General features: G+C 36.0%; 2 protein-coding genes and 1 non-coding gene across 3 annotated transcripts; 1 reads left to right on the top strand and 2 right to left on the bottom strand.

The window, feature by feature from the left end:
* The first annotated feature begins 24,664 nt into the window (after nt 1-24,664).
* On the top strand, nt 24,665-38,142 carry LOC127086593 (nucleobase-ascorbate transporter 12). Its single transcript, XM_051027375.1, has 10 exons — nt 24,665-25,440; nt 25,724-25,821; nt 25,898-26,068; nt 26,390-26,490; nt 32,752-32,887; nt 32,976-33,026; nt 33,143-33,430; nt 35,020-35,254; nt 36,090-36,376; nt 37,567-38,142. Exons 1-10 carry the CDS (start codon nt 24,975-24,977, stop codon nt 37,786-37,788), a joined length of 2,055 nt encoding a protein of 684 aa, XP_050883332.1. The 5' UTR covers nt 24,665-24,974; the 3' UTR covers nt 37,789-38,142.
* A 1,241-nt stretch (nt 38,143-39,383) lies between these two features.
* On the bottom strand, nt 39,384-39,466 carry TRNAL-UAA (transfer RNA leucine (anticodon UAA)). Its single transcript has one exon. It is a non-coding gene; the product is annotated as a tRNA-Leu (tRNA).
* Nucleotides 39,467-63,100: 23,634 nt separating this feature from the next.
* On the bottom strand, nt 63,101-63,979 carry LOC127082166 (uncharacterized). The gene has a single exon (XM_051022391.1). It carries the CDS (start codon nt 63,977-63,979, stop codon nt 63,101-63,103), a length of 879 nt encoding a protein of 292 aa, XP_050878348.1.
* Between the last annotated feature and the right edge of the window lie 8,110 nt (nt 63,980-72,089).

The raw sequence follows: 72,089 nt of genomic DNA, 5'->3' as shown, positions 1-72,089 counted from the left end.
CGTTCGTGATCTCCACAAGAGGTAACGATTCTATCACTGATCATGCCCATTTGTAAGGATCACTAAATGGAGAAATTTTTAAATTCCGCTGCGTCTTGGATGGCAATTCTCCTTCAAGTTCGCAGTAATTGGAAGTCACATAAGGCTTCAGGTTGTGAGGTTGGAGGGGGCTTCGAAGGTGCGATTGGATGAACATGGATAAATCCAACCATTTGAGGAGCATGAACCATATCTAAATATAACGTAACTTCTTATTCTAGATTTGTCACACCTTGTGGAGGAGACGAATGTGGTTCATTGATCGTTGCCTGAATTGCAACATCGGCATTAACGGGGACTCCCCCACGTAGCGGCGAATCTAGCCATTACTTTGAAATGTAGAGATCAAAGATCCGGAGCTTCAAAAAATTAGAGTTTAAACAATGTTTGATTGGATCGAACACAGTGGATCTTCGTGTTTAAATTTGAGAGCTCTTCATTCGAAGATTTGGAAAGGTTTTGAACTAATGAATCAGAGAGTGAACATGAGATCGCGAAAAATGTTGGAATCAAAAGTCGATTCTCAGACAGAGCCACTACTTCGGACTAAAACAAAAATGGCTCCGGACTAAAACAAAAAATAAAGTGAGGATCATGAGTAATGGCAGATATGAACTTCTGACGAGGCAGAGAGTGGGCTAAGCTACAAGGTCAGCACTCAAATACTTAAGTCAACATGTGAATGAGAAGAGAGAATTGAAATTGAATTTAAAACTTAGTACCTAAATTGACACATTATGATTTTTTTACGAAAATAACACTGTTTTTCAAGAAAATTCCCAAAATAACCTTGGTTTCAAAAAAAATCCCAAAGTACCCCACTTTTAGGAGAAGACGACAATCCAATTGGCAACTCCTCTTAAAAATAGAATGGAGGCGCCAATTGGATTGGCTAGGGCACATGGTGCAGCCAATCCAATTGGCGCCTATGTGTATCAGTTGAGAGGAGGCGCCAATTGGATTGACACCTCAGCGTAAAATGCATTTTTTTGTTAAACGGTCTATGTGATACAAAATTTCGAAATAGGATCAATTGATATTAATAAAAATTCCCGTTTACACAAAAAAGCCTAATGGTGATGACCGGGATCACCTAACCGACCTCCGGTCCCACATCCCCTAGCTACCCTAACCCGCGTTGATGATTCACCACTGGTGTTTGAGCATCTAAGGGGCCAGGAGCATCACTACCAACTGCAGGAGATGGCATGTTGAGATAGTCAGACAAATCGGCATAGTCTTTAGTATGCATCGAAGGTGTACCGCCATAGCTGAGTTCATGATCCATGTCAGAGTAGTTGGGTTGTGTTTGACTCATTGGTGGGCGACCGAGACGGTTAAAAGGATACATGGGTGTGAATGATGCGTCGAGGAAAGGTTGGAAAGATTGTTGGGGTGTTTGGCAGAGATATGGTTGTTGGAGGTTTTGGTTTTGCGAGGTTTGGGCTTCTTGGTTATGGTAAGAGGATGGGAGGTTGGTGTTGAATGATCGTTAGGTGTTCTGGCTAAGGCGGCTTTGGTAGGGGGATGTGTTGGGTGCGAAGAAATTTTGGGTCTCTGGTTGATGATCAATTTGTTGGTGGTGGTATGGGATATGCTCTTGGTATTGGGGTTGGGTGTATGGAATGTTTGGGTTGTATTGTAACACCCCTTTTTATACCCCAAAATACTTAACATATAATCAGAGTGAATAAACGCGCATATAAACAAAAGGGCGTCACATCGACGTTTTCAAAAACTAAAAGCTTTCAAAAACCAACAATCATTGATCATCAATATACAATACACCTGGTCATTTAAAATAACACACTTCAAATATCATGAGTCATCAAGAATATGCGTTCGCAGCGGAAAATAATGAATACTAATGTATTTCATAAAATGATCCATGTCTCATACCATGATCATCTCTCAATAATCTCCTTAAGATAAAATAAAACCATATCCAGAATATTTGGCACTATGGCCTCTCCAACAGCAACTTGCAGATAAACATGTTCACAAGTAATAACATAATACATATCCAAATAAGACATGAGTTCAATACTACTAATCTACCTCGTATTACATGACCAGAGCATTGACTCACTACCTAGTCTCTAAACCAAAACACGGAAACTCTCCGGCTAAATCTCGAGTGAGCTACCGTCCACTTACTTCAGCAATATTACTCTTGAGTATCTGCACGATGCCCATGTAAAGACAACATTCAAACAGAAGGGTGAGAATTCAAATCATTATGAAGAAGTATAATAAAGCAGAATGATTAAATCAACAATTAACGGAATTCATCACACCTTGTATAACCATGTAAATAATACTAACCAACATTTATTTCACATGTTTCAAACATCCATCAAAACTCAAGGAGTATAATATTAAAATCCAATACTATATTCCTAAATATACACATAACTACAATTATCACATAATCACATATTTTGCCAAGTTATGTATCCAAACATCACCAATTCAATTACCATATCTCATACACACATCATAATCACATAAATGCATACATTCAATTATCACATAACTCTAATGTGACTTAATGCTAGACATGTGACTCTATGCATGTGGTACCACAATGTGAACCCAATGTTTCACCGCTTTCCGATTCAATATCTAGAATCCAAGCCACGCTTCCGATCCGGACAAAATCAAAGTCACTAAGTCTATTTCCAATTAAGGATCAACGTCTGCTACGTCTATTTCCATTTAAGGATCAACGTCTGCTACGTCTAATTCCATTTAAGGATCAACGTCTGCTACGCCTATTTCCATTTAAGGACCAACGTCTGCTACGTCTATTTCCATTTAAGGATCAACGTCTGCTACGTCTATTTCCACTCAAGGATCAACGTCTATCACCATGTGAACCCACAATTTCACCGCTTCCACCATAAAGCCGACCATGCCATGAATGAATGTACAAATACCAATAACATATGCAATTAAGATCATCTATACCATCTTAACATTCCACATATAACCATAATTCAACTCTATGAATTATCCACTAATGGTACGTATACACATTCATAACAATATACCATTCACAAATATAGGCTAGTTATCAAATACGCACACTTAGATTTCATTTCAAAATGATTACAGCATTTAAAATCCTCAATTTTCCCTTTTTCAACAGCAAGTAACCGGTTAACGTATTTTGGGTAACCCGTTAACATGAAAACAGAATTCAATTCCTGGGCAGATTTTTAACTAAGTAACCGGTTAACGCATTTTGGGTAACCCGTTAACACAAAAATAGAATTCAATTCCTGGGCAGATTTTTAACTAAGTAACCGGTTAACGCATTTTGGGTAACCCGTTAACACGAAAACAGAATTCAATTCCTGGGCAGATTTTCAGCAAGTAACCCGTTAACGCATTTTGGGTAACCCGTTACTCAGTTTAAAACTGGAAATTTTCTTAATGTTACCATTACTGTAATGAAAGTTAATAAACTAAGTGGATTCTCAATCTATCCCTCAATTTCACCCATATATCCATTCTAAACGCAATTAATCGTCACAAATCAAAGATTACTCATCAAAACCTAACAATTTCAAAACCATGAAAATTAGGGATTTTAACCTAAACATATTTCTACCCATTGACCCAATTATACTAACCCATAATAATAAGGATTCTCCCCCTTACCTCTTCAATTTTCTGGAAATCCTAGCTTCTCCCATGTTCTTCCCTCTTCTCCTTACTTTTTCCTCTCTTCTTTCTCTGTTGCCTTGAAAATGATCAAATGAGTGTTACTTCTCACTTTCCTCACCTCTTACTATCTTAGTATATATTTGGGCTTAAGAAATGATATCTCTAGTTTAATTATTAGGCCCAATAAGACATAGTATTATAATATCTCTATTTAGTTCAAATAAATTAAACCAACACAATATACACACCAAGTCAATTAATATAATCAATTATTATACTACCTAACAACCAATTAATTAATTAACACTCCAAATAAATAAAATAAAATATAATAATAATATAAGAAATAAATAAAATAAAATATAATAATAATATATGGAATGTTTGGGTTGTATGTTTGCGTGTTTGTGGAACGGAAAGTTTGACGGACAGGGGGTTGTGTGTATCCGGTCTGACAATGTCGTTGGGGGTTAGATGTTGAGGTGTCTGGTGTGTAAGTTTGTTGGCGTGGGTCGTACAGGTACATATCCTTGGCGATAAACTAAAAACCAACCGATTTGTACCAAGCCATATAAGTACGACTTGGTTTTTCTTCATTTGGCATCACTGCGTCAGTTAAGACATGGTCATGGCGGTGCTTCCATTTGCGACACTCAGATCTTGCGAAGCTTTGCAATGGATTGAAGTTCCATTGATCATTAACTTTGCGCAAATGTTATTCTCCTAGGCTTGCTGGGGGATCTATGATGTTTTGGTGCATACCGAACTGCAACTTCACACGATCATTGTTGTACATCTCCACAGTTGTGAATCTTATTATCGGTGTGCATGCAATCCATACGGATGCGTCTTCAGCGTTGACCTCATGGTCATGATCCAAATTTAGGTATGGATGCCAAATGAACTAAAGTGTGAAAGTAACTTGGATTATAAACTTGGTAGAAGAAGTTAACAAATTATAACGAAATAATTAGGTTATTATCCTTATGTCTGTCGGTCGAAGGTGATCCAACAGATTGCGATACTAGGTAATACAGTGTCTAGGATATTTGCTATAACTCATATCACGTATCGACCATCTGCACCAAAAAGGTAAAAATATTAGTTAGAGATAATAATCGTTAAAGAAGTAAGTAAATATATAGCAATTTAAACAACTTACTTTTGTACATACGGGAATGTGAAAGGGTTGTTGTTGACGGGTGTTAGGGACGGTAGTCTTGACCAACCCCATGCTTGGAGCAAAACAACACATCGAGAAAAGGTATATGTGTCTTTGTATGAGTTTTTGCACAAAGAGTTATAAAGATAGGACACACAAGCGGATCCCCAACTATAACTTCCTATTCTATCTACATGTCTTAGTAAAGGTAAATACATAATATGCATACTAGAACCACTATCTTCGAAAAATAAAAAAGAACCAATTAAAAGCATAATGTAACACCTAATTTTTATTATTCGAGCATCTTCGGTAGAATGCTCATCTAAGTGTAAACTGTTATAATATGACTTAAGGCGTGAAAGGAGTATACCTTAACCTCTTGAGTTATCATCTAACAAATGAGTCTCCCAGAGGTCCATGCAAATTGAACTTGCATAGTTGGTTTTATCATTTATAGCCTTACCTTCAATGGACAGTCCCAAAAGCATGTATACATCTTCTAACGTCATGGTACACTCACCGGTTGGGAACCAGAATGTGTGGGTCTCGGGATGCCATCTTTCGCATAAATCAAGAATGGATTTATTATCCATGGACCAAGACATAATTTTGCTTATATGTCCCAAACCGGCAAGTTCAACATAAGGTTGAATCATCGGGTCCATGTGGACATATTCGTGGACCCGAGTACGGAACCTTGAAACATCCTATAAAAGAAAGAACAAAAAACTTTACTAAGTTGATATGTTATTAAAAGGTACTTTATTAAAACAAATAACAAAACAATAAAACGCTTACATAAGTTGTTATGTTTGCAACTGTTCCTCTGTGTGATTCGCCCATTGTGAGGATATACATCTTGTCGGGGATGAAAACGGTTGGTGTAGATGAAACTACAAGAAGTTGTTGCAGATGAAAGATTTGATATTGTAGAAGAATTAGTGAGTGATGGTGTGGAAGAAATGTTGATGGTGTCGATGAATTTATAGGCAGATGAATTGGAGCATGGAATATTGTGTTTGCATGTGGTAGCCAAATGAATTGGCGCCCAATTGCATTTTGTACATGGTGTCGCCATTCAAATTGGCGCCTCCATAGGTACATGCATGACACACCTAGGTTTGAATGTTTGGTTTCGAGGTTTGCATGCATGCAAGACATGGTGTCACCAAATGGATTGGCGCCTATGTGCAAGGATTGTAAGGAGATGCCAATTCATTTGGAGTGTGTGCTTGCATGTGTGACACATTGCTTTCCTCTCTCTCTCTCTTGCATGTTGGACATGTCACTTCTGACTAGCTTGCATGTTTGACACATCATTTCAGACTAGCTTGCATGTTTGACACATCATTTCGGACTAGCTTGCATGTGTGACACATTCCTCGAACTAGCTTGCATGTGAGACAAATCACTCACCTATTTAAGTGTCTTACTATCAACATCCAACACTCAACCTACATTCATCTGCAGCAAGAAAATAATTTTCATATGCACAATGTCATCTTCACCGAAATATAGTGTTAATGTTCACTGCAATGGTGAAACATACGAGTCTAAGTTATACGGATTTTGTTTTCGAAACACCGATACCATTCGACTTACGATCAAGAGAAATTCAACCTTCCTGCATTTGAAAAAAAGAATACAATCCTACATAGGATTGGGTATTGTGTCAAAGATCACGTATCAAAAACCAATATTTTTTTAGAACAGTCAATGCAAGTTTTTCCCGCTTAAGGTATGGGATGATGAAGATGTTGAATACATGTTTGTTAGTCATGAACATTCAAGCTGCAATTGTATTGAGTTGTATATTACTCTTCATCCATGTATACCATCTCAGCTGTCTCAAATAACCAGTCGGGATGAATTTGATGAATTGATCCACAATGCTCAGATGACGTCAACCCAGAAGCAGAAGCAGAAGTGAACGTCGTTGATGAAGAAGAAGAGGAGACCGAGATACAGATCGATCATATGTTGAACAACGACATTGAAGATGATGATCAACCACCGCCAATACCTCATAGTCATGTCTACAATCCGCCTCAACATATGACAAACATGCATCTGCATGATGATTAAACATCCAATAGTGTTTTTATAACCCGTATCCACGATCAGAAGGCGAGTTAAAGGTGGGAGACATGTTCCGCACCAAAGAATAATGTGTGCGAGCTATCAAAAAATTCCACATGAACAATTCTGCTGATTTTACAGTGAAACACACTGATTCGAGAAGGTATGTCATCGAATGTCGTAACATCCTTTGTAAGTTTTGGTTGGCTGCGTCTTACAAAAAGAAAAACGACTCTTGGGGGATAACTTCAATAGACTCGCCTCACAGTTGCATTGCAACTAACGTTGAACAAGATCACCGTAAATTGAGCACTGCATTGATATGTCAAGACATTACGTCGCTGGTTAATAAAGACCTATCAGTGAAGGTGAGTATAATTATATCCCATATCAGAACAAGATATAATTATACTCCATCTTACAAGAAATCCTGTATTGCGAGGACAAAGGTTGTTGAACATGTATTCGGCAACTGGGAGGATTCATACAAAGAATTACCACGGTTTTTATGGGCACTAAAAACATATGTCCCAGGAACTGTGGCAATTATGGAGACATTGCCAGCAATGATGCCAGACGGAACCTGTGTTACAGGTAATAGAATCTTTCACCGTCTCTTTTGGGCGTTTGACCCATGCATCAAAGGTTTCTCATTCTGCAAACCTATTATTCAAATTAATGGCACTTGGTTATATGGAAAATACAATGGTACTTTGCTTATGGCAGTTGCACAAGACGACGACAACAATGTCTTTCCCATTTCCTTTGCTCTGGTTGAAGGTGAAACGACTGATGGATAGAGTTTCTTTCTTCGACATCTCAGAACGAATGTGGCTCCACAAGCCAATCTCTGTTTGATTTCTGATAGACATGTTGCCATTGAGAGTACCTAATGTTGGTGTAAGCCCTAGAGGCCAATACGTTTTGGTACTTGTATCGAATTATTTATTAATAATAAAAGGCATTTTCTTTATTATGGTTGATTAATAAAGTCCCTAGAATAGATAGTCCGTTTAATGTATTAAGTGTGACTTAATCATGAGAACACATTAAACATAAGGACACTATTCTTAAAGTATCTGTAGTCGAGCTTTAGTGTGAAGTAGGATAATATTAAAGCATTAAGACTATTATGTTTGTAGACTGATGATCACATCTCATGGATCATGGATAAAGAGTTATCAAGTCTTAAACATAGGTATGAATATTAGGAGTAATATTTATACCGGATTGACCCGCTATGAGAATACTATATAAAAAGTTATGCAAAGTGTCATAAGTTATTCTCATGGTGATAATAGTGTATTCCACTCTTCGACCTGAAACCACTATGGACCCTAGATGTAGAGTCGAGTGCTTTATTGCTGATCCAACGTTGTCTGTAACTGGATAACCATAAAGACAGTTGATGGGTACTCCACGAAGCATGCTGAGGGACATGAGTGACCTAGATGGAATTTGCCCATCCTGCATAACAGGATAAATGTCTATGGGCCCAATATTGAACTGGACAAGGATGACACGGTCTATGCCTTGTGTTCAATATAGACATAAGGGCAAAAGGGTAATTATACACATAATTATTATCATAGGAGGTTTTGTCAGATCACATGACATTTTCGTGTCTTGGGTAGCAGTGATGTGTTGCTAGATACCGCTCACTGTTTATTATGTTAAATGCGTGATTTAATATAATTGCCAACGTCACGAAAACCTACAGGGTCACACACAAAGGACGGATTGATGAGAGATAGAGTAACTAAGGAATATCGTAAGGTACGGTGTCCTTAAGTGAATTATAGAACATCGTAAGTGTAAGACCCCAATTTTGGCCCTAAGATCCCTCATGGCATCATATCATATCATATCATATCATTGCCTCAAGGATCATTATGCACCTTGCCTCCTTCCCTGTGGGTGGGTTCTCTTTTGAGCGTGGTCCTTGATCACCAAGCATGTTTTAGCATTTGTATATCATTGCTTTTCATTTGTTTACTAACCAAAAGTATAAAAATATTGTCATCTAACCTTGTTACTTGCAGATGAAGCAACACTAGGTCAAGCAAGTCAAAGGCAGCCATTGACCAATAGATGGTGGCCATTCTGAAGAATTTGGGAACCATGATCATTCACAAGAGCTCATATGAGTTATGATATCATTTTTAATCAAGATCTCAAGTGGAAGAGGCTTGAATTTCATCTGAGCATAGCTAGGTCAGCTGAAACCCTAGAAAAGTCAACACAAGTCAAATATGCATTTAATCATGGATTTGATGGTGGGAGATGGTTAGAGAGACCTCATTCATGTCCATACAAGTCTCATTTGACATGTCAAACATCAACAATGAAGAATTTGAGGTCAGATGAAAAGTTGCCAAAAATAGTAAGTGACCTGTAATTTCAAACTGCCAAAAATGGAAAGGTCTTCTCCTCAAATTTACATTATCATGCAAGCTTCAAATGAAATTTTGTCCAACATGAAAGTTGAAAATCTTGCTCTCACCTTTCCAAAAAGTCCAAGAACATGAATTTATCATGTGTGGTTGAAGAATTATGATCAAATCATTGTCAATGAATTTTGAACTTCAAGCTAGCATAACTTTTGCACCAAATGGCCAATTGGAATGGTTCTTTTTGTGACATTTCCATCTTGATATGCTCTATCATAATCATGCATCACATTTCATTAATTCTCATCACAAAAATATTGCATTTTTTCACTTGAATTAATTTGAATTTTGGAGGGAAAGTATCAATTTGAAAAATGTGCATTAATTTTAATTCCAACCAATCTCACTTGCCTCCAAACAGATTTTTGAGCTTGCTCCAAGTGAAATTCGCACTGTTCCATTGCCTTGCATGAGCATAAGGGTGTTTTGGCCAAATTGCATAAACATGCTCATTCCACTAATCCTTGGGTTTTTGGTTAAACATGATTAACAAGTTTGATTAGCAGGTGGTATTTAAGCATAATCCTAACAGAATTCACCAACAACAACTTCAGAATTTCAGATCTAAACTTTTGCTCTCAAAATTCTCTCAACTTTTTCTTCGTTTTTCTTCATAGCTTTTGCATTGTTATTGTTCTGTTGATCATCCATAAGCATTATTGAAGTAGATTGAAGCTAGATCCTGCGAGAATTCTTGAAGAATCGAAGTTGTTGAAGCTTTATGCATATCCATGGCAGTTGAGATTTCCATCGAGATCAAGCATTGTTGAGCTGTTCTTTATCATCCAATCATCTCTATAATCATTATTGAGCATCTGTTTCCACTTGCCAAAGCCTGAGAATCACAATTTCACTTCTGCATCATCAACAAGGTTAAAATTCGAATGCTCTAATTCTTGCAATAATTATGTGCATCTTGTAGATCTCTCATTACTGATCATGCTGAACTTTAGATCTATTGATTTCATGCAATATTGAAGTAGTTATGTGGATTTGAATTTTGGTTGATGAAACTTTCTTTGATCGATTCTTTTGACATAGTTAGAATTAGATGAAATCAATGCTGGATATGTGATGTGTGTTAGGAGATGAATCGAATGACATGCATTTCATGAATTTCTGTGCAAGTTGGATCATGATGATGAAGAACATGATGAATACGTGATGAACAGCTAGGGTTTCTATTTCCAGTTTCACTTTGATCTTGCCTGGCCGAGTTTGCATGTGTTTCGGTGTTTTTCGCCATGTAGTGCTCCAAATGCCAGCTTCTGATTGGCCAGCGTTTCAATTAAATGAAACGCGGCGTTTAAGCCTGGCGCCATATTCAAATTCACACGCGGTTCGATTCCGGACCAATGCATTTCACATATTTGCTTTGTACATTTTCTCCACTTATGCTTATCATGTTCATATGCCTTATTTCATGTTTTTTTAATTTTTCTTTTCATTCAAAAATTCATAACTCAAAAAATACTAATCCAAATCATATGAAATTTTTTGCACAATGATCTTCATGATGTCTCCCATTTTATGGATATTTTTACAGAATTTGTGCACGGTTGAAATTGTTTTTGGCCTAGGGTTTATGTTTGCATGTCATACTTTGCACCTTGCTTGCTATTTTCTTTGTGAAATGATGATGGTTAATCCAATGAATGTGAAAATTGACATGCTTAAACTAGACATCCTTAGGGACCTTTTGGTGTTGATTTTGGATTTTTAGCATTTCTGGATGTTGAGTTATAATGTGATTAATGGAGGTGTGACAATGTGTGTCACACCATTTCTTGTCCAATTTGTTGATTTTCTTTGCCATGCCAATTAAATGCTAAATGATCTGAATTTTTGCATGTTGCTACTTCTAGATGTTAAGTTTGATCATGAATTTTTGTAGAATTTTTGGATCCATTTCCAATTTGTTTGAGATTTTCTTTGCTGGTTGGTCATAATTGGACTTTTGATGAGTGTTGAACTTTCATGATTTGTGAAATTCTTGTGCCTTATCATATGAGCTTGAAATTTTACACATGTTTTCTAGACACATTGAAGTTTGTCTTGACTTTGGTTTGAGTCATTTATCACATGTCATCTCTGTTTTAGGATTGCCTTAAGTTGATGTATCAATTTGTGCTTCCTTTGAGCTTGTTAATGCTTACCTTGACTTAGTGAATTTCTTTGACATGCTTATACTTATCCAAATGCCATGATTTTTGGTGTGTAGATCATCTGATGTGTCCTGTTTAGCCATGATTTTTATTGAGAATTATTGAGTTATTCTGGAATTAATATGCCTTTGATCATTCTGTTGCTTCTATGTGGTTTCAACTTGCCTATCTTGACACATTTTGATTATGAAATTCTTTTGATGAATGATATTGACATGAGACCACTTGGATGATGTTCTAATTTGATTAATCTTGATTCTTGTCAATTTTCATGTTCTGTTTTGAATTATTTCCCCCCTTTGACCCTAGGCTTTGTCCTAGTGGTTTGCTTCTCATGTTTGGAGCTTTGTTTCAGGTCGCACATGCAAGTTACACGATTGATGATGCCTCATATTGAGAGCATTTGATATTTGCTTTTAAGTACTAATCTGTGTTTTGTAGGTTGATGTTGATTCAATTGGGATTGACTTGTGGCTTATGCCTTTACTTATATTGGTTGTCTGTTGCATTAACTGTTGGTTGTTTATCTGAGTTGTATACTGATTTGTTTGATGTTTCCACAGGTACATTAGTTGCTTAAGTTCATTTTGAACTTGCTTGGTTGCTTAACCAATTAGGTATAACCTCTCTTCTTCATGTAGTTTGGAAGACCTGGCTTGTTACTTGGCCAGGCACCTGTCTGAAGTCCTCCTTAAGAGGCAATGTTTGTGATTGTTTATCTTTGTCCCCAAGCAGGAAAAGTCCTTTGATAAGGCAATTGGTAGATAAAAGAGATGTGTAGTCCATCTCCTACTATTCTGTGTGTCTTCCATTTGCTCACATTACATGTTGTAGCATTGTGGATCTTAACCCAAGATCTATAGAGTCATTAACTTGTGGAGAGAGTTCCAACTTTCTGAACTCCCACACCTTCTATCATTCAATGCTCTCCCTGACCAGGGATAAGAGCAATGAGGCACACCCCTCATACCCTTTCATCTGCTTCACCTTAACTCTCAATGTTAAGGTTAAGAGCACCATTTACCCCATTCCAGTTGACTTTTAAGTCTAACCCTTGCTTGAGCCTAATTGCTTGTATATAGTGGGTGCTAACTGACTTTGTTTGATTGATTGCTTGATTCATCTGTACATGTTTACTTGTTTGCCTTTGTGCATTTGTCATCAGTAATTGCTCGTTATTGCATGATCATCATTTCATATCTTTGTGACATCTTTGTTTGTCCATTGAGGAATCAACTGTAAGTCCATTCATTGGCCATTGTTCCTATGATTTGGAAGGGATTGAGTGTAAGACCATTTCATTGGCCACTTATGTCCTCCTTGCTTATTGCTTGTGTTTATTTGTTGTATGTGAGGATGCAATTGTAAGTCCATGTTGTTGGCATTTGTACTCCTATGATCATCCTGTGGAGATTGGTATAAGTCCAGATAGATTGACATCTGATATCCATGTTTGGTTTTGCCTTGTGAGATTGGTATAAGTCCATTTATTGGCATCCGGTATCATTGTTTTGTTTTAGGAGATTGGTGTAAATCCATTGATTGGTATCCGGTATCCACCTTTGTTTGTGAGATTGGTATAAGTCCATTGATTGGCATCCGGTATCACCTTGCTTTTATTTGCTTATTTGTTTTGTTGCTTATTCCCAAGGACACACTTGAATCATCTTCTATATGATTTCAAGAGATAAACTTCTAGGAAGTTTTACACTCCTTCATCCACACCCTTTTTGTTTCTAAACCCCCTTTTCACTTGTTGACTTTTGAAACTTGTAAATACATATTGTGCAAACATTTTCATGTCTTTTCAAATTAGAAACCTGGACCCTAAGTCCTTGCTTGTCAAACTTCATTTTCATAACACTTCTTTCTGAATTGAATCTTAATCATACTTTGACCATCCTTTTGTGAATACTCATAATCAATTAACTTCACTCATTCAATTGTTTTGTGGCTTTGTCCATTGTTGATATGTTTTCATACATTAGCCATAGGTTTCAATTCTCATAGTGGTTGATGTAAATCTCACCATATCCTTAGTGAGTTGATTGTAAGTCTTCCATACTTATTATAGGGTTAACCCCTCACTAGTATGTTGAAGCTATCCTTGCATGGTGGATTGTTGTTCTTGGTTGAGTTTTCTCCCGTTGATAATGAAAAGCCTTAGTGCTCTTGTTTTAAAATGAACCCACTCATATTTTGGAAATCTTTTAGCTGAACTACGGCGTTTTGATCCTTACCTTTCATGGAAGGTACGTAGGCAACGGGTTCATCCGTTCAAACACAAAAATAATAACTTGTATATTCTTTTCTCGTCTTCCCAATCGTGTTTGCACAATATGTCATAAACAAATAAACATTTTTGTACAACAAGTGTGAAAAGGGCTCCCTAGGAGTACCTAGGACGTTTTGGGTGCCTAACACCTTCCCATTGCGTAATTAACCCATTACCCAGACTCTCTGATCTTTTTATTAGTTTTCTATGTGTAAAACTTCTTAGGCTTTTGTTCGCTTTTTAGCCAATCCTTTGGATAAATAAAAGTGCGGTGGCGACTCGATTCTTTGTATGCTTTGCTTTTGGTTTAATCAATAAATCATAAAGTGACGAATACACCGCTACAGAAAAGTGGCGACTCTGCTGGGGATAACATTAGACCTTCCCTGGTGGTTTTGCCTACTTTTCACCTTTGTTATATGATATTTGTTTATTTGTTATTTGACATATTTTTGTATAATTTGGGATAACTGTATTGATTGTAATGTTTGAGTTGCTTGATATACAATTGTTGTTTGCTTTGGTGATCTTTGTGAGATGAGTTATATACCCGAACTCGAGTGCACTCTAGGATAGGAGAATGGCATAGTCTTGTCGACTGGTGTGGAGTATTCCTTAGCCAATTGACTTGCGAGTCCATTCACTTGGTGGAGGTCATGTTGGATTAATAATGTCACACAAGTTATTTGTGGTTAGGCATTATTCTTTCAATCATGTGCCTTAGAAGCCAAGGACCGTAGTTTACCAAACCCATCTTGGCCTATTTTTAGGACGTAGTGCGGAGGTCGCTCAGATGTCAGTTCTGATGCGATTGTTACGCGATACTAAACTCATAAGAGTCTCTATTGAGAATATTTTTGGAATACGAGTATTCGTTCCTCCGATAATATCCGAAAGATGGGACGATGATTATGGGAACCTCTGGTAGAACATGTTCGGCATGTTTAAACCCTAGTACACTCCCTTTGGGTGGTTCTTAACCGAGACACCATGCTCGTGACTCTCAGCAAACCCGTGATTCATGGTTGAGTCGTTCAGACAACCTTAATATCAATGGAACTTGGGCGTTGATAAGGTGCAAACCATAATCCGCCAAAATGGATGATTGATATTAAGGATGTTAGAGCCGGTTCATGTACCGTTAATATCAACGGAACTTGGGTGTTGATAAGGTGAAAACCATAATCCACCAAAATGGATGATTGATATTAGGGATACAATGAGCTTTCCCATGACCTTTGTCTGGTGTGACTTGCTTGATCCTTGAGTGTGATTGTTGCATTCATGCATTCATGCATTCATCTGCATTAATGTCATCAGAAAAATCAGAAAATTTTCAAGGAACTTAAAAGGGTTTATTTGCAAAATTTTTAGACATGGAAAGACCGAAAAGGCATACAAAGAAGTACAGCTTTAGACAGCCTGATGTGAAAGAGTTAAGGAATCTGACATCTTATGTATTAGATCCCTTGGGTTTCAAAGCTCGCTATGGGAAGCTTCTGCCTCTGTTGACTACTCAGGTTGATGAGGGTTTGATGAGTACTCTGGCACAGTTTTATGATCCTCTGTATCATTGCTTCTCATTTCCGGACTTCCAGTTGTTGCCGACGCTTAAGGAGTATTCTCATCTTATTGGGATCCCGATTCTGGATCAGGTGCCGTTCAGTGGCCTAGAGAGTATTCCGACTGCTCGAGAGATTGCAGACTTGTTGCACATAGATGAAGCTTTGATTAAAGCTAATCTGACTACCAAAGGTGGAATTCAGGGTCTTCCTTCCGAGTTCCTCATTGCTCAAGCTACCGTTTATGGGAAGACCATGAGTGAGGATGCCTTTGAGGCTTTATTTGTGTTGCTTATCTATGGTTTGGTATTGTTCCCCAACATCGACAAATTTGTGGATGTGAACGCCATTAGGATCTTCTCAATTCTTAATCCCGTTCCGACTCTGTTGGGTGATACCTATGTCTCTTTGCATCTGAGGAATGCAAAGGGTGGAGGAGTTATCGTGTGCTGTCTGCCTTTGCTGTACAAGTGGTTTATTTCGCACTTGCCGCAGACGCTTGCTTTCAAGGAGAATAAGGGATGTCTACGGTGGTCTCAGAGACTCATGTCTCTCACTAATGACGATATCTCTTGGTATGATCGCATGTATGATACTGTGCAGATCATTGACTACTGTGGTGAATTCCCTAATGTGCCTCTTCTTGGTACATGTGGTGGGATCAGCTACAATCCTATTCTAGCACGTCGTCAGCTTGGGTTCCCCCTAAAGGATAAACCTCATAACATTCTGTTAGAAGGTGTGTTCTTTCAGGAGGGTAAAGATCCCCAAGGCCTGAAAGCTAGATTTGTCCGCGCCTGGCGCCAGATCTGCAAGAAGAGTAGGAATGAGTTGGGTCCGAAGAACTGCATTGCTTTGGAGCCATACACCTCTTGGGTCAGACAGAGAGTTGTTGTATACCTTATGACATACGATCATCCGAGACCTACACCGTTGGATGTGTCTGGGCCTTCAACCCTCCCCACCAAAGATGTAAAGGAGTTGAGAGAAGAAGACCTTTCACGTGCTTGGATCCGTGAAAGAGAAGAGTTGCTTCATCAGTTGAAGGAGAAAGACGCTCTGATTGAGTTTCTCGAGCATCAGGTGATCGACGATCCGAATGATACTTTGACCTCTCTGCTTCCTCAGTCTTCCAAGTTATGGAAGAGGAAGTATGATCAGCTTGCAAAGGAGAAAGCGGATATGGAAGCTGCCTATGAGAGAGAGATCAAGAAGCTGTGTGTTTCTCGTCTTCCAGCATCCCGAGCTTCTAGGGATCCATAGGATGTTTATTTTCCTTTTCCCTTTGTAATATGATCAAAAATGTTGTACTTCTTTGTTCTGATTATATTTGATGAGATATTTTCCATATGTTATTAAATGTTTTAAATACTCAAAATTGCAAATAAATGCCCTAAGGGTTCCTTGAAAATAAAACTAAGCATATGCACAAACATCGCATGCATCATTTTGCATAAGCAGGTGTCGTTCTTGGTCTTCTTGTCTGTGGCCTAACTCTGTGCTCTTCATTTATTTTGAAGACAAGCTGACTCACCGGTACTATACAAGAGCCAATTCTGCCAGAGTAATGGATCAATTGGAACAAGAGAACCGTGAGTTAAAGGAAGAGGTCGCTCGTCTGAGTGCTTTGATTGAGCAATTTCTGTCTGCTCAGAACCAACCCTCTCCACCTCCTGCAACTCCTCCCCAGAGGACTGTTATATTAGAAGTCGTCGCTCCGACTGTGCCAGCTGCTAGTGCTCATTTTGTGCCTAATGCCATGCCAGTCGGGTTTCCTTGGGGTATGCCTTCAGGTTTCATGCCTGATATTCCTGCCCTAACTTTTGCTCACATGCCGACATCTAGCCCGGTCCCTGTTGCTGCTCCTCCCGTCGTGCATACCATGCCTAGGGTAGACGACACCATCTATCATTCTGAGCCGTTTGAGGGCCCAGATGTTAATGAGAAGATGGAGGCTATGAACGACCAATTCCTTGAGCTGAGAAAGGAATTGAAGACCCTCCGAGGGAAAGATCTGTTTGGCAAGTCCGCTGCTGAGCTTTGCCTTGTTCCCGGTGTTAAATTTCCAATCAAGTTCAAAGTGCCTGACTTTGAAAAATATAAGGGGAACACCTGCCCTCTTGCTCATCTGGTCATGTACGCCAGAAAGATGTCTACTCAAACAGATAACGATCAACTGTTGATCCATTATTTCCAGGATAGTTTGTCGGGTACGGCTCTTCGTTGGTATATGAGCCTTGATAGCGCAAACATCCGATCCTTCAATGATCTTGGCGAAGCCTTCGTCAAGCAATATAAATACAATGTTGATATGGCGCCTGACCGTGATCAACTCAGGGCCATGTCTCAGAAGGATAAAGAGACATTCAAGGAGTACGCCCAGAGGTGGCGAGAGTTGGCTGCTCAGATTACTCCTCCGCTGGAACAGAAAGAGATGACTAAGATCTTTTTGAAGACTCTTAGCTCATTCTATTATGAGTGGATGGTTGCAAGTGCTCCCTCTGATTTCACCGAGATGGTGAACATGGGGATGCGACTGGAGGAAGGCGTCCGTGAGGGATGGTTGTCTAAAGATGAAGGCTCTTCTAAACGGTATGGGGCGTTTAAGAAGAAAGATGGGGAGGCACATGCTGTGCAATCTCATGTTAAATCCAAGAGACCCTCTGATAAGAGGAAGCCAGTACGTCATCAGCACCAGGTGGCTAGTATAGCACCTGTTTTCCGGGACAATTATCAGCATCAGCAACACAATCAGCAACAATCTTCTCAACAGTATCGTCAGCAGCAACAGCGTCCACAGCAACAGGCTTACCAGCCTCGTGGTAGCACCAGTAATCAGGCCAATGTGAATTATGATAGGAAGAAGATCAGTTTTGATCCGATTCCCATGTCTTATGCAGAGTTGTATCCCTCTTTAATAGAGCGGAAACTGATTACTCCAAGAGATCCTCCGGCTATACCGGTCAACCCTCAGTGGTGGTATAAGCCTGACCTGCACTGTGTCTATCATTCTGGCGCTCCGGGCCATGATGTAGAGAACTGTTTTCAGCTGAAGACTAAGGTTCAGGACCTTATGCGGTGCGGCATACTGAGCTTCGAGGACTCAGGCCCCAACGTTACAAAGAACCCATTGCCCGAGCATGAGAAATCTGTGAATATGGTCCAGGGGTGCCCTGGAAAGTACAAAGTCAAATATGTCAGTCATATTCGACAGTCATTGGTCGAGTTGCATCGTCTTCTGTGCGAATATAGTCATATGGAGCATGACCATGACAGGTGCCGCATCTGTTCTGTTAATAGACTGGGGTGTCGCCAAGTGCGGAGAGAGCTTCAAGAGCTGCTAGATGAAGGTACCATTGAGATTCTGCAGAATCGCAATGTTGATGAAGATGAACCAGAGGTCAATGTTATATCTCCTATGTTCAAACTGCCTGAGCCTGTTGTCATCCGTTATGATGGCAGCAAGCCGAAGGTCTCTCCTTCATTAGTAATCAAGCCTGCAGGCCCTGTGCCTTATTCCTCTGACAGAGTTGTTCCGTTCAAATACAATCCCATTGCTGTGGGAGATGGGAAGGAAGTGTCGTTGTCGTCAACTTCTGTTACCAACATTGCTGATGTTAGCGGGTTGACCCAGAGTGGTCGTGTGTTTTCTGCTCCTAAGCCTCAGGCTAGAGCTGTTGCTTCTGATTCCGTTGAGCGTCCGGTTGGGACGGCTGTTAATGTTCAGAATCCGACACCTGTTGCCAAACCCTCCTCTATACAAAAGACTCCTGTTTCTTCTGTTGGCCCGAGTGGCGTTGTGAACGAAGAATGTGATGAGATGCTGAGGCTCATCAAAAAGAGTGAGTACAATGTTGTAGACCAGCTTCTACAAACGCCATCCAAAATCTCCGTACTATCTTTGCTGCTGAATTCAGAACCCCATAGGGAGGCTCTGCAGAAAGTTTTGGATCTGGCTTATGTTGATCATGACGTCACCATAGAACAGTTTGACAGTATTGTTGCAAACATCACTGCTTGCAACACCCTGAGTTTCTGTGACGCTGATCTCCCTGAGGAGGGAAGAGACCACAACATGGCTTTACACATCTCTATGAACTGCAAATCTGATGCCATGTCCAACGTGCTGGTGGACACTGGATCATCTTTGAATGTATTGCCAAAGACCACACTCGCTAGATTGTCATATCAGGGTTCTCCTATGAGACAGAGTGGTGTTGTTGTGAAGGCTTTTGATGGGTCGCGTAAGACTGTGATTGGGGAAGTTGATCTCCCAATCAAGATTGGACCAAGTGATTTCCAGGTTACCTTCCAGGTAATGGACATCCACCCATCATACAGCTGTCTCCTTGGTAGACCATGGATTCACGAGGCTGGCGCCGTGACATCCACCCTACACCAGAAGCTGAAATTTGTGAAGAACAAGAAACTGGTTGTGGTAGGGGGAGAAAAGGCTCTCCTGGTTAGCCACTTGTCTTCTTTCTCGTATATTGACGCTGAGGATGAAGTTGGAACGCCTTTCCAAACTTTATCTATTGATGAACCAATTGAGAAGAAGTCTCCTTCATTTTCTTCCTACAAAGATGCGAAATTGGCCATTGAATGTGGTGCAGTTGCGGGTTTGGGGAAGATGATTGAGCTTGAAGACAATAGATCCCGGGCTGGCATTGGCTATTCTTTTGGGACATTCAACGAGCAAGGTTTGTTCAAGAGCGGAGGTTTCATCCACGCTGACCAATCTGAAGAGGCTGTTGCTATCTTGGAAGAGGATGCAGAGGACTTGAGCAACTTCATCATACCTGGTGGTGTCTGCCACAATTGGGTCGTTGTAGATGTTCCTACAGTCATCCATAGATTAGAGTAATGATTCACTTTGTTTAAAACCCTTCTCCCATGCCAAAAGGATAAGTGATGACATTGTTGGCAGCATTTATACGATGATATTTCATTCAATTAATGCATTGTTAAACATTTGTTTTTCCATTTGTTTTCACTTTTTGCTTTTTGCATGAAATAAATGATCACAAAAAACCCATAAAAACAAGAATAAAAGCAACATTTTTCATCTGCATAATGATTTGTTTGTTTAAATTCTAAAGTTTTTCATTAACCAAAATCATTATGCAGGTTGATTCTAAAACCCATTGAACATAATGATCCAACGCCATCTCCCAATTTTGAATTCCCTGTATTCGAGGCAGAGGAAGATGATGTTGAAAGGATTCCTGATGAGATTACCCGTCTCCTTGAGCACGAGAAGAAGATCATTCAGCCGCACCTTGAAGATCTGGAAACAGTCAACTTGGGGTCTGAGGTTTGTGTTCGTATGGTGAAGATTGGGGCACTTCTTGAAGAGTCTGTCAAGAAGAGATTGATTGAGTTGCTACAAGAATATTCCGATATCTTTGCTTGGTCATATGAAGACATGCCAGGTCTAGATACAGATATTGTGCAACATTTCCTACCTTTGAAGCCTGAGTGTGTGCCTGTGAAGCAGAAGCTCAGAAGAACTCATCCAGATATGGCAGTGAAGATCAAAGAGGAAGTTCAGAAGCAAATTGATGCGGGGTTTCTGGTGACTTCTACATATCCTCAATGGGTGGCCAATATTGTGCCTGTGCCTAAGAAGGACGGAAAAGTCCGTATGTGTGTTGATTACAGAAATTTGAATAAGGCTAGTCCTAAAGATGATTTTCCTCTACCACACATTGACATGTTGGTAGACAACACAGCTAAATTCAAAGTTTTTTCCTTTATGGACGGATTTTCCGGTTATAATCAAATCAAGATGGCACCCGAAGATATGGAGAAGACAACATTCATCACACCTTGGGGAACATTCTGTTATCGAGTGATGCCCTTCGGTCTGAGGAACGCCGGAGCCACGTACCAACGTGCTATGACTACCTTGTTTCATGATATGATGCACAAGGAGATAGAGGTCTATGTTGATGACATGATTGCTAAGTCCCGAACGGAAGTTGAACATGTTGAGCATTTGTTGAAGCTTTTTCAGCGTTTGAGGAAGTTTAGACTTCGTCTGAATCCGAACAAATGTACATTTGGGGTCCGTTCCGGCAAGTTGTTGGGTTTTGTTGTCAGCGAGAGAGGTATTGAAGTTGATCCTGCAAAGGTCAAAGCGATACAAGAGATGCCTAACACCTTCCCATTGCGTAATTAACCCCTTACCCAGACTCTCTGATCTTTTTATTAGTTTTCTATGTGTAAAACTTCTTAGGATTTTGTTCGCTTTTTAACCAATCCTTTGGATAAATAAAAGTGCGGTGGCGACTCGATTCTTTGTATGCTTTGCTTTTGGTTTAATCAATAAATCATAAAGTGACGAATACACCGCTACAGTAAGGTACAGTGTACTTGAGTAGAATACAAAATATGGTAAGGTACCATGGGCTTAAGTGATTTTGGGCATATTATAAGATATGGGCCAAAATACACTTAAGTGGGCTTTTTAGCTTGAAGCCCACACAAGTGGTTCTATAAATAGAACCCTTGTGCAGAAGCATTGATTGCGGTTGCATTTTTTTCGTTCTCTCTCTCTCTCTCTCTCACTCAAAGCCTTCATTCGTACCAGCTAGCACTGTGATTGAAGGAATCCGTTCGTGTGGACTGAGTAGAGACGTTGTCATCGTTCAACGTTCGTGATCGCTCCGTGGATCTGCATCAAAGGTTTTGATCGTCACAAGAGATCTGCACCAAAGGTTTCAGTCGTCACAAGAGGTAAATATTCTATCACTGATCATGACCATTCGTAAGGATCTCTAAAGGAGAAAATTTTAATTTCCGTTGCGCTTTGGGTCGCAATTCTCCTTCACCTACAACAACCATGACAACGGGTGACATGATCCTCCTTCTACCCGTGTCTATTGCATTAGACATATTGCACAAAACTTCATGCGTGCAATAAAAGATAAGAATCTTCGCAAGAAGGTGGTGAATGATGGGTACGCTCTAACTCAACCGTCATTTCAATATTATCGTGATGAAAGTAGACTATCTCATGAAGACGCGGGAAGATGGCTGAATAACATACCCGTAGAGCAGTGGACAAGGGCATTTGACGGAGGTTGTCGATGGGGTCACATGACAACAAACCTTATGGAATGCATGAACGGGGTATTCAAAGGAATTAGAAATCTGTCAATAACTGCCTTAGTAAGATCGACCTATTATATGTTGACTTCTACGTTCGCAACTAGAGGTGAAAGACGAAGTGCAGTGTTAATGTCTGGGCAAGTATCTAGTGAGTGTTGCATGGAAGTCATGAAAGAGGAGAGCATCAAAGCTAGCACACACGTTGTAACAGTGTTTGACCGTCATAGGCAGAATTTCAGCGTCCAGGAAACAATGGACCACAACGAGGGGAAACCAAATTTAGCATATGCTGTTAGACTAAACAGAAGTTGGTTTGACTGTGGAAAATTCCAGGCATTCCGCATTCCTTGCTCCCATGTCATTGCAGCATGCGCATATACTCGTCAGGACGCTTACAACCATTTATCTGATGTTTACAAGGCCGTCACCGTCATGAATGTATATATAAAAGCTTCTCGGTGTTACCAATAGAGGAATACTGGCCTCCATACGAAGATGATATAGTTTGGCATAATGACGAGATGCGTAGAAAGAAAAAGGAAGGCCAAACAACACATGTATCATGACAGAAATGGATTCGACAAATAAAATGATAAGATTATGTAGTATCTGTTGTCAACTAAGACACAACAAGAACAACTGTCCCAATCGAGGAGCATCATCTAGGTCATAAGCTTTTTGTAACATTGTATTTATGTAACCTTCAATTATTATATATCATAAAGTTTTTGTTACAACGAGGTTCACAACAAACATCAGTACAAAATAATCTAACTGAAAACAGAAATATTTCTAACTGATTACAACAATCAAAGTGATGTCATCTCGACCGAACATCATTTCCCTAGCATCCTTATCAATTTTCATTCGCACCAACCAAATATACTGTCGAGTCTCTCAATACTTCTAATTTTTTTCCCTTCTGGTATTTTCCCATCTAACCAACGAACCAACGCTCTCTTCAGTTGATCGAACATAGTGATGTTCCAGAAGAGCATCAACATCTGAGGTTTGTCTATCGTATAAATCACATTTCCGTATCGGCGACGAACACCAAACATGATTTCCAAATGATGAAATGAGATGTGGAAAAATGATTCACACAACACATCTACTTATAACAAAAAAATTGCATTTTACACTGAGGTGCCAATCCAATTGGCGCCTCCTTTGTAAAAATACACATGGCGCCAATTGGATTGGCTGTACCACGTGCCCTAGCCAATCCAATTGACGCCTCCACTCTATTTTTAAGAGGAGACGCTAATTGGATTGACGTCTCCTCCTAAAAGTGGGGTACTTTGAGATTTTTTTTTTGAAATCAGGGTTATTTTGGAATTTTTCTTGAAAAATTGAGTTATTTTGGTAAAAAATTCACACATTATTTATATATATATATATATATATATATATATATATATATATATATATATATATATATATATATATATATATATATATATAAAAGATAATATAATTAACTTGCTTTCAGTTAGGATTGAATTGCGAAGAGTCATTGGTTGCACTTGAAACTTGAAAATCTTATACTCGTTAAAAGGATATTTCTCGTGCACTAAAAAGATTTTGAGATTATGTTTGGATACGCTAAAATGAATGGAGTATAATTGAGCGGAACATAGTGAAATTGAGCGGAGCGGGACGAGATGGAATAAATATGTCATTTCATTGTTTGAGTATTTCATAACGGAATAGAGCAATTTTCTCATTCCGTCCAAATCGGAGGGTATAAAAAGTGATGGAAAGTGATGAAATAAGATGAAATGCATGACTTCTCTTTCTCTCCCCTCTAAATCGCCAAACAAAGCCTAAATGTTACATTGAATTATAAATTTTTTAATTATTAAAAAAAATCTTATAAAAATTAGAATAAAATGTGATAAAATTTAATTTATTAAATAGTTCATCAAAACTATTACTTTTTTTTAATACCACAATATTTTCTTAAAAGCAAATTTTTTAATTGAATACAACAAGATTTTACCTTCCATGAAAGAATTATATCATTTTAATTGAATATTACGAAGTATCCGAATTAAATAAGAGTTTTAATAAACAAAATCGATCATATCTTTTATTTTAAATCCTAATTAAACACAGGTCTATTTTTGTTATGCACACACTGTTACAGTATATTTTGTTTCCAGTTTTACAAGAGTTACCACTATCACAGAGTAGAACAGAAACTCATGGAGAATAACAACCCAAAAACGATATAGAAAAATGAAAATGAAAACAAATCCATCAAATTAGTTAAAATATCCGTCATTGCCACTTCCGTTCCCACTGTCACTAACCACATTTTCGCGCTCTCTTTCATTGCACTGCCGACGTGTTCTCTCTTCCGATAGTGTGAAATAAAACCCTAAACCTCCACTCCCTCACTCAGATCTGTGACAGTTGAAGCTATCATGCGCTGATAGGTTCATTTCACCAATGTCCGAACCCGATCCCAAACCTCGCCAACGCTCGGTACAATGGTCACCGGCGACGACGCCGGAAAGTAAACCGATTCCACCTTCCTCATGGGCGAAGAAAACTGGTTTCAAGCCGAAATTCTCCGGTGAGACCAATGCCGGTGATTCTGGTCAGATAAGCTTGCCGATTAAGTCTAAAGAGCCTGACGTGAATTCGGATCTTGAAGCAGGCCGTGTTAGAGCTACTCCACCGGCCTTAAACGGCGTGGCGAAAGTTCTACCTTCTAAGGATTTGGTAGTGAAGAAACGGAAAGACTCTGATGGAGTTCCAAGTATCAATGGTCAGACGAATGCGGAATTGCCGGTTCGGAGAACAGCGAGGAGTGATGAAGTTGTTGGTTCCTTGCCACAGATTGTCGATGACGATGAATTTGTGTCGAGACATTCACATATGAAGTATGAGCTAAGAGACTCACCTGGTTTAGGTAAAGACAATAATAGTAATACTAATAGCGAAGATTTTATAAAACTGTCTACATAGGTACTGCGACACCGATTGTGGTCGTCGCGGTGTGTATTAACCACAATTTGCTTAACATAAAAACCGAGAATAACTGTATCAATATTGACACCTGCGTTTTGTCGCGGCCGTTTTTGCTGTCGTGGACCATTTTTTAAAACCTTGCTAATAGTATAATACATGCATATGTTTTCACTTTGGTTAAGAATCTTGATTCATGCTGATGAATTTTTGTTTTATTTCATCAGTTCCCATTGGTGTATATGGTATTCAGCATTACATTTCTATAATAGGTTCGTTGATTCTCATTCCACTCGTCATTGTTCCTGCCATGGGAGGTACTCATGTGAGTGATTTCATTTTTTTTGATTCATTTATTTTATTATGTGAATACTGTTTTCTGATCGAGTTAGTTGCTATAGGAGGATACTTCTGCAGTGGTATCTACTGTGCTTTTCGTGTCTGGAGTGACTACACTCTTGCATACTATTTTTGGGTCTAGGTTGCCCTTGATACAAGGGCCTTCTTTTGTTTATCTGGCTCCAGTTTTGGCAATCATCAACTCACCTGAATTTCAAGGATTAAATGGAAATGTATGTATTTCTTAACTATGTTTTACGTGATTTTAATTGTTGGCTACACCGTTGTTCAATTTAAATGGTTTCCCTTGTTCCCCAGGAGTTTCAATTACTAATGAAATGTTTGTGTTTCTTCTTTTTTATGTTTCTGAAAATGTCTATGTTAGTTGTTGTCCACATTCTTGTTCCAAATAACCGGCATTTTTGGTTTTATTAATGGTTTTGTTGTTAGTTGTTCGTGATATGTTACGGGTTTTGAAATGTACGCTTTAATCTTCTTTGATGAAATAATTGAAACTAAGATTGCTGCTGATAATGTTCTATATCAATTTTCAGAAATTCAAACATATAATGAAGGAGCTGCAGGGGGCTATAATTATTGGATCTGCTTTTCAAACTTTCCTTGGATATACCGGACTTATGTCCCTGTTAGTAAGGTATGCTTTTGAAAATTTTCACGTGTATTTTTTTTTTTGCCTTTAAGACATGCTTCATTGTTTCATCAAGCAACAATTATTCGTGTGGATTGAGGCAATACATAATAGTGTAGGTAACTTCTAATTGTCGAGAAATTCAAGTAAAAGTATAGCAGATAATGCAGTTAAGAAGAACTGAGTTAGTAGCACAACAGGGAAATAAGTATTGCATAGTACTTTAGAGCATGTTATATGTTTCCGGTCATCTATTTGAATTTTTGAAAGGAAATTGTTGTTTCTCTTTAATTATTTTTATTTAAACATAATCTTTAATGAATAATGCCTATAATTAATAGTTGGTTGGTTGGTTGGACAACTTTCCGATAGCATCTAGGAGATCAAGTTTAAGAAGCCGAGAGCATTCTTACATGCAAATGTGCCTGTGCCTTGTTTAATTATTTTTAAAAATTAATATTTAAAATAAATAAGTGTAGCATAATTGAGTACAATTTTTCCACTTGGTAATAGTTATGTGTAGTATGCTATTCCTTTCAATTTATGTTTGGACAGCACATAGCTAGTTCGGTTTTGTATGTGTAATGAGGAGGAGTATTTTGTTTTCTTCGATAATGTCATAGTCAACATTTTTTAAAATTTCGTTGCCTAGAGTGAATATTTATAAATTATATGGATTTTGTTGAATAGTTGTGGAAGATTAATTACAGTAGAAACCTATATGTGGGACGTTTTAGAGGTTGGTAGCAGTGAGTAGGATGGTGTTTATGATTCCCTGGCCTCAGCTTTGAGTGTTTTCCACTCCAAACTCACCTTAATGATTCGACAATGTCATAGTCAACATTTGTTGATATATCGATGCCTAGAATGAATATTTATCAAATATATGGATTGTGTTGAACATCCATGGAAAATTAATTACAGTAGAACCCAACTGTTTGTGGAATGTTTTAGAAGGTGGTAGCAGTGAGGAGGGTGGTGTTTAGGTTCCCCTGGCATCTGCTTTGAGTGTCTTCCACTTCAAAGTTCAAACCCACCTTAATGATTCTTCCAAACACCGGAGGAAATAGTCCTCCACCCCTGTTCATCTAGTATCCAGACTGTGTTCAAAACTGGATTTCTTATGCCAATGTTGGTCCGAATTCTGTGAGGATTAAACTATTTGCATGTTATATGTCTCTGTAGAAATATGTAAAATTTTATATATTTTTGTAAAGAATACATAAGAGGTATTTATAGACTATAAATCTATCTAAATAAGGGAATGATAATTATTCTCCTTATAACCTATAAATGCTAATCAAGTCATAATGAGCTGTATGATATTCAACATATTCTAATAATAATAATAATAATAATACTAATATTAAAACACTCCCCCTCAAGTTGGGGAATGGATATCTATCATCCCCAGCTTGCACGTAAGATCCCCCAGCTTGCACGTAAGATCTCGAAACCGCTCCAAGGGAAGTCCTTTGGTGAGCACATCAACTAATTGAAGTCCTGATGGGACATACTGTGTAGAAATAAGACCACTATCCAATTTCTCTTTGATGAAGTGTCGGTCTATCTCTATATGCTTTGTTCTGTCGTGTTGGACCGGATTGTGAGCAATACTAATGGCAGACTTATTATCGCAGAAAAGTCTCATAGGAGCTTCATACTTTATTTTCAAGTCATCTAGAATGATCTTCATCCATAACAATTCACAAACTCCTTGAGCCATGGCTCTAAATTCTGCGTCTGCACTTGATCTGGAAACTACATTCTGTTTCTTGCTCCTCCATGTCACTAAATTTCCACCTAGGAACATACAATATCCAGTGGTGGATCTCCTGTCAACAATCGATCCTGCATAATCTGCATCAGTATAAACCTCCATAGACAACTGCTCACTTTTCTTGAACAGTAGCCTCTTCCTGGGCTCATCTTTAGATCCTGCAAGATTCTATCCACGGCCTGTAAGTGCCTCTCCTGAGGGTCATGCATGAATTGACTGACAACACTAACCGAATAAGCTATGTCAGGCCTGGTGTGAGATAGATAAATGAGCTTTCCCTCAAGTCTCTAGTATTGAGCTTTATCAACCCTTGGGCTTTCCTCATCACTCTCAATCCTGTGGTTTTGCTCTATAGGCACTCTGGTGGGTTTACAACCCAACTTGCCAGTCTCTTTGAGAAGGTCAAGGACATATTTTCTCTGAGAAATGAAAATGCCTTGTTTTGAGTATGCTACCTCCATACCTAGGAAATATTTCAACTTTCCAAGGTCCTTGATTTCAAACTGAGCTGCCAACTCCTTCCTCAAGTTCTTCTTCTCAAATTCATCATTACCTGCTCTGATCATATCGTCTACGTAGACTAACAAAAGAGTGAGTTTACCATTTTGAGCATGCATTATAAAGACAGTATGATCACCTTGGCTTTGTTTATAACCCAAGGACACCATAACATGAGTGAGCCTCCCAAACCAAGTCCGTGGAGATTGCTTGAGCCCATATATGGCCTTCTTTAACCTGCAAACCTTATTACTTCCTGAAGTAGGGTCATATCCGGGTGGGATCTCCATATACACCTCTTCCTCCAAATCTCCATGCAAGAAAGCATTTTTCACATCAAAGTGTTGCAACTCCCAATCAAAGTGAGCTGTTAAGGAAAGAATGATTCTTACGGTGTTCATTTTTGCTACTGGAGCAAATGTTTCTTCATAATCAATTCCATAGGTCTGGGTGTATCCCTTTGCAACTAGCCTCGCCTTATATCTGTCGAGTGTGCCGTCGGATCGGTATTTTACCGTATATATCCACCTGCAGCCTACTGGCCTCTTGTCTTTTGGCTTCTCAATAATATCCCAAGTCCCATTTTTCTCTAGTGCATGTATCTCTTCATTCACGGCTTGAATCCAGTTCTTATCCTTTAATGCTTCTTGTACTGATGCAGGGACTCTAATAGAGTCAATAGCTGAAATAAAACTCTGATGCTGCACAGAAAGCTTTTCAGTAGACATAAACTGGGATATAGGGTATTTGGTACAAGACCTTTTTTCTTTTCTCAAAGCAATAGGTAGGTCATCAAGCTTTGGCTCACAAGAATTACTAGGCTCAGGGTTAGGAACACTTACCTCAGGTTCAGACGATTGGACATGTTGGGGCAGAACGGGTTTACCTTTCCATCTTTTTCGCTGGAACTGTAACTTGTATCTGTCAACATTATTATGCACCGGTATTGGTACATCACCACCATCCTCATTAGGCATCAAGGGCTCCTGTATTACTGGAATAACATGAAGAACAGACAACTCAGGAGACGGCTCTGGGTCCTGTAATAGAGGAATAACTAGAAGGACCGACAACTCTGAAGACTCAGCTTCTTGATTATACTCCCCCTGAAGCTGAGGACTGGAATAAAAAGACTCAGATTCCTGGAAAGTAACATCCATGGATATATGGACACGACGACTAGGAGGATGATAACACTTGTACCCCTTCTTATCTGAAGCATATCCTATGAAGATACATTTAATAGCCCGAGGATCTAACTTACCCCGATGAGGACCATGAACATGGACAAAGGCAGAACAACCAAAGACACGATTCTGAAGACTTGACATAATGGGCACGGACGGAAAGAATCGAGTCAGGACCTGCACAGGACTAACACCAGATAACACCCTAGAAGGTAACCTATTGATTAAATAAGCAGAGGTCAAGACAGCTTCCCCCCAATAAAATTTAGGAACATTCATTTGAAAGCGTAATGCTCGGGTGATTTCAAGAAGATGACGATTTTTTGTTTCAGCAACCCCATTTTGTTGTGGAGTGTCAACATAAGTCAACTCATGAACAACACCATTAGTTTTGAGAAAATTGTGAAAATTTTGGTTTACATACTCCTTACCATTGTCTGACCGTAACCTTTTAATAGGTTTCCCAAACTGTGTTTTAACCATTTGAAAAAAGTTAACAAACAATTGATACACTTCAGACTTATCTTTCATAAGAAAAACCCATGTAACCCGAGTACAGTCATCAATAAAAGTAACATACCATTTTGCACCAGAAATATTGGAAATGGATGACGGCCCCCATACATCAGAATGAACAAGATCAAAGGGTTCGACACTCCTAGTATCACTAGGGGAATAGGTTGCTCGATGGGATTTGGCAAACTGGCACACATCACAATGAAAGGAATCAACAGACACTTTGGTAAATAAGTGAGGGAATAGAGACTCGAGCATGCGGAAAGGAGGATGTCCAAGACGCTTGTGTTGGAGCCATATTTGAGTATTTGCCCATGACTCTGAACCAGCCTGATGACACTTGCTTTCATTATGAGGCAGACAATATAACCCGTTCTGTTCCTCAGCAATTCCAATCGCCTTCCCTGTGGCAAGGTCCCGAAAAACACAATGAGAATGAAAAAAGGTTACAACACAGTTCAAGTCTTTAGTGAGTTTATGGATGGACAAAAGATTGTTAGAAAGCTTAGGAACATGAAGCACATGATTTAGGTGGAGAGATGGGCTTAGGCGGATATTACCAGATCCGACAATCGGGGTTTGGGACCCATTTGCAACGGTAATATGACGTTTATTAGGTAAAGGTGAATAAGAAGAGAGATATGACATATATGGAGTCATGTGATCAGTTGCACCGGAGTCAATAATCCATATATCTTTAGAACAAGAGGCATTTAAAGCTAAGAAGCTAGAGTTCTTACCAGTCATGGTCAGAGAACTAGTGTTAGAGAACTTACTTAAGGAGTCCATAAAGAGAAACAACCGTCTCGAGCCAGGAGAGGATCGAGATCTACTGTTAGGAGAGGATCGAAGGGCTGCCTGTGAGAAACACAAACAAAGATGACACCCAAACAATCAAGAAACAGCAAGAAAGCTGTCCTGAAAAACAGCAATGAAGGTGAAACCATCCGGATCTGCAACGGCGGTTGAGCGGTGCACGACGGCTGCCAAGTCACCGAGATCACTAGGGTTCCAAGAGAAAGGGAACCTTGACCAAGAAAAAGGGCCGTAATAAGAACGGCTAGTGTTTTGAGCGCGGAAGCAGAGCCCCTAGAATCGGGTGCTCTGATACCATGTAGAAATATGTAAAGTTTTATATATTTTTGTAAAGAATACATAAGAAGTATTTATAGACTATAAATCTATCTAAATAAGGGAATGGTAATTATTCTCCTTATAACCTATAAATGCTAATCAAGTCATAATGAGCTGTACAGGACAGCAGCTCATAATGAGCTGTATTACAACAGTCTCTAACTGTCAGAGTCACAGTAACTTATATGGATTGTATGGAACAGTCGGGGAAGATTAAAGAATGTAGAAACCAACTATATGTGGGAGGTTTTAGAGATTGTGGCAGTGAGGAAGATGGTATTTGTGTTTCCCTGCCTCTGCTTTGAGTGTTTTCCACACCAAACCCACCTTAATGATTCAATACTGTCATAGTCAATATCTGATGATATATTGCTGCCTAGAGTGAATATTTATAAATTATTTGGATTGTGTTGAACAGTTGTGAGAGACTAATTACAGTAGAAACCAACTAGGAGGTTTTAGAGGGTGGTAGCAGTGAGGAGGATGGTATTCAGGTTCCCTTGGCCTCTGCTTTGAGTGTTTTCCACTCCAAACCCACTTTAATGATTCTTCCAAACATGGGAGAAAATAGCTCTCCATCTAGTATCCAGACTATGTTCAAAAATGGGTTTCTTATGCCAATGTTGGTCCGATTTCTGTGAGGATTACACTATTTACATGTTCTAGGCCTCTAGCTGTCATAGCCACGCTAACTGATGTGGATTGTATTGAATAGTCATGGAAGATTAATTACAGTAGAAACCAACTGTGGGAGGTTTTAGAGGTTGGTATTCATGAAAAGGATGGTGTTTATTTAGGTTCCCCTGGCCTGCTTTGAGTGTTTTCCACTCCAAACCCACCTTAATGATTCTTCCAAATACTGGAGGAAATAGTCCTCCATCTCCCTCCATCTATCTATGTACTATTCAGACTGTTCAAATGGATTTCTTATGCTAATGTTGGGCCGATTCCTGTGAGGATTAAACTATTAACATGTTATAGGTCTCTAACTATCAGAGGCACAGTAACTTATTGTACCGACGTAAGTTGTATTTTTCATCCATCATGACAAGTGTCTCTAGATTTTTGACCCCCCATGTAATGATTGCTCACCATGATTTGATTACTTTTGTGAATGAAATAAAAGTAATATGTTTCTCGTGTCAATTTCAGGTTTATCAATCCTGTTGTTGTATCCCCAACCATTGCTGCAGTTGGACTTTCATTTTATGGTTATGGTTTTCCTCTAGTTGGCACATGTCTTGAGATTGGTGCAATACAGATCTTAGTAGTTATTGTTTTTTCTCTTGTAAGTTTCATGAATTCAAGTTCCTACTTTGTCTATGGTATTGATCATTGTACTGTGCTGACAATTCATTATACATTGCTTTCTGCAGTATCTTCGTAAACTATCTGTTTTTGGACACCGCATATTTCTTATATATGCAGTAAGTGTAACACCACAATATCCTTCTGAGTTACTCTTCAGTAATGAAAATAAATTTCTGTTGTAAGTGTAATGCCATTATATCCTTCTCAGTTTTTTTTGCTTCCTAATTTGCAGGTTCCTTTGGGTTTGGCAATTACATGGGCAGTTGCTTTCTTGCTGACTGAAGCTGGAGCCTACAACTACAAAGGGTGTGACGTAAACATACCTGCCTCAAATATGGTTTCAGAACACTGCAGAAAGCATATTTCAAGGATGAAACATTGTCGAATTGATACTTCTCACGCACTGAAATCATCCTCATGGTTTAAATTTCCCTATCCATTGCAATGGGGTACTCCTGTCTTCAACTGGAAATTGGCTGTTGTGATGTGCGTGGTTTCCTTAATCTCATCTGTGGATTCGGTTAGATTCTTGTCTTTTTTATTTCTTTCTATTTTGTTTCCTGGACTGCATTTATTTATCTTGATTCTGAATATGTTGGTAGTAACTTGATTGTATTTAATCGAGTAAAGACCATCTGCTGGATCTTTTGCATTCTGTATGATATGAATGCTGTATTGTATGTAAAAAGCTGTTCCATTTCTTACATATGTTCCAAGCTCAATAAAAAATATGACTTACAACAACAACAACCAAGCTATCCCACTAAGTGGGGTCGTCTACATGGATCAAATTATGATTTACACCTAACATAATATCTTTAATGAATGGTTTATATGATGAGTTAAGAAATATGAATACGATGTTTACTTAAAATCTACTGTCAGTGTCACTTCATGTTAACTGCAACACATGATATTGAAGATAAAAACTTCAGACTTAAGAGACTGGGGGCATGAATATAGTTCATATATCAGATCCAAATTTAAAAATGAGCTTTGCTATTTAGTACGGCGATGTTAACAATGAGATTCGACGAATAAGAGAACCGGCCTACCATACACAAAGCAGGGGTATTTCATGCAATTCTTCGGTTTGGTTTACCCATTTCTTCTTAAGTTTTAGCTTATTCCTTTAAAAATACAGGTTTCGAACCCGTCTTATTGTTTTCACCTGATCAAATGATATTTGTTATCAATGTTTTAATAAGTAATAACTGGCTCCATCATCAACCCGACAACGTCACAGGATCAAGGAGTCGGTGGTCAAACTAAAAAGTCACTCATTGAACCGCATGACTGACTCGGATAAAATTGGATGGCTCGGTCACATAATTTTGTCTTAATAATAAAGTTGCATAAGTATTAAGTCAGGTTTATAACCGGATGACCCGGTCTCTAAAAGCTCTAAAAAAAACTATTGACACCTAAAAAATGTCAAAAATATCCTTGAGTAAATAGATTTCCATGTCTATTAATTTTTTTAAAATTTTCTTTCTTTAACAGCGATAAAAGCATGATGATGAGATTTTTAATTTTTACTATGCTCTAAATTTTAATTTCTAGAATCTATTTTCTATTTTGAAGTTTTGTTAGTTTTTTTTTTTATTAAACAGCATAGTTTTGACTTTTAAGAAGAAAAAAAAGAGAACAGGCATTAACGCTCCGTTTACAAAACCCTGGGTTCATCGGTTTTTCCGGTTTTGACCGGTTTACGCCGGTTCCCACTGGTTTGATTACATGGCCGATCCAATAGCCAGCTCCGACCGGTTACCCCTCCGGCTCCCTGTTCAACCAGCTGTCCGAGCTGGTTTTTAAAACTGTTATATTTTCTGTTTAGGATAGTAATATAATTTCAGTCCATGTCATTGATTTTGTTATCCCTAAATGAGATTTCAGGTTTCAACGTTGCAAAAAGCAACTTGTGATTTTATTTATTTTAAAGATATTGTCTAGATCAGTCAAATAATAGAATTTAGTGATCTATGAAAAAGCTTAGCTATATGCTTTATCACAATTGGAATCATATTATCATTCTCTCTCCTCCCTCTGTATGCAGGATTATATAACCACTGTACTGTGTTGTTGATATTCATTTGTTTAACTTTATAGGTTGGCTCATATCACGCATCTTCATTATTGGTAGCATCCAGACCTCCAACTCCTGGAGTTCTTAGTCGCGGAATTGGTCTGGAAGGTCTTTGTAGTGTGTTGGCTGGTCTCTGGGGTACTGGAACTGGATCTGCGACTTTAACTGAAAATGTTCATACAATTGCTGTGACTAAAATGGGAAGCCGCGGAGCAGTTCAATTGGGTGCATGCCTTCTGATAGTGTTATCACTAGTGGGTAAGTATCTAATTATCATTCTGTTGTTGCATTTGCATCTACCTTTGTCGGTTCATCTTGTGATGAAGAGCTGTTGAACAAAATTAGTGTTTCTGAATATCCTTTGGAGATGAAAAACCAAAACCATTGCTGTAATATATCCTAGTATTAAATTTCAGAACAATTAACACAGTCAGTGTGTGTCCTATTTTTGTAGGCTTCCCAAAATTTGAGTTTTTTTCTTTTTTGTTCTTTATTCATTTTGAAGGATGCCTTTTTCTCCCTCCTAGTACTTCATTGCTTCATATTTCATCTGTCCAATAATAGTTTTATTAAAAAACTTATTATTGTGTTTTGTTTGATATTTACTGGACATAGACAGCTGCTATTCTACATCGCTGTACTTCATACATATAGCCACATGTTTAATCAGTGTGCTTTGTCTGCCTTTAAATTATTATATTTTTGGTTAAAACTTAACTGCAATGCCTGAAACTATATTTGCTATGATGGCATAAAATTTTGCCACAAGGCAAATAGTGTCTATGATGGAAGTGGATTGCAGATTATCAAATGCACTCTGCATGTTTCCCCATCAACATGTTTGGCATAGAAAAGTGGTTATACTAACAAGTTCATGGAACAAATAAGATTTTGATTTCTTGTGGCGGTTGGGTTTTTGGAACTTGATGATGAGTCATTGGATTTTAGGATATTCAGTTTATTCCTTGATTAGTTTATTGCAGCAGACTGCTGGCTTCTTTTGTGATGCACATTTATGTTTTTTTCATTCTCTCATCTATAGAATTTTGTTTTATATTGTAAATACACCATGTTTAAATTTACTATATAACAGGGAAGGTTGGAGGGTTCATTGCTTCAATTCCTGCAGTCATGGTTGCTGGTCTCCTATGCTTTATGTGGGCAATGCTTACAGCATTGGGCTTGTCCAATCTACGTTATAGTGAGGCTGGAAGCTCTCGCAATATCATCATAATTGGATTATCACTGTTCTTCTCTCTTTCCATACCTGCATATTTTCAACAATATGGCATCTCTCCAAATTCCAACATGTCAGTGCCAAGTTATTTTCAGCCTTACATTGTGGCTTCTCACGGGCCTTTCCAAAGCAAATATGGAGGGGTATGCTTCTCTGTCATTTCATTTATTATTGTGAATCTTATGCTTGACTTTGATGTCGTCAAATTCTGTGATTGAAATTTGCTAATTACTATAACACTTATGAAACACCGAGACCGGCATGAACACCGGACACGATACAAACACATTAGCATGGCTTAAGTCCAAAATATAGGACACCAACATGGAAATATATATAAAATGTTCCATAAAATTAGATATGAGCATCATTTATAAAAATATTTAAATTGAAAATCAAGATGACTGCCAAATGAGATGAAGAGCATAACAGATAAATTAGGAGACCAGAAAAAGGAAGCTGTGAAAGTAAGATGAAGGGCAGAGATGATAATGTGTGTATGAAATAAGAGTTGAGAACCTTTTAAAATGCCCAATTAAAGTACTATTATATTACTTTAAAAAGCCTTTTTGTTTCTAGTCCTTGCAAAAAAAAGTTTGTTCATTCTCATTGTAGCTGTGTACTTGTGTTTGATGAGTGTCAAAGAAGTGTTGGCAGCGCGTTGAAGGAAACCCAAAGTGTTTTTTTGGAAATCTTGTTGAGGAGTCTGGCATGTGTCGTTTGGATGGCGAAGGGTGGTTGGTGTGCGACGCGAGTTAAACACATGGACATTTCTATATCCAGGGGTTTTCATGCTTCATAGATAACACTTGCATAAATTTACAAAAAAAGAAACATCACACTTCCATTGGTTAGGGTTAGCCTATGAAAACTGCATCATGGCATATGCATGTCTATCTCCATGATTTTGTAAATGAATAGAAACCACCCTCATATTCAATAGTGAAATTTGTTGCTGCTATAAACTGTCAACTACTCTTGGCTTTTCATTTAGATTTCTGCTTGTATCATGTTTTTTTGAAAGCATCCTGGCATGTTGTTTCAGGGTTGATAAGCTAGTAACTAGCCACTGCTTATCGATTGTGTTAAGTAGATGTATGTTACTACTCTATATGGTAATATTACATAATGAATTCATGATGCAGTGGACTAGATGATAAACTTACACCGATAGTCATCCTAAACTCGTGGTTCCCTTGTTATTTTTAGCAGTTAGTTTTATAATATTATGGGCTCCTTAGTTCCATACTTAACTGATAAATGTATGTACTGTTGGTTGATGAGTCAGTTTTTCTCACTCTAAAAAGCACTTGTGGATACAATTCTTTTGCAGTTGAACTATATCCTGAACACGATATTTTCGCTGCACATGGTGATAGCTTTTCTCGTCGCTGTTATCTTGGATAATACTGTACCTGGCAGTAAGCAAGAACGTGGGGTATACGTTTGGTCGGAACCTGATGTTGCTAGAAGAGATCCTGCTATTACCAAAGACTATGGGTTGCCGTTGAGAGTTGGGCGGATTTTCAGATGGGTGAAGTGGGTTGGCCTGTGAACGACAGAGGTCTCATTTGCTGATCATTTTCAGTATAAGAATGTTGTCAACTGTCCAAGGTACAACTTGGTCTAGATCTCGTTTTGTCGAATGGGTAGTGTGATTGGGTGGTCATAGTTCCGAGTTATTAATTTGTGTACATCAAAATTCCAGAGGGGTCTAGTTGTGTTATAATTTATTAGATTAATTATTTATCTAGTTTTCATCCATTCATAATCTCCTGTTGGAGTTTTTTTAGGCAGGTTTTGGCAAATATCTTGGTCATGTATATATGAACATTATTAAACCTGCCGGACAGGGACCTGAAATTTTTTGTTAGTATATTTATTCCAATCAAACTGTCTTTTGTGCATAGGTGATATTGTTGCATGAATGCTTGAAAACTAGTCTTTGTTTGGTTTGTCATAATCTCCGTCGAAGAAATTACACACAATAAATATAATTTTAGGTAATGTTCACGCTCGAAATTGACATGTTCCATTAGACGAAAGAGCTTAGGATCAATCACAACCAATGTAACGTGTCAATCGCGACTTATCCTGTACCCTGTATGCTTTTTTAGGCAAGTCCAAAAATGTCTTTAATTTTTTGAAATACATTTTCAATCTTTCTTGCCTTGTATTCTTGAACCGCTTTAGTCTTTTTGCATTCACCAATAGCATGAACCAAATTTTTACAAAAGTTACAAAATTTTGGTAAATTTTCTTACTCAGAAAGAAAAACATGTCATTTCAACCAATATTTTATCATGAAGTGTACCTGATATGTCGATATCCAGTAAGATGTGTACATAATAACCAAAACTATCATAAAAAAAGTAGATTTATGTATGATATTATCCATGCAGATGGGTGTAGCAATTATTTATGTTATTTCATATATACGAGTACACACTTGAAAGTTAGTTTGGTGTTGCACATTCAGATTGAAATCCTTGCTCAAATTGAACAACTTGAGAAAACCTAGGTTGATATTCCAAGAATGAACTGATTGCACCCTCTTAAGGTCTTCCACATATGAAAATGATAGCACATATAATCCTTTACAAAGTGAATTAATTCATCAATTTTCAATACACTTCCACTGATCCATAAGTTTACAATGAATCTCTTTCACCTTCCTCAACAATTTAGTTCCTTTTGGCCATATCGTACGACCATATCAATTTTTTCATTGTTCAACACCAACAATATATTCCTCCTCATGAAATACGATTTCTATTTGATCTCCATTGATATTAGGTTTAGACAACTCACTCATCAAAATGACACATCAAATTGTTTATTGCTTATGCAAAAGAAGGCTTGTTGATCACATTATATCTAGGTTGAATATTATAGGCATGTGAATATTTGGGTTAAGAAGAAGAATTAGGTGGATCTAGAAAGGAAAAGGTAGGGCATGGCACCCTATGTTGAATATGAGAGACATTCATAAGAGCTCGTTCTCAAAAGTTAGTGTAGTTCAACCATGATATTGATCCAATCTATCAAGAGTTTATTTAAAACCAAAATCATATATATATATATATATATATATAGTAAATGCTGGCTATGGGGTTCGAACCGGCTATAATATTGTCTCTAAATAAAAAATGCTGGCTATGGGGTTCGAACCCATGCGCACTTAAGTGCAGAAGATCTTAAGTCTTCCCCCTTAACCTCTCGGGCAAACCAGCTTCTTGTAATTATTTTACAATCATTAATATATGTATATATAAGTACATAGTATGCGTATTTACGGTTTACAACAGAATAATCTAGAACTAAAATCAAATTTTAAAACGATTTTGTTACTACAATTCCATAAACCCCAAAAGAAAAAAACCTATTCTTCACGTCAATTCAAATAAAATTATCTTATATTCATTGATTTGTTAATAACAATTTTTTTTCATTAATTTTCGATACAAAATAAAACACAGTGAATTATATATACTTTAAGAAGAGAATCAAAATCCCGAGTAACCCTTCACCATACAAAATCATCAGATAATGATCAGATAACCCTTTATCTAATGCATGGTAAAAATAATTTGGCAAAGATAAACAAAAATTAATAATAGAAACCTACCAAATTTACTCATGCAGGAACATATCAAACACATCCATGAAAAACAATGTTCAACCAAAGATATATTAATCAATCCAAACATATCAGACTTGGATCAGACTTGTATATTTGTGTGTGTGTGTGTGCGTGTGCGTGCGTGTGTGTCTGTATGTGTGTGTGTGAGTGTGCGTGTGTGTGCGTGTGAGTGTGAGCGCGTGTGCGTGTGCGTGTGTAACATAATAAAGAGATAAGATGAGATTAAGAGAAATATAAATAGTACGGAAAGAGCATGAATGAGAAGATCTAAATTGAAAAATCTTTACCTCCTATAAAAATAACCTCTTACATTATTTCCCATCATATTTTCGTTAAATAAAATATTATCGGACATATCATTTAAGACTTATTTGCGAACATGGTATAACTACTATATTTTCATATGTCTCTATTTCCACCACCTTCACATATTGGTACACAAGGATTTATTTTGACACATCTAATAGAGCCTACAATCAACTTTGCCATTGATACGTCTACCCTCAATTCGACCTTGCTATTGCTATTAGTACGTCTACACATCTGAGAGAGAGAGAGAGAGAGAGTACACAAAGATTTATTTTGACAGTTCCCCAATCGATCTTGCTATTGGTACGTCTACCCTCAATTCGAATTCAAATTGAGATAATGTAATATATCTTACTTCGCAAATATATGAATACAAGAGAGATGTATCAATCCAACCCTACACATTCAAAGTTTGATGTTGATTCTGACACCTTATCTTCCCTTGATCAAAGCTTGATCAAGTAACTAACAATGCTACTTTGACTCACCGTCTCACGCTACTTCTTTGTAAGAAACCCCATTGTTCTTCAAAGCTCTCACTCGATTGAATTCCAAAGGCGCACTTGTTGAAACCCAAGATTTACCAATGCGATCCACCGTCCCACACTACTCTTTTGCAAGAACCTCCCGTTCTTCAAAGACTTCACTTGATCGGATCTAAATTGCGTAATCTTATCCGAAACCTTGAAACCCTAAAAGATCTTGAAGGAAAACCCAACTCGGTTTTCTGATTTGAAATCCTCAAAGTTCTCAACCCAATTTACAGTACAATCAACCAAAATTGGACGTTATCAACACTAATCTAGATGACACCCAATCAAAAAATGTTTATGTGTAGTTTGATTGTATGTATGCATAGAAAAAGGTTGAAGATGATGATAATGCTTTGAAATCCATATTTTGTATAAGTTTTACACTCTAGAAACCTTACTAGAAAATGATACATGTATGAAGTATTTATATGCATGCATGTTTGGAGGCAAAAGGAATGCAAAAGATTTGAGAAAATTATGAATTTTTGGAAAATTTCGTTGCATAGGTCGACCTAAGAAAGCCATGTGCCAACATGTTAGACATATAGGCTGACTTGTACAAATCATGCGTCGACCTGTAAAGGTCATGTGCTACCTATGTGCCGACCTATAGAGGCAACACATCTGATAGAGCCTACAACCTTTAATAATGCAATAAATGAGTCAACTTGTACAACGGATGTGTCAACACATAGAAAAAAATTTCTTCTATGTGTCGACATATAATATGCATGTGTCGACCTATAGTTCATTTTCTTACAAAAAAATGTTTTTTATAAAATTTTAAAGCATGAAACCGTTTCCAACTTGTTTCTGAATGTTTTTATACTTCCTAATGCTAAGATGCACATTAAGAATCAGATGATACCGTCCAATATACATTACGCTAAAGTATCCTAGTTTTGACATCATGCGGAACAAATCTAATAGAAAGTTACACTCACATATTCCCCCCTTTTGATGATGGCAAAACTTGAGACGATGTGTTTCATGTTTTCAATGAAAGGCTCCCCCTGAATGTATGCATCCCAACTTCATCTTGCTTCTCCCCCTTTGACAACATAAAAAAGAAACAAAGTAATCCATGAGAAGTATCTTAAATCATGCATAAACTAATATAACACACATATGCGGTTTGCAAAAATAAGAATATTAATACCAAATCACTCACATAGATTGATGTGCATATTGAAAAAGAATGCCTAAACATAAATAAAAGCATATAAAGCAACAATATAACATGATTGCCATACCTTATGCCAAACAACATAACACAAACATGAAAGATGAAATATACAATATAATAAAAAACTCTTGAGTTGCTACAAAAGCGACACGATTACGTGACATATGCCTTTGGTGCTCTCAAAATATTGCACACACATGTGCTATAGCAAGGCGATATATAGATTTATCACCACTCAAACCAAAAACGGAGATGTTATCATAACAATGACACATAACAAGACATTTTCTAACATTATAACATGTTCAACCATATTTTATGCAAGAATAGGTAACAAGCCAATGCACAAAAAGCATATTTCAAGCATGAAGAGAGAATAGCACAAAGTCACTATAAGTATATAAATTGACATACATCAATATAAATATTTGGAAGTGAACATTCATGTACTATTTCATATATCAAGAATATCAATAATTTGGAACATAAACAACATGCAAAAGTAAAAGCTTACTTACAAAAGGGAAAAAAGGAAAATGGAACAATATTACCTTAGTAATGAATTGATGATGGATGCACTCTTACGTAATTGAAATTCCAAGGAAATTTAGAGAAAAAGTATATAAAGTGCATGTAACAAATCATATATAGGCAAGATTTGAGATATTAAATATCCCCAATTCCCTTAGAATGTTGAAACACAGTTTGGTCACACGAGGTTTTGTAAAGATATCTGTAAGTTGATTTTTTCTATCAACATGCTCAAATACGACGTCTCCTTTCTCAACATGATCACGTAGAAAGTGGTGACGGATCTCAATATGCTTTGCGCGAGAGTCTAGCACCAAATTTTTGGTTAAGATTAATAGCACTAGTGTTGTTGCACATAATAGGAATACATTGTAGTTTAATGTCAAAATTGAGTAGTTGTTATTTGAGCCACAAAATTTGGGCACAACAACTACCGGCCACTATGTATTCCGCCTTGGCAGTTGACAAAGCAACGAAAACCTATTCTATCTATGCAAACTTACTAAGGATTTTGAAAACATGTGGCAAGTTCCACTAGCACTCTTGATATCCAATTTATATCCGGCAAAATTGGAATTGCTATAACCAACCAAATTACAATCGCTTCCCTTATAATACCAAAGCCCATGCTTAGAAGTACCATGAAGATACCTAATAATGCGTTTTACGACTCTTAAATGAGATTCCATAGGAGGCGATTGATAACGAGTGCACATACACACACTAAACATAATATCCGGCCTAGATGCAGTGAGATATAGACGAGAACAAATCACACCTCTATACTTCTTCACATCAACATCCTTACAATTTTCATTGCTTTCCAAGTTTCCATTTGTAGGCATTGGAGTGTCAATCGACTTTGCATCTTCTATACCAAATCTCTTTAGTAGTTCGTTGCAATATTTGGTTTGACACACAAATGTCCCTTCATTGAGTTACTTGATTTGAAGCCCAAGGAAGTAATTCAACTCCCCCATAAGACTCATCTCAAACTCACCCTACATAAGCTTAGAAAACTCCTTGACAAGTTGCATGTTAGTGGATCCAAAAATGATATCATCGACATAAACTTGAACTAGAAGAGTATGCTTTCCTTAACTCTTAATGAAAAGTGTAGTATCTACCTTTCCTCTAGAGTATCCTTGATCGATTAAAAACTTACTAAGTCCCTCAAACCAAACTCTAGGTGCTTGTTTGAGACCATACAAAGCTCGCTTTAGTTTATAAACATGATTAGGATACTCGTGTTTTTCAAAACCGGGAGGTTAATCCACATACACTTCCTCATTAATATAGCCATTAAGGAATGCACTTTTCACGTCCATTGAAATAACTTGAAATCTTTTGAGCAAGCATAAGCTAGAAACAATATAGCATACATGTGAAGATATTCAGATAAGGTCACTACAATCATTTTAAATGAAACACACATTGGTTATCACTTAAAATTTTCAGAAGTGAGCACTCATACATATATCATACACAAAGTTAATCATATACCTTTGAAAAATAAACAGAAAAAAGAAAGAACTTCCATACAAAGTGAAATTTAAAAAGAAATTACTTCACCGTACGAATGATGGAGGATGCACATGCATTCCACAAGGAACTTTCGAACGAAAGTTGGAATAAATGAAAAACGTGCCACAAACTCTCGAGACAACAACGATCTTACCACTTTTCTTTGTGTCAAAGTACTTGAAAGTGTGATTAATAATGTATTCAAGAATATTATTGAGTTGATGATCATTGGATATTATCTAAGTCAAAGATAAATCGTCCACTGCAGCTGGACTTTCAACCTTCTCCTTTTCACAATCGTTATCTTCTTCTTTCTTAGGTTCCACCGCTTTAGGCTGATCAATTCCTTTTTCGGTTTCATTGAGAATGTCTTATGAAGATATACCTATATCATGAAAAGAAACACCTATCCTGATATTTCTAGGATAAAACATTAATAGTAATCAACACACTTTTACCAATTAAAGAACACTAGATGTTGATTCCTTTTGGTCACTGATCCGCTGTCGCGCACGAGTCAAAATTGAGTAATTAAAAACTGTAGTTTAGGGAAGCGAAACTCGAGATTCGTATCGCAAGTATTCTTATTTTACCAACAGAAAAAAGCAATGGAGGGGTTTGATTTCGATTAAGATAAAGATCACAGTTAATATAATTGATTATAATTTCAATTAAAAAGATGATCTACTGATTCAATTCCTTCCTATCATCGACTATTATAAATTCACTTCCCTAAACAAGTCCTCTATTCCTGTTCGATCACAATATCAATCAACAAGTGCTAACAATATTATAAGAATTATGTTCCTGTTTCCCGGATTAAGCAATCGGTTAGAGATAATGCGAATTAACAAATAAGCTGAGTTAAGTACGATTAAAATTAGGAAGCAGATATCAATCGAACCAAACAAAACTATCCCATGAAAAATTTAATCAAGAAAATGATAATCATACAACAAAATTGAAGGGAATATAAATTATATTGCAAAAGTATAATAATCTCAAGGTTTTGGAACCTAAATACAACAGATCAACTTCGAAGGGGTTTAGTTCTTCATGAAATCTTAGTAAAACAAATTTGTGAATAGTGAATTGGTGATGAACAGTAACACGACTGCTACTAGGTATAAGGAAACAATGAATTAGGTTCTAATCCCAATCGGGTTGGAAAATATAAAAACCGAGCCAAAACTAATTATTTTCTAAAGTCTGAAACTAAAACGATTTATTCCAATTTTCTTCACTCCGAATCTGCTTCAGACTTTAACATAAAACTTTTAGCTTATCCTCCCAGCTTTCCAATGCCTATTAGAACACGTCAATCCCATTCTCGTAACCCAAGTTATGACCTGCGGAGTAAGATGGTGTAAATAGCTATTTATTCAGAAAATACCATACGAAATTAAAATAAATGTAACAATAAATAAAGCTAAGAAAACATACTAAAATAGTAGAAATAAAAAAAGACACTCTAAAATTATTGCAATATAATAGTGAAAGAATGTGCATGAAAATACACTAACCAAATTCTCCCACACTTGAACTTTTACACTCTGAGCAAAATTCTAATGTTGAAATTCAAAACAGAAAAATTAGAGTAAAACAGAGCATGCAAGTTCAGAGACATTCAAGATCATAAGGGTGCAAATAAAATCCTCATTATGAGCTTCAATAATTATGGTGTTAGTGATTAAAATTCAATGATATTCAAAGGAAGTAAGAAGACAGTTTACCAAAAAGTACATCAAAAGCAGCAAGATACTCATAGGATAAAATTCACTCAACTCTCTAGTGTTTAGGTTACTATTTACACTCAAAGCACGTCATAAAAATTAGTACTACCATAAGCTTTAAAAGACTATAACATCCACAATTGAAATACATGCACACAAAGATCAAAAACACTTTTATTTAGGTTGTAACTTGGCCAAGGTAAGGGTGAGATAAATTCTAATGGGTACTAGGTTAAACTTCAAAGGGACAAAAAATAATTGAAAGAGACTGCGGGAGTTGAGATAAATAAAATCAGATTCACTTTCAAACAACAACAACACTCTTTTCTCTTCTTTTTTTGTCTTTTTTTTCCAGAAGGGAAATGAATTGTCATCTTTTTTTTTTCTTTTTTTAGTTTTTTTTTTCTTTTTCTATTTTTTCTTTCTTTTCTGTCAGCATTTGAAACATTACAACTATAATAATTCAACCACACATAACTCCGAACAAGATTCTTTCAACCCTTTGAATATGGTGATACCATTGTTTTTCACTTTTCGGCTTGTAATGAGTTTTAAATAAAGAATGGAATAATAGGCTTAAAGGATTTTCAAACAAGGGATGATATATTCAAGATTGACTTTTTGGATAACTGGCTAAAAAAATAAATAAAACAAAAATAAGTTGCCTTTATCATATCAGTGTGCACAAGTAATTAAACACTTTCAAAAATAGTCAGATTAAGTTCTAGAGACTAACAGAAATGAGTGAAATCACACTAGAAAGAAAGAGATGGATTTTTTAACGTTATCCATTAAAAAGCTCAAAATCTCACAAAGGGTATTGATCAACTACAAATGATGCACAATTTAGAATTTAATCTTACTTAACATACTAAGAATGCATAAAAAATCGATCACATCACACCACAAGTCTTTAATCAATAGAAAAGATAAGCTACCCATACAACACTTTCAACCCCAAAAACCAATGAAAAACCATGCAATTTTTATTTATTTAAGAAAACAAACAAAAACAATGAAAAATGAATGAAAGAAAATAAAGTAGATGGTTCTCTCCCCCACACTTAAGACATACGTTGTCCTTAATGAAAGAACATAAATATAAAATAAGAGAGAGAGAGAGAGAGAGAGAGAGAGAGAGAGAGAGAGAGAGAGAGAGAGAGAGAGTGGAAAGAACACACCCGATTAGTCAAGGATGTTAGATGACCGCATAAGCAGCCTTTCCCAAAGAGAGCTATACTACAGTTTCTTCTTCCAAAGTGGGGATCTCGTGGAGTAGCTTTGGGTAGTGTCCATTGACCTTGAAATTTTTATTAGTGCCTTCGCCTTGTATTCCAGGATCAAAGAAGGATCTTCGATAAGTAAAAGTGTCGAATGAGAACTTGAAAGTGATCTCATTTTCCAGAACATCAAATATCAAAGGATTAAGGGAATGCCTCACTACTTTTGTTCCATCTTCAAGTGAAATCCTATGCATATGCACAACTAGGATAATATCACGAGTGTCAACCAAGGTCCATTCCATTCCCTTATTCTATTCCTTCAATAAATTTTCTTCCTTCCTGCTCAAATTGAAGCTTTGATGAATAATATAAATCCTCAAGAAGTGGTTTAAGTTCTAGAGAAGGTGGTTGTTCAATGGACGATTTGGTTGGGGCAGCCGGGATATTGAGAACTCCAGTTGCATAAATAACTTCATCTACAACTTCATTTGTAGGAAAAATTTCAACCTGCAAGGAAACCTCAATCTCAGCACAAACACAACAATGGTTAGTAGCAGTACATGAATCACAATAATAAGTATCATCAAAGTCAGACAATGATGTGAAGTCAGTTGAAAACAAGTCAGAATAAGTATGATCAACAAACTCATAAATAAATTCAATGTGAAGAACAGAATGTTCCCCCATTGGATGTTTCATAGCATAAAAAATGTTAAATTTAGCAATGATATCACCAAACTGCATGAACATTGTGCCATCATCAACATCAACTTTAGTTTTTGCTGTTTTCATGAATAACCTGCCTAAAATGATGGGTGTCCTGCTTGACTTAGTATCTCCTTCCATGTTCAGAATGTAGAAATCTGTAGGAAAAATCAAGTCATTAACTTGAACAAGTACATCTTCTACTACTCCAGCAGGGCAGACATTGCTCCTGTTTGTCAATTGAATGGTTAAACATGTATTATGTAAAGAACCAATAATCAAAATTATTATAAACAGAAGTAGGCATAACAATAATAGAAGCTCCTCTAGCATGCAATTTTCGAATTTACTATCTCTAATGGTGCATGGAATGGAAAAAGTTCCAGGATCCTTGCACTTTTGGGGCATGGCCTAGGTGAGAGTTGAAACATTAGGATGAATGAATACATAAACATTTCTTCCCGCATTCACTCTCTCATTTCCTTTCAATCTTCTCTTTTGAGTGCATAAAGTCTTTAAGAAACTTGGCATATTTTGGAATTTGCTTAATCACATCAAGAAGCAGAATATTCACTGCCACCTTTTTGAATATGTCAAATATCTCTTTATCCTTATCTTCCTCATCCAAATTTTTATTTTTCACTACTCTCCGTGGGAAAGGAATTGGTAATACATACTCTTTCTCTTTTTTAGCTTCAATTACAACATTAGAATCAGGTTTAGGTATGGGCTCAATAACTTTGTTATTTTTTTCTGGTGTTAGGGATTGTTCAAAAATCTTTCCAGATCTCAAAGAAATTGCACTCATATTATGGCCTTTTCGATTCACTACTGTTTGGGTAGGTAGTTGGTTTGATCATTGAGCGTGCTGCATGACATCCATTGAAGTCGCAAGTTGTCCAATCTATGTCTGTAAGTTCTGAATACTAGAATATGTTCGCTGCTGAAATTGGAAACTATTTACAGTCATTGTCTTGACAAGGTCCTCTAGTGAAGGTCCGAGAGGTGCAAAGGTGGTTACTTGTAGGGTGTTTTGTGGTGGTGGCAGCGGCATCATCAACTGTTGTTGACTAGGTTGCTATGTGGATGGATTCTCATACCAAAGGTTTATATTGTTCTTCTAGTTGGGATGGTACCTATTAGTGGATAGGTCAGGAGTGTTGTTATACATGTACTGGTTGTTGCTTTATGGGTTGTAGATGTTTGCCGCGCATGCTTGAGACAAATCAAAACTTACACCCTCTTGCAAGGTATGACACATATTTGTTGGGTGTTCAGAAGAAGTGTAAATGCCACATAATAATCTTTCAGATTGAGTTTTTTCTACTGTTAATTTTATTACCAATTATGTAAGCTCATCAATTTTGGTTTCTAAAGCCTTGTTGGAAGAAGAAGCTTGAATTTCATGCACTCCTTTTGATAGAACCATAGAGATGCTTCTGGTTGAGAATTGTTGTGAGTTGAGTGACATGTTTTCCATTAGGGTTTTAGCTTTAACTAGGTCTTGTCAATAAGAGATTCTGCACTAGCAGTAACCAAAATATTTCTGTCTATAGCTAACAATCATTCATAAAAGTACTGAATTAACAATTGTTCAGAAATCTGGTGTTAAGGGCAACTCGACACTAACTGCTTGAATCTCCCCAAATATTCGGTCAATGACTCCATGTCAACATGTCTAATACCACATATATCTTTTCTGATTGAAGCAACTCTTGAGGCAGGGAAAAACTTTTCTATAAACACTCTTTTTAGTTCATTCCAGCTTCTGACATGATTAGGCTCAAGATAATACAACCAATCTTTTGCAGCACCCTGCAGTGAGAGAGAGAATGCTCTCATCTTGATGTGATCCTCTGTGATTCCTTCAGGTCTCAAAGGTGTACAACACACAACCTATAATTCCTTCAAATGCTTATGTGAATCCTCACCTGCAAGACCATTAAACCTTGACAACAAGTGTATTAAACCAGATTTCAATTCGAAAGGTACAACAACAGTAGGATATTCAATACATAAATCACTATAATTCACATCATGAGCAGCAAGTTGTCTACAAGTTCTTTGATCAGCCATGTCAAAGTCAAAATCAGAATCAAATAAAGAATGAGAAATCAAAGAGACAAAGTCAGAATCAGTATCGCTAATAGGTGGTGAACTAGTGTTAGTCTAATTTACTCTATGGAGTGTGTGCAAGGTTCTTTCAGCTTTAGGATCAAAATCAAACAAGTCGGAACACCCAGACCTAGTAGTCAGAACTAATTCAACAATGCAACAACAATTAGAAAAATAGCGACAATGTCCCTATTTAGCACAAACAATTGAAAACCGAAAAAGAGATTAAAATAGAAGAAAAAAATTACAAGAACATGAAAATTAGTCTAATTAATCCAATTAAGAATTTTGAGAATTTTTTTCGAAAATTTCTAAAACTATGAAAATAGAAAAAAAAATCATAAAAATAGAAAAATAATGAATTTGGGATTTTGAGGGTGGTAACCCGAAACACTTTCCAAGAGTACGGGACTTTGACTCCTAATTATTTTCTACTAAATTAGTATGGAAAAATTTCGATTCCGGGAAGATTTTTCTCAAACCGGGTTTTCAGACCGAGTTTGACGGATATGCACAAATCAACCAAAACAACAAGAACGGAGGGGCCAAAATGCAAGGTCGGACACCTAAGACTCTAATATTGGCAAAATTCGACAAGAGTCCCTGATAACGGCGCCAATTTGATACATTGTTGCACACGGGTCAAAAATGAGTAATTAAAAATTGTAGTTTAGGGAAGCGACACTCGAGAGTCGTATCGGCGCGACTCTTGTCAACGCAAGGACGAACACCTAAGACTCTAATATTGGTAAAATTCGACAAGAGTCCCCGACAACGACATCAATTTGATATACTGTCTCGCACAAGTAAAAAATGAGTAATTAAAAACTGTAGTTTAGGGAAGCGACACTCGAGAGTCGTATCGCAATGACTCTTGTCTTAATTTTTACCAACTGAAAAGAACAATTGGGGGGGGGGGGGGGGGGGGGGGGGGGTTCAATTTTGATTAAGATAAAGACCACAGTTAACATAATTGATTATAATTACGATTAAAAAGCTGATCTAGTGATTGAATTCCTACCTATCCCCGACTATTATAAATTCACTTCCCTAAGTGAATCCTCTATACTTGTTTGATCACAATATCAATCAACAAACACTAACGATATTATAAGAATTATGTTCCTGGTTTCTGAATTAAACATTGAGTTAGAGATAACGCGAATTAACAAATAAGACGAGGTAAGCGCGATTAAAATTAGGGAACATATATTGGGAATGTTGTAGATTCTAAAACTTGGTTGGGTTTTATCATATCATCTATTGTTCCCCTTTCTGTTGGTGTTGTTTAATGAAATGAGTTAGTTATAAAAAAATGTTTATCGAAAACCTATTACAATTTTGTTCACCTGTTACGGTTTTGTTTTGTTTTTTAAAATTCATTGAATTAAAAAATATAAGTATCATATATAAATTTCTTTCAATTTTGATTTTCAAACGAGATTATTTTGAAAATCATTATATGGTTTCAAAAATACTAACATAAGCAATTATATGAACTAGGGGTGGCAATTAGATCCATTAAGAGAAAATCCATCCAATCCATCCATAAAAAAATCCATCCAATCCATCCACTACATAAAAATTAAGTTAATGGATTGATCCAATCTATCCATTTATAAGCATGAATTGATCCAATCCATCCAACACATTTTAACGATCCAATGAATTTTTTTAATCTAATTTTAAAAAAATCATTTTTTTCAAATATAATATTTTTTTTTCGAAAAAATATCATTTTTTTTTTGAAAAATAAAAATAAATTTATTTTTTTCGAATTTTTTTTTTGAAAATACAAAAAAACGATATTTTCCAAAAATTTAAAAATATTTTTTTTTGAAAAATACCAAATTTTGATTTTATTTTCGAAAAATTTATTTTTTTACGAATATAAAAAAGTTATTTTTTTCGAAAATAAAAAAAAACGATTTCTAAATTATTTTTTTTAGAAAATACAAAAATATATTTTTTTTTTGAAAAAAAATGATTTTTTCAAAAAAAAACTGATATTATTTTTTTCAAAAAAAATAAAAAACTTTTTGAAATTAATAATTTTTTCAAAAAGATAAGTGATTTTTTTCAAAAAAAAATGGATGGATGAATATCCATCCACTAAAAATATGATAATGGATGGATTGGATGAATTTTATTCTTAATGGATGGATTGGATTTGATATTTTTAAAAAACTTTTAGTGGATTGTTAATGGACTAATGGATTGTTTTGATCCATCCATTAACGATCCAATCCATATCCATCCAATCCATCCATTTTGCCACCCATTATATCACAACAACTCTAGGTTAGGAAAGCCCCGTCAAATCAACCATAGAGGGTTTTGTTACTGTCTATATGGTGATTTTGTAAGAAGTTCTAGTCCCATGTGAAGTAACAACTTTGTAGAATTAACCAATGGCATGCATGTGACCATGTGTGTTAATCTCATCAATCTTTATCACCTACGCCAGAGAACCAAATTCTACAACTTCTTTTATAGCTAAATCATCCAATGTTGAATTAACGAGCTATTCCGATGCAACAATGAGAGTTATTGGTGCGGCAAAATGGGAAGGGTTTGCGAGTAAAGATGTAATTTAAGATTGTGATAATTATTTGAAAGGATAAAATGATACCAATGTGGGGAGCCGACCGATCAGATCTGATGGCAAACCATGCACTAATAGTTAAGAAATGAGGCGTCTGACTATTGGCCAGATCCCACATGTTTCTTTATAGGCCGAATGAATATTACAAATTGAATTTTTTGAGGATTTTCTAATGCACCCTTTATGTTTCTTATCCACCATGCGAAATTATTTAAATGTCCTTAATTTTCGGAGATGCATATCCGAACGCCCCAAATTCTGAATGAACTTTGAAATATTCCGGAGATGCATCTCCATAACAATTTAAAACATACTATACATCACACTCAAAAGTTACTATACACGTGAATTGGACTGGAGATGCATCTCTGTAAATATTACAGAGATACATCTCCGTAACGTCTCAAAACTTAGTCTTTCATGTTATATTTTGTTTATTTGTATTCAAATAAAGATTTAAATCATACCATACGATCGAAACACAAAAATCTATGTACTTAATTATAGATGGTCCAAAAATGCCATACATAAATAAAAAACCAATAAATGTCAAAATGTCATACAATCGAGACCAATAAAGTAGCAAGACCGTCAAAATAAAATATAGACCATAGTACTACTATTATATACTAAGACACTATTGTATATGCATGGCTACCTCTCCTCTACCTGCTCTATCTACTCTGCATCCTCGGCCATCAATCCCATCCGTCCCATGGCGTTGTCTCCGGTACATCAATGCCCCCTGTGCCTCCGTCATGATGGCATCAAGGACCTGCCTCACATCAGACCCATTAGGGAAGATACCTTTGTCAATGCATGTTTGTGCAATCTCCACTATGCAACGACACCTAGGCAGGACATCCTCAACATGATCTAGCTGTGCCTGCTCCTCCTCTAGTATCTCCTGATGAGCTGGTCTCGGCGGGTCTCCTGGAGCAGCCTTCACCATGTATAGATGTGACACCCTAAAGAACCATCTGGTGTACCCTTCGACATAACTCTAGTCGCTCTTAGCTATAGTAGTTCGTGCCTCCTTCGGTATCATATGACTCTCATAATCATCAAACATGTCATTTATATGTATACGTGTCAAGGCAAGAGGAGCAGAGATAACATGGTGTCTGGGAATGGTATGAGTGTATCTGAATTATCGCATGATGTGCTCGGCCAGATAAGGAGTAATGAGACGCGATCCACATTCTAACCATCCATAGTATAATACTATCTCGTCAAATGGTTGCGTCTCATGGTGATCAACATAGCTGTTGAAGTGCATGTCCTTAGCAATCAAATAGTCAAGATAGACTCTGTAAGGCCTGGTCGCCTGGTTCCATCTAAGCAGGATAAAAGCAGTAGCACACATCATATCCTCAATGTAATCAGGTACCCTCGCCCAACCAGAGATGTGCGGGAAGTGCTGGAGGACTCAATCCTAAAATGAAAAGTTTGGAATACACGAATCATCAATAATGGCTTTGCAAATATGAAATTAAAATGACAAAGGATCATTCAAAGACCAATAATTATTACCGCCAGTAGTATGATGATGCATGTGACCTACTTCGTCTTCCACATACAACCCTCTATCAGCTTTGAATACATGTAAACCAAACAAGATGCCCCCTAGTTATACTTATGGATCTGCTCGAAATCCACGAAGTAACGTAGGTAGACGACGTCTGTATAGGTGGCACTATTATCAATAAAAATCACAGTGCTAACCAAATAAATCGGGTATGCTCTCAATGCATGCGATCTGTGGAGCGCCACCTGCTCATCATCACAATCATTCCGCTGTGCACTCAGGAGCATATCCTCATATACCTTCTTCAAGTATACAAATCTAGCATGAGCACCCTTGGTCTTATCCAACTCATCTACCGCCTCCCCTGGCTCAGCATGCGTAGCAGTCTTACCCTCTAGAGGTGGCACTAGATCAACATGCACAACAGTAGGTTGTGGGAGTGGATCATCAACATCAACAATAGCAGGTGGGAGTGGATCAACATCATCTACAATAGGAGGTGGCACTGGTGAAACCTGATGCTTGTGGTAGGATGAAGGGAGCGACGCGTCAGATGGTGAATCCCGTCTCCTAGGGAAAGAAGAAGATGGAGTGGCATGAGGAGAAGTACGAGCCCTAGAAGTAGATGTCTCTGCCTGCCTATAGGGACCATGAGCCTCTGAAACCTACTGACTCTTCTCCCGCCGCACGAATGTGTGTTGAGCATCCCGTGCCTCAATCTATCCTCTCTATCAACCATTATGCATGTAAGTTAAAGTAAGACATACCGTTAGTGCAGACAAACAACAGAAATAAGAAAATAAAAAAACAAAAAAAAAACGTAAGAATATTTCGGAGATGCATCTCCGGTTATTGGGAAACTAAACCGCTGAAAAATTCCGGAGATGCATCTCCAGAATTTCCTGCAACTCAGAAGTTGCATTAATGGTGTCGATGTACCCCATGCAATGTCAAAAATACTTGTTTTGATAATTATTTTCAGCCAACAAACATATAATACAACATGTCTAAACTATCTTAAATGTTATTCTACTCAATTTCTAACTCTAATAATTGATTTCTACTCATTTACACTAAAACTACAAATTTTATCAAAAATTCAAAATATTTACAAGAAATTGATGTCTCACATGTTGTTTCCGATGTTAAAGATGATGATTGAAGTTTCTTTAATCATTAATGATTGAGTTTTGAGCTCATGTAGAGAAAAAATTGAGAGAGTTTGGAGAATAGTTTTGAGGAAAATGAGAAATGAGGAAAGAGAAATGTCTGATGCGATTTAATCTCTAAAATGTTTCGAAGATTCATCTTCAGAATTTTTTAACGTTAACTGACTTTTAAGTACGTCCTGAGATGATCTCCGAAATTTGAAAATATTTATGTTTTTTGTATAATGTTTAAGAAACATATAAGGTGCATTAAAAAATCTTTAATTTTTTTAAAATCAGTGGCCAATCCAAACTATATAGTATTTTTTTTTTCATTTTTGTTGGGAGATAAGTTTTCAAAATTTGTTTGTAGCAACTTAAAAAGGTCCAAGAAAAAAGCTATTGTATTTTCACAAGAAAGAAACAAAAAACAAACGATTACATGGTAGCAACTCGTTTCTATGTTAGGAAAACCCTGTCAAATCAACGATGGACGATTTATTATTATTACTATCCATGTGGTAACTTTGCAGGAAGCTCAAGTTTTTCATTGTGTGAAAAACGTGCTGGCAAATCACCCTCTGCTGACATATATATTCGCTTGTCTCATCTCCTATGATGTAACAACTTTGTAGAATTAACCAACGGCATGCATGTTACCATGTGTGTTAATCTCATCAAGCAGAGAACCACCAAATTCTACAACTCTTTTATAGTAAATTGTTAGTGTGATTTGTTTAAGGTAAGAATATATGTTTACTATCTCTGTTTTATTAGCATTTGAAACACCAAATGGTTCAATCTAAATATTTGATGCGTATCAAAGATATTCAGCATCTCTTTATACTAGGAATTGATAGAATTGAAAGTAAGAATGAATACATAATCGTGTAGGCATTAATAACAACCCTTCATAGAACATTTGAAGTGATCATTAAAACCAGTAAAAATGGAAAATCCAAATAACATATCCATTCACATGGTTTACCATGTTATTTCTTAACTATAATATTATTTTCTCTCTTGTGTAGTCTATGTGAGATATGTATCTATTTGGGAAAAAAGTTTGGTGTAAAAAAATGAAAATCATATAAAATTAAATATTGTTTGATGTTGTTTTACAAAAAATGGTTCCAATCAATTTTAGATAAAAAATTACTAAATTAGTATATATATATATATATATATATATATATATATATATATATATATATATATATATATATATATATATATATATATTTGTCGAAGTTATTGATTTATGAATAGGAATTGTTTGCTTAAATTAATACATAAATATTAATAAATACTTTTCTAAAAATTAAATTTAGACCATCACTTTATTCTTATTTAACTTAACGATCAAATTAATACCAATGTTTCGATGTTTTTTTCTTTCTAATACGCTTGTGATGAATTAACGGGAAATTTTTATTCAAATACTCCACTTTTTAAAAAAAATTCTCAAAATAACCCAGTTTTCAAATCTTTTTTCAAATTACCTCAGTTTTCCCCCCAAAAAAATATGTAAGGCATAAGCGCCAGACCAATTGGCGCCTACCCTTAAACTTTAAGTGAAGACACTAATTGGATTGATTACAACACATAGGGCTGCCATTAACACAACTTTAAATATAAAATCTTATTCGATAATTAGATTTTATTTGATCATACCGATATTTAGAGATACACCATTAATACTTAAAAAAACTTTAAAAATTCAATCTGTTTTTTTTAATTATTATTTAAAATTTTATTATGAATGAGTCATCGCAACTTTAATTTCTTTATGAGAAGTTGTTCTAACTAGCTTCTCATTTGATTTTTTTTAAAACTTCTTAAAATTTTATAACAAACAAAAAATGAATTTTTTATTTTTTATTTTGTTTTAAAAATTGTAACAAACAAGCGCAAAGGTCATTTAAAAAAGGATTTAATTAAAATACATTGACAGTGTAAATTTTTTTTACACCGCCAGCTAATCATAGCCGTTGGATGTTGAAACAAGTTTGACTTTTATTTTAAAATTCTATAAAATAATACAAAAGGGTGATGGTGATGAATCGACTGTGTAAAATATTTTACACTGACAGTGTATTATAATTAATCTCTTTAAAAAATAAGTCTTTGAATATTAATAAATATTTTTACAACGGAATAATTTTAATTTATCCTTTTGTTTTTTTTAAAATTATTTATTTAAAATTAAAATATTTAATAAATATATTTAAATAAGTTTAATTGATACAAGATATTTTACACTATTTATCGATAAATTGTGACACTCATATAAATAATGCTTTACTTTTCCTTTAACAAACATTGATAAACTTACTCGCCAATACATGAAAATTAATGTCTATTTATATTTTAATTTTTTAAAATATTATTTTGATCTACTTATTTTTTCTTATTTATAAAATTAATTTTTTAAAATTTTAAATAATTTTGTTCATTTTCCTTTATTTGCACGGAAAATCCATAAAAAATCTATCTCTTATCGATTAAATTTCACAAAATTTAAAAAGTTAGTTTTTAATTCAGAATTATATAAATTTAAGATTTATATAATAAAAATTCATCATAATAAAGTTAATTGTGTATTTCAATATATCTATAGAACACTAAACTTAATTTTAGTTTTTTCTATTGTTATTTGTAAAATAAGTGACTAGTGTCAAACTCTCATGCACAAAACTTAGAATAGAGCGATTTCAATGGGATATAAGAAATATGCAAATCAAGAGTAAAGTCAATAATTTTGACTATGAAAAGTTTATTTGATTTTCTATCGTGGAATCTCTTTTCTTGTTTTGTACTTCCGTGTCCTCGACTTCTGTTATCTCTCTTAAGCTGATTTCTCATTTCCTCCTCTATATTTCTGTAATTTAGAGTGAGTGTTCTTTTTGTTTCAGGTTACTCCTGAGTTTTTTCTTGATTTTTTTTTGCGATTTGCAAGAATTCCGCCATCTTTTCTTTCTCTGTCAACTTGGTGTTTCTGTTTCCTATTTCTGTCTCTAGTGGTTGATCATTCCCTTATGAGCACCCAGTTTTGCAAAGTTTGTGTTTTTAGATCGTTATCAGGTGTTTTACTCGGTTCCTTTTCGATTTTGCTTATTTTTTCGGTGTGCTGCATTCAGACTCCATGGACGACAAAAGACTGTTGGACAATGATAAAAGGTTTAGCTCCTACAGGGATCTAGTCATTGATTTGTCTTCTTCGGTTTTGCATGTTACATCAAATATATCAACAGGAGAAAAAATCAACAAGCAAGACTATCAACAAAAAAGTGCTCATCAGTTCATAGATACCAACATTCCTAATCAAGATTCTGCTGAAGACCCGGGTTTTTGCGTCTGGGACGATGAGGACGTGCAAGAAGCGTATAAAGAACTAAAATATTTGTTCTTGGAAAGTTCCTATCTCAAAAGCTTATTCATAAACTATCCCTATAATTTGGTCTAGCTGGAATTTGGTGTGACCTAGTAGGTATAAAAGTTGTGGAATTAGAATTGGGGCTCAAACACATCTCCACGGACAATCCTGCAATTACAAAGACTATGGAATCCTGCAATTACAAAGACTTAGACTTTAGTTTGGTCACAATTTGGGGAATCATCCAGAAATATGAAGTCTTCTCTTAGTTTTCCCGTTGTTTTTATCCTCAAGGTAGCTTCGACAAGTCGATGCAATTTCGACATAGACCACAGTACACTAACTTTAAAAGTTTATGATGATGAAATAACCTTGAATCTTCTTGAAATTAGGAAGCTATAGGTGGAAAAACAAAATCACTATGAAGTAGGCATGATCAGGACAGATGTGAAAGGCCAAAGTGACATGCCAACATCAGAAAAAAGACTCAAGAAGGCCATCTCAACTGCTTTCACCTCCATGAGCAACCCCGAGTGAAAAAACTCCTATTTCCATTCCAAAAGCCATGATAAAGAAGAGAAAGCAATATTGAGGCAAGGATGTGGAAGTTGGAAAGGACTTGTGGCACAAAGGAATCCATACATCTGAAAAAGACGGTTTCTTAGTTATGGAAAAGAAGTGCAACAAGGTGCGGAAGCTGAAGTACCCCCCATAACAGAGGGAGTAAGGCATCAAGCTAATGACAATAAAAGAGCGCTGCTTGGGAGGCAACCCAAGGAAAGTATTCGTAAATTTTAGTTTTAGTTTCAGTTTTATATTAATTTTTTTGTTTTGTTTGCTTTAAGTGGTTCATTTTATGATTGTTTACTTCCATCTAGTAATATGGTAATTGTAGCTTTAGTGGTTGTGTGAAAAGTAACCAAACTGAAGGAATGTGTGTCCTCTATGCAAGTTAACTCGCCAAAATATTTTTTATATACTTCTAAATGATATGATTGGTTTGATTGATTTGCATTAAAAGTTGGGTATGTTTATTAAAACTCATTGAGAATCCACATCGAGCAAGAGGTACTGTGGAGGTTGTCAGCTCTACCCCAAACACAATGTACATCATAAGAGAGCACTCAAGTATGTTTTTATCATTCAGAACTTGCGTACGTTCTTTTCTGATTTCGGGTGCATGATTACACACACTAAGGCACATTTTTTCTACCCCTGAGCCTTTCTAGCCATCCTTTTATTATTATCCATTGTTAACCCCATTTGAGCCTTTAACCATTTGTTTGTTTGAAAATCCACATAATATTAACCCATGGCTCAAACATTCCCCCGCCATGTTCATGGTATTTTTGTGAGTTATCATATCCATGTTCATTCTAAGTTTGAGGTTGCTATTGGAATAACAACCTTTAAGTTTGGGGTAGCTGTGAAGCTTCAGTACAAATGAAGGCACCCGATGATTGAAAAAAAATAAGAGAAGAAAAAGAAAAGATGAAAATTTGAAAAATCAAAGAACCATAGAAAAATAATCATCAGGGCACTTGAAAGAAGGAGAAGTCAACGGATATTGAAATAAAGACAAATCCTAAAGGACGATTGCAAGAAATAGTTCCAGCACTAATCCATCAGAATAAACATAGTGAAGATAACGATTTTATTGACTCTGAACCTTAGCCTACTTTTCCAAAATCATACCACTTTAACCATAGCCTAGTTACAATCATAAAGACCTGAAATAGTGTGGGTGGTGTGCACCTTGATTTAAAAGAGAATTTATTCAAGTCTATGGTATGGTATTGTGTACTATGAAGTTTGAGTGTAGAACACATTAACACCTAAGATATTTGGTGAGTGTGAATTGAGCTGACAGGTGAAGAAGTACTTTCAAGTGAAGATGTGGTCAATTAATTGACCTCGGTAATCTAGCAAAAACCAAAGGCATCAACAAATGAGGGTCATGAAAGATCTTAGAGGTATGGTGGCATATGAAAGGTGTTCTTTCAATTGGGAGTGACATGAGTTCTTTGTCCTTAAAGTTGCTTGAGGACAAGAGACAAGCTAAGTTTGGGGTTGTGATTAGTCACCATTTATGCTATGAATGATTAGGTATGAATGATTAAAGATTTTCTCACTAAGGCATTAGGAGAAAACATCCTTAAGAATTGGTACTAATTAATTGATATTTATTATTGAAATAGTGACTCAGAGTTGTTACAGGGAAAAATCACACACATTCCCTAACATATTACTCTCGTATCTTTCAAATCCATTCTCTGCACTATTTATTTTAATTGTAATTATTTTTATATATTCGCACCAAAAATACCCAACCTTAGTTTTTATTTAATTGAACAACAATTGGAACTCAATATTTTCAAACAATCCTTGAGATCAACATTCAGGGAACTTTCCTCATTATTACTACAAAGGAAAAATAGTACACTTGCTATTTTTCTGATCACCTTCAACGACTAGGGTATTGTCATTTGTGAATCTCACCTTGTTCTTCATTGAGGGGCTTATATTGACAACCCAATCTTTCCTTTCAGTCATATTTGATGAGCAACCTGAATCCAAGTACCATTGGTCCTTACATATTTCATCCTCTTTCATTGTGACCATTAGCAACATCTCTTCTTCTTCGTGTCTTACAATCCTTGCATCATTTTCTTGATTATTTATTTTGTTTTCAGGATAAACACTAGTGTAGTAACCATACTTCTCGAAATTGAAATGCTGAATGTGGATCTTGTCAGGTTTCCTTCCACCATCTTTTCCTCTACCTGCAACACCACCTATGTGGTTGCCTTGGTTTGAGGGTCTTCTCTAGTTTGACGAATTTTGTTCTTGTTGATGACTTCTGCCATTTAAGTTGTTGTAACCACCTCTACCTTTGTCACCATTCCATCTTCCTTTGGCTTTCTTATCTTTTGTTGATTGTGCATGTAGAGCAACATCACCTTTCGACTTGCTTGCTGGTCTTTCAACCATTATTCGTTCATGAGGTTCAAGTGTCCTTTGAATCTTTTCTTTTGTCACGGTTAACAAATATTTCGACTCTTTTATGGCTACTACCACATGATCGAATTTTGGAGCCAATGACCTCAAGATCTTTGCAGCAACTGATCTTGATGTCAAAGAAATATGTGAAAGTGAATTGAGGAACAAAAGAGAAATTAGGATTTTAGAAAAAAAGGGAAGAAGATGAATCAAATTCTGCAGAATTTCTCTTTGCTTTCAACTAAAAAATTTATTCAACTTTTCTTCACCCTTACAACAATTGGATACCTCTCTGAGATTGCTTACTTCTCTAAATAACTAAATAACACCTAGTTCATGTATTTATCTCAATGTCAAATCCATCATATCCAACTATTAGAAACTCTATTCGACTACATTCAAACTAACATTTACAAATACAAAGAATTACATATTTGATATTAATGATAGGTTGAAGTACCATTTGTGCTTCTCTTTTAATACAGCGTTGCTTATAAAAAAGTTCGGTGGATTCTCTATAAATTTAACTTAATTTTGATGAGTAGTTAATTTTACAAAAGTTGTATGTTTTATAAAACTAGCACGTGTTCTCATAATTTTGACAAAACCAACTGTGACACCAAACATATCTCTTTCTCTTTCTTTCTGTTTTAAATATAAGCACTTATTTGATAAAAAGTTTGTCTCTAAATGTAAATCTCTTTTCAAATTACTACTATATACATTTACCATTTTTATATAATCTTTAAATGTATATAAAAAAGTAAAAAATGTTGGAAATAAGACTACATATAAATGGAATAGGATATCTTTAGGTGGACAAGAAATATTGTGGTTGTCTAAATTATGACTTGTAAAATATTTATATACACGGTTACATTATAGCTTAAATGCAATTTCTATTATTTAAAATATATACGTTTTAACTTCTCTATTTAATTTCATTAAACTTATAATTAATCAATTTTATGCAAAATTTTTTTGTTGTTTATTTGATTTCACAAACATCTAAAAGTTTGAGACTAGGGAAACCAAACATCAATTTGTAATATTTTTTTTTTATTATTTGATTTTCATTAAATTTATTAATTTGTGATTAGTTTGATTTTATAAGTAATTTTAAATTAAATTTAGGTATAACCTAATTTTTTGAAATGTGACTAGGGACTATTTTAAGTAGCTACTAGTTTGGCTCTTTTCCTCTGATAACTACTTCAATAATATTTTTTAAAATTGAAGTATTTACTTTAAAATTAGCTTTAAATACATTAATTATTTAAATTTTATTCTGATGGAAACTATTAAGAGAAGGATCCCTTTGATACTTGTCACAATCATAAAAGAAAAAAAAAGGAAGAAAATAATTCTCTTGCAACGAAATTTCTGTTTTAATAAAACATGTTAAGGCTTTCAATAGTAGTTTGAGATTATACAAAGATATGTAACCAATATTGAAATTATGTAAGACTAATGTGACTGAGTTATATTAATGTTCCTCATTTAGCAATTACATCAATGATACAGTTTCTAAACAATGAATAAAGTATCTTGATTTCACTGTAAGGTTATGTAGAATTTACATAAAAGACTAATTGACCATATATACTACATATTCATTGACAATAACTTGACAGATTTGAAAACACATTGGTGCTAACAGTTTATAACTTGAGAACAGTTTCTATAAGAACACAACATGTTGCACTCTTTAGTATCTCTTGTGAGTGTTGCTTCTTTTTGTATCCTCAAGTTCCCACATATTCTTCAATGACTTCCATTTGTGTTCAAAAGTGTCACTAAACTTTTTTGCAATTTGGTAAATATGATTCCTTGGAGGATACATTACCATTGCATTAGAGAACACAAGCCTCATGTCGCTAGCAAACTCATCCTCTGTTGCATACAACCTCATTTTTCTCTCTATTTCCTTCAAACCTATTGCCTTTATCTTACACTTATTAGACTTTGCTATTTTTGGAGGATCTTTCAAATCCCAACCATCTCTGTCTACCAACATCCTCTTCAATATCAACCAACATTGCCTCCTCTTAACACACTCCATCGCTTTCTTCAACCCACATTCTTCACCTCTTGTCACAGAATCCTTCATGTTATCCTTTGGTTGAGACAAAGGTGTTGTTTTGAAAAGATGGTTATTGATCATCTTCTTGTCTTCAACAACATTGTCATTATCCTTTGGTTGAGACAAAGGTATTGTGTTGGAAACTTGGTTCTTGATGATCTTCTTGTTTTCAACAACATTGCCATTATTCTTTGGTTGAGACAAAGCTGTTGATTTGGTTTGATAATTTGAATCAACCCAATAACAGGATATGATTGGTTTTACAGAATCTTGAATCTTCCTTCTCTTGTTTTCATCTGTGGCACAAGAATCTGAATCGCGTTTTCTTGAACCAGGAGGATAACTGAGCTTGATGATAAGTCTTTTACGAGGTTGTGTGTTCGAAGGGTTAGTGTTGGGTGTTGTTGAGGAAGAAGGTTTGGTGTTATGTTGCATGGATGTAGTTAAGGGAGAAGAGTTTATGTTCGATGCTTCTAAGGAAGAAGGTTTGGTGTTGTCGGACATGGATGTTGTTAAGGAAGAACAAGGGTTTGTGTTGGATCCTGTAAATGTGAAGTCTTGATTTTAGGGAGATATATCATTAATAACACAATTTTAAATATTCAATCTTATTTATTTTGTTTTATTTTACTTGTTTTTAATTTTAGTATCTAACTAATAAGTTATCTCAAAAGATATTAATTGTAACAAACTTTCTATTTCATACTTAAAAAAAAAATTATAAATAACAAAAATTTGAAATCTTTTAAAAACTTATTTTTAATTTTTTTATAACAAACAAGACTTAACATCATTTAGAAAAGTAGTTTTTAATTACTGTTCAATCTTTAAACAACAATATAAAAATATTCATTATTTTATTATTTTTGTACATAAATAATGATCTGTGTGAAAACATAAATAATTTTATTAAACAAATCACAATAATGAATTAAACATAGAAAACCAAAGTGACTAAACACTACATACCAATTTCATCATAAGGTGAGGGCAAGAGTTCTGGTGAATTTTCAAACACATTGTTTCGAGACATTGCAAGTCGAATTTGAAAAGAGAAGAAAGTTTCTTTGTTTATAAAATTCTACAACTTCAAACTAAAAGAATCTTGATTTATATAGAGATATAACACAAGATATAATATCTTGGTTGATATAAAAATAATTAATGATTAATAATAAATCCACTTAAATCAAATCAATTAGTTTAAGTAATGAAGATAATGTTGATTTTATTTTTATTTTCTAAAATATCTCAACAAACTAATATTTACTTTCATCTTATCTAATTAATATTTTGCTTATTTTTTAATTTTAAATTTAATGAAATTTATAATTTTATTTCAGCTCACTTTTAGAAAAAAAAACATGTTATTTTTAATTTAAAAATAATAATTTATATTTTATTTGTAATGTACACGAGTCACTCAATATTTCTTAGTTTTCCTTTTACCAAACTATTTTTGACCTACAATAAATATCTCAACAAACTATGCATATATACTTTTATTTTATCCATGAAATATTTTACATAACTTTTTAATAATTTTACTTTTTAACTTTAGCAAAATAATTTAGCCTTTTTTAAAGGCCAAGTTCCACACCCAGTTATTTTTATCTAACAAATTTTATATATCTACTTTGATTTTATCCTATAAATAAATTTTTCTAAATTTTTAACAAACACGGTTTTAATTAATTCATAGTCATTTATTTTCAAAGATATAGTTCTTAGACTTAAAACAAACACCCTCTTATCAGGAGAATGATTTCATTTTAAAAGGATTGTGACTATTACTATTATATTGTAATAAAGCTAATGCTTAAAAATGTATATTAATTATATTAATTGTTTAGGTGATAACGATTACATTTGAACTTAAATATTAGTTAAACAATTTAATTATTTATTAATAATAAAAATTGTATAAATTCAAATTTTATTAAACTAAGCTTTGAACATAAATAATGATCTCTTTTGAACCTTAGAAAATTCATTTCCCTCCACTAAGCTAAGAAATAAGATTAAAACTAAAAATTAATTTTATATTTTTGTACATTATTTTATAAATAATTTTTTTTCTTCATATTTTAATAAAAATATAAAAAATAATTGTTGGTAAATTAAGTCAAATATATTTGTTTCAAACCCTAAATTGGAGGAAAATATTCGAATGGGGCCTATAAGTTATTTCAACCCGAAGTTGGCTTTAGGGTTTCATCAGTTACTTAATTGTTTTTCTAATTTTGATTTTGATTTCACTTTAGGCAAGGAGAAAAATCTATGGTATATCTTCATCCATCTTCTTATTGATTGAGTGATTGAATTAATTGGGATACAAATTAAATTTCCACACAAGGGTAGAAAAATATTCGAATGGGGCCTAAATGTAAATTTTTTACTAAAATATCCCATATTTTAAAAAAAATTCTAAAATAATTCAATTTAAAAAAAAATCTCAATCTACCCCAATTTCAAAAAAAAATACTTAAGGCATGGGCGCCAGACCAATTGACGTTTATCCTTAATTTTTAAGAGGGGGCGCCAATTGGATTGGCTACGGCACATGGTGCTGCCAATCCAATTGGTGCCCAGGTACACTAATTGAGAGGAGGCGCCAATTGGTTTGGCGCTTCAGTGTAATGTACAATTTTTTTTCTTCATAAATAGAGGTGTTGTCTGATTCATTTTTCCACATCTCATTTCGTCATATTGCAAACATGTTTGGTGTTCGCCGCCGCTATGGAAAAGTGATTTATTCGAGAGACAAGCCTCCGATGTTGATGCTCTTCTGGAACATTTGTAGTTTCGATCAACTGAAGAGGGAGTTGGTTCGTTGGTTAGATGGAAAAATATCAGAAGGAGAAAAAATAAGAAGTATTGAGAGATTCGATAATATATTTTGTTGGATGCGAGTAAAAACTGATAAGGATGCTAGGGAAATGATGTTTGGACGAGATGACATAAGTTTGATTATTGTAATCAGTTAAAAATGTTTTGTTTTAAGTTTTCTTATGTTGTAGTGATATTAGTTATTAACCTTGTTGTAACAAAAAGATAATGATATATAAAAAATCAAGGTTACAAAAATTGAAAGGAGCTACTAAATTATGATGCAGATGTTGCTCCTAGATTGGGACATTTGTTCTTATTGTGTCCGGGTTGATGACATATACTACATAATCTTATCATTTTATCAGTCGTATCCATTTCTGTTCTAATACGTGTATTGTTTGACCGTCCTTTTTTCTTTCTTCGCATCTCATTGTTGTGCCAAACTATGTCACCTTCATATGGAGGCTAGTATTCCCCCATTGGTAGTACTGAGAAGCTTTTTTATACACATTCATAATGGTAATGGCCTTGTGAACATCAGATAGATGGATATAAGCATCTTGGTGAGTATGCACGCATGCCACAATGGCATGAGAGCAAGGAATACGGAAGGTCTAGAACTTTCCACAGTCGCACCAACTTCTATTTAGTTTGACAGCAGAGGATAAATTTGGCATCCCCTTATTGAGATCCATTGTTTCCTGTACACTGAAATTTTGCCTACGACGGTCAAAGACTGTAACTGCGTGTGTGCTAGCTTTGATACTGTCCTCTTTCATCACTTTCATACAACATTCACTGAATATTTGATCTGACACTAACACTGCACACCATCTTTCACCTCTGGTTGCGAATCTAGATGCCAACCTAATATAGGTTGTTCTGACCAAAACGGTTATTGGTAGATTTCCAATGCCTTTGAATACGCCGTTCATGCATTCCACGAGGTTTATTGTCATGTGGCCCAATCGACAACCTCTATCAAATGCCATTGTCCACTACTCTACTGATATGTTATCCACCCATCTTCTTGCATCTATATTAGACAATCTAATTTCATCATGATAATGTTGAAATGACGGTTGAGTTAGAGCATACCCTGCATTCACCACTTTTTTGCGAAAGTTTATGTCTTTGATTGCACGCATGACGTTTTGTGTGATATGTCTAATGCAATAGACATGGGTAGAAGGAGGATCATGTCATCCGTTATCATGGTTATTGTAAGCACTCTCAATGGCAACATGTCTATCTGAAACCAAACAAAGATTGGCTTGTGGAGCGACATGTGTTCTGAGATGTCGAAGGAAGAAATCTCAACCACCAACGGTTTCACCTTCAACCAGAGCAAAGGCAATGGGAAAGACATTATTGTTGTCATCTTGTGCAACATCCATAAGCAAAGTACCCTTCCATTTTCCGTATAACCATGTTCCATCAACTTGAATAATAGATTTGCAGAATGCAAAATCTCTGATGCACGGTTCAAACGCCCAAAAGAGGTGGTGAAAGATTCTATTTCCAGCAACACAAGTTCCGTCTGGCGTAAATGCTGGCAGTCTCTCCATAATTGCAATAGTTCCTGGTGCGTATGTTTTAAGTGCCCATAAAAACCATGACAATTCTTTGTATGAATCCTCCCAGTTGCTGAATACATGTTCAACAACCTTTGTCCTTGCAATCCACGCTTTCTTGTAAGATGGAGTATAATTATATCTTGTTCTGATATTAGATATTATTATACTCACCTTCCCTGATGGGTCTTTGTTAACAAGCGGCAAAATGTTTTGACATATCAATGCAACACTTAATTTACGGTGATCTTGTACAACATTAGTTACAATGCAACTGTGAGGTGGGTCTATAGAAGCTATCTCCCAAGCGTCGCTTCTCTTCTTGTGAGACGCAACCAACCGAAACTTACAAAGGATGTTACGACATTTGATGACATACCTTCTCAAATCAGTGTGTTTCACGGTGAAATTAGCAGAGTTATTCATGTGAAATTTTTTGATAGCTCGCACATATTCCTCTTTAGTGCGGAACATGTCTCCCACTTTTAACTCACCCTCTGATCGTGGATACAGGTTATAAAAACACTGTTGGATATTTTATCGTCATGCAAATCCATGTTTGTCATATGTTGAGGAGGATTATATACATGACTTGGAGGTAATGGCGTTGGATGATCATCAGCTTCAATGTTGTTATTCAACATATGATCGACCTGTGTCTCGGTCTCTCTTCTTCTTCATCAATGACGTTGACTTCTGCTTCTACTTCTAGGTCGGCTTCATCTGAGTTTTCTGAATCAAATTCATCAGATTCAACTTTATTAGTTATCTGAGATTGCTGAGATAGTATACTTGGTTGAAGAGTAATATATAACTCAATAGAGTTGCAACCAGAATTTCCGTGACTAACAAACATATATTCAACATCTTCATCGTCCCGTACCTTTAGCGGGTCAAATTTACATTGACTATTCTCGAAATAAATTGGATTTTGATACGTGATTTGTGACACAAGACCAGATCCTATGCAAGATTCAATTCGTTTTTTCAAATGCAAGAAATTTGAATTTCTCTTGATCGTAAAGCGGATAGTATCGGTGTTTCAAAAAGAAAACTCGTATACATCAGACTCATATGTCTCACCGTTGTAGTGAGCATTGATAATATATTTGGATGCAGATGACATTGTAATATTTGGGTGCAGATGGAAAGTAAATTTTTGGTGCAGATGAATTTATGTTGATTGTAGGATGAAATGGTAAGACACTTAAATATCCATGTGACATGGCATGCATGCAAACCCTAGCGTCAGTCCTATTGGCGTCTGCATGTAATATTAGTACATGGGCGCCAGTCCATGTGGCACCTTAAAGACCTCGAAATTCTGCATGTAGATAGCCATGCAGCCTGCACCCTATGTGAAGACCATGCATGCATGCAAGCCTAGGAGGCGACAATCCATATGGCGCTTGCATTGTAAGATTGCATGTGTAAGCCAAACCAATTGACGCCTACATCAAGCCCAATTATCCATGCATCCAAACTTTTGCCTGTCTTTGCATGTCTCTCATTATAAATATTCATACAAGTTTCACTTCTTCATCACCAACAATGACTTCTTCCTCTGCAACAACCACTCTTTCAACTGCAACAACCATTCTTTCATATATTTACTACGACAAGATGTCTCTGCTCACTATGGGTGAATCGTATAGAGGCACAATTGAAAACATAACAACTTATGTAAGCATTTAACTCTTGTATTATTTTTCTAAAGTAACTTAATTTGTTTTTTTTAAAGTAACTTATTTTGTTGTTTATTTTTTATAAAGTAACTTATTTTATTTTTTATTTTTTAGGATGTTTCTAGGTTTCGAACTCGTGTCCACGAATTTGTTCACATGGACGTGATTATTCAACCTTATGTCAAACTCGCTGATTTTGGACATGTAAGCAAAATAATGTCTTGGTCGGTTGATACTAAATGTATTCTTGCATTATGTGAAAGATGGCGTCCCGAGACACACACATTCTGGTTTCGAACCGGTGAATGTACCGTGACGTTAAAAGATGTCTATATGTTATTGGGACTGCCTATCGAAGGTAAGGCGGTAAATAGTAAAACCAACTATGCAAATTCTTGTTAGATGATAACTCGAGAGATCAAGGTATACTCCTTTCACGCCTTAAGGCATATCATAACAGCTTATAGTTAAATGAGAATTCTACCGAAGAGGCTCGAATAATAAAAACTAGGTGTTATATTATGCTTTTAATTGGTTTATTTTTATTTCCCGAAGGTAGTGGTTCTAGTATGCATGTTATGTATTTACCTTTACTAAGACATGTAGATAGAATAAGAAGTTATAATTGAGGGTCTGCTTGTTTGGCTTATCTTTATAGCTCTTTGTGTAAAAATGCACACAAAGACACATCTACATTTTCTGGATATGACGTTTTGCTCCTAGCATGGGGTTGGTCCAGACTACCATCCCTAGTGCCCATCAACAACAACCATTCACATTTCCGTACGCACAAAAGTAAGTTTTTAAAAATGGACTATATTTACTTACTTTAGCGATTATTATCTCTAAATAATATTTTTACTTTTATGGTGCAGATGGTCGACACGTGGTATGAGTTATAACAGATGTCCTAGACACTGTATTACCCAGTATCGCAATCTCTTGGATCACCTTCGACCGACAGATGTATTGCCATTAAACTAATTATTTCGTTATAATTTGTTAATTTCTTCTAACAAATTTATAATCTAATATATGTTCACATTTCAATTCATTTGGCGTTCATATCTGAATTTGAATCATGACCATGAAATCAATGAACAAGACGTAACTGTTTGGACTGCATGCACACCAATCATAAGATTCACCACTGTGGATATGCACAATAGTAATCGTGTTAAATTGCAGTTCGATATGCTTCAACACATCCCAGATCCCCCGACAAACCTTGAAGAATGGCATTTACGCAAAGTTAACGACCAATGGAACTTTAACCCATGGTAAAGCATCGCCAGATCTGTGTGTCAAAAATGGAAGCACCGACAAGACCATGTCTTAACTAACATTGTGATGCCAACCGAAGAAAAACCAAGTCGTAATTATATGGTTTAGTACAGATCGGTTGGATTTGAGTTCATCGCCGAGGATATATACCTATACGACCCACACTAGGAAACTTAAACACCAGAAGGTTCAACATCTAACCCTTGACAATATTGTCAAACCGGTTACTCACAACCCCCTATCCATCAAAATTTTCGATCCTCAAACACACAAACCTACAACCCTAACATGCCAAACACCCAACCACAATACTAAGAGCATACCTCGTACCACCACCAACAAGTAGATCATCATCAAGACACCCAACATCGCTATGCACCCAACACATCACCATATCATAGCCGTCTTAGCCAAAACACTCAGCGATCATTTAACATCAACCGTCCCTCCTCTTACTATAACCAAGAAGCTCAAACATCACAAAACCAAAACCTTCAACAATCATATGGCTACCAAACACCACAACAATCATTTCAACCTTTCCTCGACGTGTCATTCACACCAATGTCTCCCTTCAATCATCTTGGTCGTCCTCCAACAACTCATACACAACCCAACTACTCTGACATGGGTCATGAACTCAGCTATGACGGTAGCCCTTCAATGCATACACAAGACTACGCTGATTTGTCTAAATATCTCAGGCAATCTCCTGCAGTTGGTGGTGATGTTCCTGGGCCCTCAGATACTCAAACACCTGGGATGAATCATCAATGTGGGTTAGGGCCACGAGTTATGGTAGCTAGGGGATGTGGGATCGGAGATCGGTTAAGTGATCCCGGTCATCGACATTTGTCTTTTTGTGTAAACACGTATTAATATTAATATGAATTGTTTTGATTTCAACTTTATCTAAAATGTACAATATTTTTTTATAAAAAAATACGAAACACACAGGTTTGACACCAATTGGCGTCTCCTTTAAAAATTAACACACATGCGCCAATTGGATTGACAGCACTAGGTGCACTAACCAATCCAATTGGCGTCTCCTCTCTAAATTTAACAGCAGACGTCAATTCATCTGACGTCTCCTTTTAAAAGTGGAGTAATTTTGATAATTAATCTGAAAAATAGGTTATTTTGAATTATTTTTTTTAAATTAGAGTTATTTAGATAAAAAGTTCCCTAAATGTCTTCACTATTAAAATTTCCTTAAAATTTCATTTTATGCAGTTT

Source organism: Lathyrus oleraceus, chromosome 5, assembly GCF_024323335.1.
Source record: "Lathyrus oleraceus cultivar Zhongwan6 chromosome 5, CAAS_Psat_ZW6_1.0, whole genome shotgun sequence".
Taxonomy (NCBI): Eukaryota; Viridiplantae; Streptophyta; class Magnoliopsida; order Fabales; family Fabaceae; genus Lathyrus; species Lathyrus oleraceus.
Note: the sequence above shows the minus strand (reverse complement) of the source record. Positions and strands in the feature narration are given on the sequence as shown.

Coding starts and splice junctions, on each gene's coding strand:
- LOC127082166 (XM_051022391.1), bottom strand. CDS start 63,979: ATGTCCGACAACACCAAACCTTCTTCCTTAGAAGCATCGAACATAAAC.
- LOC127086593 (XM_051027375.1), top strand. CDS start 24,975: ATGTCCGAACCCGATCCCAAACCTCGCCAACGCTCGGTACAATGGTCA. Junction 25,441..25,723: donor AAGAGACTCACCTGGTTTAG/GTAAAGACAATA, acceptor TTATTTCATCAG/TTCCCATTGGTGTATATGGT. Junction 33,027..33,142: donor GCATATTTCTTATATATGCA/GTAAGTGTAACA, acceptor CCTAATTTGCAG/GTTCCTTTGGGTTTGGCAAT.